Source organism: Aotus nancymaae, unplaced genomic scaffold (assembly GCF_030222135.1).
Source record: "Aotus nancymaae isolate 86718 unplaced genomic scaffold, 86718_ANA_hifiasm-v0.15.2.pri h1tg000014l, whole genome shotgun sequence".
Lineage (NCBI taxonomy): Eukaryota > Metazoa > Chordata > Mammalia > Primates > Aotidae > Aotus > Aotus nancymaae.
Window position 1 is genome coordinate 6,263,796 of NW_026988425.1, and position 71,761 is coordinate 6,335,556.

The 71,761-nt window shown below is 48.3% G+C and overlaps 1 protein-coding gene across 1 annotated transcript; it reads left to right on the forward strand.

Moving 5' to 3' along the window:
- The first annotated feature begins 8,160 nt into the window (after nt 1-8,160).
- On the forward strand, nt 8,161-57,204 carry UBE2QL1 (ubiquitin conjugating enzyme E2 QL1). The gene is made up of 2 exons (XM_012475310.3): nt 8,161-8,970; nt 51,765-57,204. Exons 1-2 carry the CDS (start codon nt 8,191-8,193, stop codon nt 51,894-51,896), a joined length of 912 nt encoding a protein of 303 aa, XP_012330733.3. The 5' UTR covers nt 8,161-8,190; the 3' UTR covers nt 51,897-57,204.
- The last annotated feature ends 14,557 nt before the right edge of the window (nt 57,205-71,761 follow it).

Here is a 71,761-nt window from a genome sequence, read left to right on the forward strand (position 1 = left end):
CTCCACGCTCCAATGGGTCCCAATGTCTGTTGTTCCTCCTTTGTGTCCATGTGTTCTCATCATTTAGCTCCCACTTAAAAATTAGAACATGCAGTATTTGATTTTCTGTTCCTGTGTTACTTTTCTCAGGATAATGGCCTCCAGCTTCATCCATGTTCCTGCAAAAGACATGATCTTATTCTTTTTTATGGCTACATAGTATTCCATGGTGTATATGTACATTTTCTTTATCTAATCTGTCCTAGATGGGCATTTTAGGTTGATTTTATGTCTTTGTTATTGTGAATACTGTTGCAATGAACATTTGCATGCATGCGTCTTTACAGAAGAATGGTTTATATTTCTCTGGATATATAGCCAGTAATGGGATTGCTGGGTCAAATGGTAGTTCTGTTTTTAGCTCTTTGAGGAACCACTATACTGCTTTCCACAATGGTTAAACTAATTTACACTCCTACCAACAGTGTATAAGTGTTCCTTTTTCTCAACAACCTAGCCAGCATCTGTTATTTTCTGACTTTTTAATAATAGCCATTCTGACGGGTATGGGATGGTGTCTGATTGTCGATTTGATTTGCATTTCGCTAATGATCAGTGATGCTGAGCTTCTCATATGCTTGTTGGCTGCATGTATGTCTTCTTTTGAAAAGTATTTATTCATGTCCTCTGCCCACTTTTTAGTGGGGTTGTTTTTCTCTTGTAAATTTGTTTAAGGTCCTTATAGATGCTGAATATTAGACCTTTGTCAGATGCACAGTTTGCATATATTTTCTCCCATTCTGTAGATTGTCTGTTACTCTGTCGATTATTTCTTTTGTTGTGTAGAAGCTCTTAACATTCCTATGTCCAGAATGGCATTGTCTAGGTTATATTCCAAGGTTTTTGTAGTTTTAGGTTTTACCTTTAAGTCTTTAAACCATCTTGAGTTAACTTTTGTATATGCTGTAAGGAAGACGTCCAGTTTCAATCTTCTATATGTGAGTAGCCTGTTATCCCAACACCATTTATTAAATTGAGAGTCATTTCCCCATTGCTTGTTTTTTTCTTGTTGTTGTTGTTGTTTGAGACAGACTCTCACACTGTCACCCAGGCTGGAGTGCAGTGGTGCAATCTCAGCTCACTGCAACCTCTGCCTCCCAGGTTCAAGTGATTCTCCTGCCTCAGCCTCCAGAGTAGCTGGAATTATAGGCGCCCACCATCATGGCCAGCTAATTTTTTGTATTTTTAGTACAGATGGGGTTTCACCATGTTGGCCAGACTGATCTCAAACTCCTGAACTCATGATTCACCCGCCTTGGCCTCCAAAAGTGTTGGAATTACAGGCATTAGCCACCTTGCGGGGCCCCCATTGCTTATTTTTGTCAGATTTGTTGAAGATCCTATGGCCATAGGTGTACAGCCTTACATCTGGACTCTCTATTCTGTTCCATTGGTCTATGTGTCTGTTTTTTGTACCAGTACCATACTGTACCACTACAGTATAGTTTGAAGTCAGGTAACATGATGCTTCCACCTTTGTTCATTTTGCTTAGGATTACCTTGGCTATTCAGGCCCTTTTTTGATTCCATATTAATTTTAGAATAGTTTCTTTCTAGTTCTGTGAAGAATGTCATTGGTAGTTTGATAGGAACAGCATTGAATCTGTGAATTGCTCTGGGCAGTATGACCATTTTAATGATATTGGTTCTTCCTATCCATGAACATGGGATGTTTTTTCATTTGTTAGTGTCATCTCTGATTACAATGTTTTGTAATTCTCATTGTAGAGATCTTTCACTGTATTCCTAGGCATTTCATTCTTTTTGTAGTAATTGTGAATGGGACTGTATTCCTGATTTGGCTCTTGGCTTGATGGTGGTTGGTGTATAGGAATGCTAGTGATTTTTGTACATTTATTTTGTATTCTGAAACTTTGCTGAAGTTGTTTCATCAGTTGAAGGAGGTTTTGGGCCAAGAATATGGGGTTTTCTAGATATAGAATCATGTCATCTGCAAACAGGAATAGTTTGACTTCCTCTCTTTCTATTTGTATGCTCTTTATTTCTTTCTCTTGCCTGATCTAAATCTGCAATATTCTTTTTGATCTTTCACAGTATCTGTGGGTGAGGAATTCAGTCAGGGCACAGAAGGCTGAATTGTTTTTATTCTACAATGACTGGCACCTCAGCTGTAAGACTCAAAGACTGAGGTTCAGAACCATCTGAAGACCCACTCACTCATATGTCTGGTGGGTGCTGTGGGCTGTCTGCAAATACCTCAACTGGGCTGATGCTAGAACACCCACACATGTACCCATTCTATGTCGTTTGGGCTTCCTCTCAACATGGTGACTGGGTTTTTTTCTGGAAACATCCTGAGAGAAAGCTGAGGAGAGCAGTGTCCTATGATGACCTAGTCTTGGAAGTCACATGGCTTCCGTGTGTCCCCACACTGGCCAGAGCAGTCTGAGCTGCTGTTCAGATTCAATACCACAGAACATAGAGCGCAGCCTTCCATGAGAGCCGTGCAATCAAAGTCAGCATGGCCATCTTTGGAAAAGACAATCTGTCTCAGGAGGGAAATTCTGCAAGCACAGAAAGGGTGTGCCAATGGTGCCAATGGATGACAAGCGTGACAGTAGTCCTTGCCACCTATGTCAAGTTGCAGCACTTGCCCGACCTCCTTCCCTGCCACCCTTTCCTCTTTTCGAGCCCTCTTCACCTTCTTCTCTTTCTTCTCTTCTGCCCTTCCCCCACAGGGGCCCAGCAGCAGCCTGTGCACTGTGGTGCCATGAGAATAACCTAGGACAAGGTGTCAGGACCGGGGACCCAGCTTCCTCTCTCACAACTTCCTGTGTGACTCTGAGCAAGACTCACTGCTGGGACCTCAGATGTCTGTGCTGTGAAATAAAGATTGGGTTGGGTTTTCAATTCAACAACAAAAATATGTGTGCCCATCGTGTGTCTTGAGCAAACACAGAGGCAAGCCTGAGACATCCCTTGACATCCCCAAGCTCTTTCCTTCAGCATCTGGAGCCATTTGCTGCAGAGTGATTAGAGGATGAAAAAGGCATCCTCCCTAGCACCCCAGCTCCAGGAGGCTGGGATCTCTTCACCGCTGTCTCTACAGCGACTGCATGCAGTGAGCGCTCTTGGAGCAGTGGCTACAAGCTCTGTCTGGAGCCAAAGCTGGGTCTGAAACCAGACTCTGCTGTTTACTGCATTATTTTACCCCAGTTGCTTAATTTCTCCCTGCTTCAGTTTATTCATCTATAAAGTTAGGATAAGCATGGTACCTACTTAATAGGGCTGTCACAAAGATTTAATGGGTCCATATATGTAAAGTGCTTGGGATAGCGTTCAAGACGTCTAAGTGCCATCTAAGTGCCAGGCTTGGTGATGAGAAGTGAATGGCATCAAAGGACACGTGACCTGGTAACATCACAGACCCACACTACGCTCCCTTGCAGTGATTTATTTTAGCAGAAAATCTTTTTTTAATTTAGGCAGTAATCTTCATACCTTAGTTCAGGAGAGTAAGTAACCTGTACACATTTAAGGAAGGTATTTTGAGGCAAGGTCTTGATGACTTTAGGAGATTGGGGCTCATGAGCAAATAGGACCAACTGAAATACTGGGAGGCAGATTTTGAGACACATAACAAATGGGCAAACTGCAGCTCATGTCTTCATAAAAACTGCAGCTGGAGACAGTGGCACCTGGGACCACTGAGAGAATGCTCACAGGAGGAGTCATTGGAAGATAGGACTTATTCTTGGATGATGGACCTCTTGTGATGGCCAGCATCCCTCTCTCCCTTCCTTTGATGCTAGATTGGTGCAGGTTGTCTGCAGATTCCCCGACCACTCCCCTTCCCCACCCCTCAGTACTCAAGAGCATAGCAGGAGCTAGATACCCACAGTCGTCCTTAGAAATTATTTTATTTAACTATGATAAATGCACTTAATTCAACTGTCTCAATATTATAAGCATAGTCTTCAATAAAATGACAATGCCTGGTAGCAATTTATTTTCATTTTTACTGGTATACATTCCATTTTAGAATATTTGAAAATCAAATATAATGGAATAACCTCTACATACTGCTGGGCTAGGTAAATATCCATTCATGCCATGGGTAAAGCAGAACTCTCTAGAATCTTCTGGGATAGGAGAAGGAGGAGGGTTTGCAAACCACACAGGTCCTTCTGCTCACTCCTGACATGAGCATCCTGTCACGTAAGCTCCAAACATCCAAATGTTTGGATCCATGGGCTGGAGGCAACTGAGGAAGGACTACATTGAGATTTTCTACCTGTACTAACACGATAATACCATTCAAAATTTCTCCTTCTAGTCTTTTTCCCTGTGCATAGCTCTATGTAGTTGAAGCTGCTGTATGGACATAATTTTGCACTCTACTTTCTCACTTACAATTATTATGTAGATCATGAATTATATCCATTTTACGATATAATCTTGATGTGATGCTCTTGCTGCAAAATATACTCTAAGTAGATTCAGTATGATGTACTTAACACTTCTCCTCTTCTCATAGATGTAGGTTGTTTCCAATCTTTAACATTTGGCTTCAGTCTTTTTAAGAGTTGATCCAAGGTGATCTAAGAGTGAGGGACAGAAACAAGGGACGTGATGACCATCTCTACACCAGCTCATTCTGGTTTGGTCTCTTTTTCCAGCAAAAGTTTTTTTCTTGAGAGAGGGTCTTGCCCTGTCGCTCAGGCTGGAGTGCAATGGCCCAATCTCAGCTCACTGCAGCCTTCGCCTGCTGGATTCAAGTGATTCTCCCACCTCGACCTCCCAAGTGGCTGGGATTACAGGTGTGCACCACGACACTCAGCTAATTTTTGTATTTTTAGTAAAGACGGGATTTCACCATGTTGGCCAGGCTGGTCTCAAACTCCTGACCTCAAGTGATCTGCCCACCTCAGCCTCCCAAAATGCAAGAATTACAGGCGTAAGCCCAGCCCCAGCATCAGTATTGTGATCCTTCGACTTACAAAAAAAATCTACAACCAAACAGTAAGGTATATGATCTCCCTAGCAATAACTCCATTCAAGAGTTATTGGAAGAGGCCTCACAGAGAGGCCTGCAATTTCAGCTAAACCATTCCCAAACCACATCTGATGATGTCTCTGTTTCAAGTGGGATCAGTTGCTGTCACTGCTACAAAGAGTTTCTGAAGCCTCGGCCCAGGTCAGTGGGTTCTGAAACCTGGACAATCAGCACAGGAGACGCTTTCTCACCTCCTGGAGCAGGACAGAGGCCATGCCTGCGTCTGAGCCCCAGCAATGCAGCCTCGCAGCAGGATATCAGGTAAAGGAACATAGAGTTAGCACAGGGGGTCCCCGCTGGGTGTGGATCCCAGCTGGGCCTCTCAGCACGTGGCTGAGCAGGGGAAGCTGCTGGGCCCCCCTGAAACTCGTTTCTACACCAATAAAAGGGGTCAAATGAAACCTGAGAGGGTCTCTGTGGACGTTAAATAATAAAACATGTAGTGCCTGCCGACCAGTCCCGTCCCTCATGTTAGATGAGCTCACAGGACTTTACAGAGAGACACTGTCATCCTCCTTCTCGCCCTATCTGAGAAAAAGAAAAGAAAAAACGAAAGGGCTGGATAGAGCAGGGTCTCAAAACAAAACAAAACCAACCATGAAACCAGGACAAATAGGCCCTACTGTCACAGCTGATTCCCCCTGGCACGGCACCCACCTGAGAGCAGAGGCCCCCGGGCCTCCGCAGACACACCTGTCTGTCCGGTCGCCTCATGGGGACCCAGGCATGCAGGCACCCCTGCTCTTTTAGCTCATGCTGTCAATTTTCTCTCCCCCAAACAACCCCAAAACACACAACCCCAAAACACCCGACCCCAGATCCTGCAGGCCTGTAATTGTCTCCACAGTGGCCAGAAGAGTTACTTTTCAGTGAAAATTTCTATTGATTTAGAAAAGGTAAAAATGGTAAAAGAAGTTAAAAACAAGAAGTTACCATGAAGGCTCCCAGAATGAAAGCCTTCCCTGGCGAACTCGGAGGCTCCCCAAGTTCAAAGTCAAATCACCAGCAGCAGCAGCAGCCGCAGCAGCCAGGTTTACAATCCTGCACCATTTAGGCTTCTGAGGTCATCTCTCCTGTACTTCTCCATCACTACAGCTTCACCACTGGGCAGCTCGGCCGCACACACACATCATGCACTCACATACACACACCACACATCACACACACCACACACAAACCACACATGCTCACACACGCCACACACTCTCAAACATACCACATAACCACACACCTCACACATTCACACACCACTCATACACACACATCACACACACACCACATACTCATACACCACTCTCAAACACACCACACACACCACACACTCACATGCTCACATACACTCACACATACACACCACACACACACCCCACACACACACACTCTCATATACCACACTCACATCACACACAAACCACACACACCATATACCACACTCAGACACACATTCACACACACACACCACACACAGGATATGTGCATCCCACTCCACTGCACACACACATCACACACTCAAACACATCACACATTCACACACCACACAACCACACCACACTCAGACACCACACACCACACATTCACACACACCACACACATACCACACTCACACAACACACCACACACACTACACTCACACCACACACACACACACACACACACACACACCACAGTGCAGAGCAGGATGCTTCCTGCAAACGTGGAAGCTTTGCGGTTCCCAGTCCTTCCAGCTCCTGGGGATCTAAACTTGCTTTTTGCTTGAAATTTCACCAGATTAAAAAGAGAGAGTTTAATGGGTTCAAGTAAGGAAGGGAGGGCGAGGATGCGAGCATCCCAGTGGAAGGCGAACCGATCTGGTGCCGTGGACACTTCGGGGTCTGCGGAGGGGGTGCTCTGCCCCGAGCCCCGGCCGCCCGCGCTGGGCGCGCTTCTCCGCAGCCTTCGGTAACGAGTCACCGGGCAGTGCTCCGCGGGCCCCTCCTCCGGAGACCCCTCTTGGGAACGCGGAGGCCCGCTGCGCGGCGGGCGGAAGGGGAGCGGGGCGGGCCAGGAGGGGGTGAACCGGCAAACAAAGTAGTGACCCCGGGGCTTCTCTTCGGGCGTCGCGGCGGGCACACTCCGGGCATCCCACTCCCCGGCCCTGATTCTTGGATCTGTCCTTTAGAAAGCGGCCCCCGCCGGCCCCGAGCTGTGCCGGAACCCCGGGCTCCTTCCGACCCGAAGGCGTCAATAGGCTGCCTCCCACCCTTTCCCCGATTGCGCTCACCGGGTTAAGTGGGGTCTGAGGCTCGGGCTGGGGGTCGCGGAGAACAGAGATCCGGGCAGGAAGGCCCGGTGCCTGAGACCCCCGCGAGCGCGCCACGCTCACACCCAGCGCCCCGCCCCCGCCGGGCTCCCCCGCCCGGCCCGCGCCCCCCGCAGACCCCAGCCCGGCCCGCCGGGCGCGCACCGCGGTCTCCCCCCAGCGGCCGCGCGCGTGTCGCGGCGGGAGCGGGCGGCGGGGGCGGCTCGGCGCAGGCAAGCCAGCGGCTCCGCCCCGCGCCCCCCCTCCCGGCCGGCAGGGCCGCCCCCTCCGCGCAGCGCTCGGCTCAGACGGAGCAGCCGCCTCTGCAATGTCAGCAGCCGCAGCGGCGGCGGCGACGCGAGCGGCAGCGGCCCGGGCCCCGCGGTAGCCGCCAGCGCAGCACAGCCCGCCGGAGCGCCAGGCGCGAGCCCGCGGCCACTCGCTGCCTCCGGGGCACTGCGGGCGGCTCTGCGCGCCCAGGCGCGGCGTTCCCACTCGGAACCAACGCGGCCACCGCCGCGCACAAAGGACAGCGGACGCCGGGACTCCACGGGCTGTGCCTGGGGACTGGCCCGGGGACAGACGGCCGCGCCGCGTCTCCTCCGAGCCTCCCCTCCCCGGGCGGCCGGAACGCGAACCGGAACGGGCCCCGTCATATGACAGCGGCTACGCCGCAGCCGGCGAGCGCGCGTGCTGCTGCCCGCTCCGCTGCGCCACGGCCGCCGGCGCCTGGGGTGGCCCTTGCCGCGCCCCGCTGAGCGGTCGCCCGTCGCCGCCGCCCCGCGCCCCCAGCTCCCGGGCTCCCGGGCTCCGGGGGAGGAGCAAAGGGGATCCCACCGTCGGCGCCGAGCCTAAAATGGCCACGCTGCTGCGGAAGATCGGGCTCATCCGCCTGCACAACCGGGACACCGAGGACCCCAAGCACCACCACAACCACCGCGGCGGCGGCCAACAGAGCGCGTCTCTGCGAGGCAAGGGCGGCGCCAAGAGCGGCGGCCACAAGCAGCAGCAACAGCAGCAGCAGCAGCACCCCGGGGGCGCGGGCGACGCCAGCCCGGGGCCGGGCAAGGGCAAGGGCAAGCGCGCGGCGGAGGTGGCCCCGCGCGACAAGGCGCCGGCCGCAGCGGCGGCGGCGGCGGGGCCGGCGGGGGCCGGAGGACCCCGCGATCGGGCGGCTGGAGCCAGGGCGGGGCCGGGCCCGGCAGTGGCGGCGGCGACGGGCGGCAGCCTGGTCCCCGCGGCGCGCCAGCAGCACTGCACGCAGGTGCGCAGCCGGCGGCTCATGAAGGAGCTGCAGGACATCGCGCGCCTCAGCGACCGCTTCATCTCGGTGGAGCTGGTGGACGAGAGCCTGTTCGACTGGAACGTGAAGCTGCACCAGGTGGACAAGGACTCGGTGCTGTGGCAGGACATGAAGGAGACCAACACCGAGTTCATCCTGCTCAACCTCACCTTCCCCGACAACTTCCCTTTCTCGCCGCCCTTCATGCGGGTGCTCAGCCCGCGCCTGGAGAACGGCTACGTGCTGGACGGCGGCGCCATCTGCATGGAGCTGCTCACGCCGCGCGGCTGGTCCAGCGCCTACACCGTGGAGGCCGTCATGCGCCAGTTCGCGGCCAGCCTGGTCAAGGGCCAGGTAAGGCGCGCGCGCCGGGACGGCGGGGCTGGGGGCGTGGGGCCGCGGTCGGGTCTAAAGCGCCGCCGGGCGCCAGGGCCCCGAGGTGAGGGCCCTTCCGGCCATCTCGCTCCCGGCTCTGTCTACACCAGCGCCCCACCGGGATGTTCTGAGCGCCTCCGCCTCTTTTCTCTGAGTGTTTTCTTCCTGCCCCTGCTTTCCGTACGGTCTCTCCCGGCCCCGCGTCTGGTCTCGATCTCTGCCCCTGCCCGACTCTCTGGTCTATCTGGCTCATTCTCTCCTCATCCCTTTCATAATTCTCTCCCACCCCTCTTCCTTAGCCTTCCTCCCCCATATCCTCCTCTCCCTTTCCTCCTGGACTTTCTCCCCTCACCCTTTTCTCTGTCCCCGCTTCTCTTCCCACCCTCATTTCTTTTTCTTTTTTTCCTTCTCCACCCTCCCTATCTCCCCACTCTTTCCCCTCCTTTCCCGTTTGCTCTCCCTCCCTTGTCTGCTCGTCTGTCTCCTGTTCCTATAATGTCTATGAAGGTGAGAACTCTTCCTGTACCTCAGGATTTAAGTGTTCAACCCAGCTGCTCTCCCAACCCCCCCAACCCCCAACCCTCCCCCGCCCCCCCACACACAAGGCTCCTCCGCAGAGGTCCCGGGTGGGAGGTCTGCAGGCGATTGGCCTGGGGAGGGCCAGCTGCCTGCTTGTAAACCGGCTCCCTGCCTTCTTCTGGACTGCCTCCACTGGAAAGGTGGAGATTTCGCTCTTGGGAGCTCACTCTAGACAGGCGGAGGTGTGGTTTGGGCACTCCCTTAAGGGACAAGACCAGACCCCGTCTTGGAAATGCCTGTTCTCCCTGCAGCAGCCTCCTCCTTCCCGGAACCCCTTACGGCCACCATCGCTGGAGTCCAGGTTCCAGGTCTTGGTCTCTGTCAGACCTTGTTTCTTTCTTTCTCATCCCCCACCCCACTGCCCCAAGCAGTTAAATCCTTTATTAGAGCTAAAGATTTTAACTTAATACCAAAGTAAGGGCCCCTCACCTATTGCATCAGATGGCAGCTTTACACAGAGAAACTCCAAAGTACTTGAGAGCAGGGTGAGTGCCTGATGGTGTTGTCTGCTCAAATTCTATGCTGTCGACTGCGGTCTAGTTCTCTGGTGTTTTCCTGAACCAATACTAAGCATCATTTAAGAAAATTACATTGCGATATGGGCATCTTTTTGATTTATGAAAAATCATTGTTTTCTTAAAAAGACCCCAAATGACCTCGGCTTGATCTTTCTACAGGCGGCCCATCAGAAGCCATCACTTCCTCCCTGCCTGGCCTGTTTCTCTGTCCCCTTCACTGCAGGTTCTTTCACACTAATCAAATAATGCTTGTTCTGCCAATTTTACTAAAGCTGGAACCCCTGGGATTCCAAGCAAATAGCATCCTAACTCCAGCAGAGAAGGTCAGGTAATCCTGTCCTGCCAGTCCCTCTTTTCTAGGGTTTAGGTTCCACATATTTCCCGAGTTAGAAATAGCATGGATGTAACAACTCTAGAAAAACATCTGCAGCAGAGGGAGGCTTAGTGCTCTCATATCAGAGGTTTATTCTCCATCCTGCAGTTAAATGTTGAGTCTGATCAAAGGTGCATGTGTTAGAATATGAGCATGGGGGTTAGGGGATCTTAGTTTTATTTTTCAAACAGGATTTATACAAATGATGTGGAAGAATGCTGTGCAGAAATGCCTTGGTTATTTGCTGCTTGCATCCTTGCTAATCAGAACTCTTCGGAACAGTCTGTTACTGTTTTTCGTTCTTCACAGTCAAGATGACATTGGGGATCAGGGGAGGAGGAATGTGGTATTCCCTTCTGGGATCGTAGGACCTTCACATTTTAGGCTTGGAAGAGATCTTAGAGGTCAGCTGGACCACTGCCTATGTTTTGAAAGATGCAAGAAAATAAAGGTTTGAAATGAAAAAGGGAGAATTTTTTTTTTAAGAGAGAGAGAGAGAGACCTTAGGAAATGAAATGTTTTCCATTTTTACTTTAATGTCGTGAATAATAATAGTTCCTTTGGTGCATGTATGTCAATGGGCCATATACCAATGGGCAATGTATAAAATACACAGGTCCTTATATTTCCTTTTCTCTGTACTTAAAATTGAGATTCTCACATACAGTTTGCAAGTCAGAGATTTCTTTATTGAAAGTAGTGATCAACTTCTTTATTTCTTATTTTGATAAAGTCCTGATTGAACCCATTGCCCTCCACCTAGCATATCACGTTATGCTGTCTATTCCGCATCTGAAATAGAGGTAAAAGCTCAGCACTTTTTAAAGTACCAGTTCAATTTCTTTGCATTTTTTCATGCTGCTTCCAACATACAGCTGTCCGAGAGAGAGTAATGTGCGGCATACATAAAATATTCAAAATGCAATGAAAGAAAGGAAGCAATGAACAGTCATTAATGTTTCAGGATTCTGTGCACGAAAGGATTCTGACGTGTTTCAGGTAACCCGCGCTTGATTGTCCCTTACTCTTGCAAATTCACTACCTCCTGGCTGTTCAGAGTACATATGGTAGTTACCAAATTATTTCCTCAGTTAGAGGTAATGTGCTTTGGGAAAGCAATCAAAATACCTGATCAGGTATTCAAGGAGAACTGGGACAGCTGCCAGACCGATAATTACTTTAAAAGGGAGAGTCGTTGTATTCCAGTTATGTTCCAATACTTGTCGGGATTTCTTTTATAGGGTTCATTTTCGTAAGCTACAGAGTTAGAAAAGGCTTTCATAGAGGAAAACACTTACTGCTCAGCTGAACTTTCTGAATTGAGGATACGCTGTTTCTATACCTCTAGAGAAGTCATAAAACAATGTTAAGAGTTTTTGTGTGTAACATAGAAATATCTGCTTAACAGTTTTGTGTACAATAAAAAGCTTCAGTTTATCACGTGATATGATAAATTCAGTCATCTGATGAGGCTTTTAACTGACTGGCCTGCGTTACCAAAATCTCTTGCGTGTTGCTTTATGAATTGTGCTTGTCTTAAATGAATATATAAATTTCCTATGTGATATATTCTGTGTAGAAGTAATGATGTACATATCTTCCCGCTTTGTCTATTACTAAACCCTCTTTTGACTTGGGGCATTTTTAGGTAACTCTAAGGTTTTTATAATTGGATTTTAAAACTCTGTACTTTAGAGTAACCTGGGAGAAGTGTTGAGAGTATCCTTTTAGATAATTATTTGCATCCTTTATTATTTACTGAACCAAAAGAATATAACCCATAGCTCCAGTGTAAGATTTTTGGCATTCAAAAGCTGGAAGATGTTGGTTCTGAAATGAAAGTAGCCTGTAATGCCAGCACAGTGCTTGCACCTAGTAGGTAGCTTAACCCACAAAAACCGCATTTTCAGACTCTGTAAACCTAGACAAAGTAGCACCAGCACTGGGGGATCCTGGCCATGAAGAGTGTCAGAGTGCACTGGCTTCTAACTCCAGGCTTGGAGCGTGGGACGATGGTGTGACTGGCCAGGGACCTTGTTCTTGCAGTTGTGTGAGCAGCTGGGTCCCCAAAAGCTGCTTGACTCCAAGCCCTGCTTCCACTGTGACTCACCTCCTGAGTGTCCCCTTTTTAGCTAATTAGGCATCGCCAGGGGCAGGGAACCAGATGGCAGTTGAGTGGCAGTTCCTCACTCCTCCCCTGGCCCTTCAGAGCCAGCCATACAATTCGGCAAGCACACAGTGTTGACAATAATAACTGCAGCGGCAGCAGGGAGCCTTTCCTACTTGCGTGTGCCAAGCCCTGGGCCAGCTAAGAACGTGGGCTGTGTGACCCTCACTGGTTCTGCTCTTCGGATGGTTGATATACAGGTGAGGAAACCGTAGCTTCACGGAGTCAGGTGGAGTCTATACAGCCTCCTGTTCTTCTAACAGCTCATAAGTGGCAAGGCTCTGAAATCTCATCAGCATGAGTAAAAGCTGTTGGAAATAGCAGTAAAGCCAGACTCCATCCAAGCACCTTGCTGTTTCCAGGTGGTGGTTTATTAACCGTGACCATTGTGATAATCCTTTCTGTCCACAGAGGAGAGATGCTCGGCCAGCTATCCGCAGAAGATTCACAGAACATCAGGACTAAAGCATCCTCGGGTCTTAGTGTTTGAATTTAAAATTGCCCAGCAATTTCAGGACAAGTTCTCTTTGCCTGATGGTTTCTGGGTGCTTTTTTAATAAAGGAAACTTGTCATAGTGTAATGAAAGAGTAAAGGGCTCTGCAGTCAGCTTTGTGAAATGATACTCAGTGATGTCACTAAAATCTACCTTAGGTCTGAAAGGGGCTGCACCATGCTGTGATTGGGAAGCGCAGTGCAGGCGCATGCCCACACAGACATGACAGACAACCTAAAGCCCATCTTCCAGAATACTAGGCCTAGAAATAGCACTTCACTTATGTCTATAAAACCAGCAGTCTCATCAGAAAGGGTGACAAAGATGAACAGCCCTTTGGGTTCCTAAAATCTGTGGGCTTCTAACCAGCTATAACACACAGTTTTTTGTTTTTTGTTTTTTTGAAACAGAGTCCCCTCTATCACCCAGGCTGGAGCACAGTGGCATGATCATAGCTCACTGTAATCTTTAATTCCTGGACTCAAGCAATCCTTCATCTCAGCCTCCCGAGTAGCTGGGACTACAGGTGCACGCCACCATACCCAGCTAATTTTGTTTATTTTTGTAGAGCTGTGGGTCTCACTATGTTGCCCGGGCTGGTCTCGAACTCCTGGGCTCCAAAAGTCCTCCCACCTCAGCCTCCCAGAGTATTGGAATTACAGGTGTGAACCACCTCACCCAACCATATGTCACACAAAATTTTTAAAGGCCCTGTATCAGGTTGCTGGGGCTGCCATAACAGAGGACCTGGAAGTCCCAGATCAAGGTGTCAGAGGGCTCATTCCTCCTGAGTCCTCCCTGCTCAGCTTGTAGACGCTGTGTCCTCCCTGTGTCCTCACATGGCCTTCCTTCTGTGTGTGTCTGTGTCCTAATCCCCTCTTCTTGTAAGAACACGGTCAGATTGGATTAGGGCCCATCGTCCTGACCTGACTTTAACTTAATTACCTCTTCAAAACCCTATCTCCAAATAAGGTCACACTCTGAGGTACTGTGGGTCAGGAGTTCACCATGTACCTTGGGGATTGGAGGAGAAACAGTTCAGCCCACAAGGAATCCAAACAGGAATTTCTTAACCAGTTGTGCATCTTGTTTCTGTAGCTGCTGTGCTAGTTTGAAAAGCAATAGATGAAGCCACGCGGAGCGAGGCACTGGATGGAGAACGTTGCCCGCAGCTCTGAGTAGAGAAATGGCTGCACACCCAGAGGGAAGCTCCGACAGCCTAGAGCAAGAACAGTGACCAGCAGGGGTGGGTCGCGCCGTCTGATTTGTCGGGGGAGACGTGGATTTTTGGTAGCGTGCTTATGAGTCACTGTGTTTTGTCCTGCGCTGTGTACAGGGGACGGGGATTATTGCCACCACTGATGACTCTGCAGCTTGAGGTATCGATACGCTGGACTGTTCAGAGGAAAAAATAGCTACTTGTTCTTCTATCAAGTAGGGCAGGCAGGAGGACGCAGGCAGGACTGTATCCTAAAAATAGCCCCACACCCATTTGGAGAGCTCCGGCAGCTCAGCCCGGGGTGCCTGGCAGCTCATGGCAGGAGCCGCTTTTACTTCACCATGAGACTTTGAGAATCTGAACTGCAGGAAGAGGGTGTAGTGTATCTTTGTGTACTTTTCTGATTTCCCTTAAGTGATGGGGAAGATCTGGTTTCCTCTGTAAGGACAGTGTAGGTTCGTGGCTGTTTCTTAGTGGAATGTGCCCACGTGGGCAATGAGCTGAAGTCTGAATGAAAGCCTGACACCCACAGCCTGCTCAGTGCCTCCTTTCTCTACCCAGAAACAGACTTGTCCACACCAGCCTCACTAGTACCGTGTCAAGGGCAGATAAGGCACCAGCCGAAATGGCTTTTATAGTTAAGGAAACGAAACTGCTACTCGTGGCCGGGTTTTGAGCCACATTTCAGATCTCCTGGAATCAGAGGTTGTTGCTGTCCTAGACATGTTGATGTGGAAGTCAGGAGGGGAGAGGATGGCTGGTCACAAGTGTTAATCCTTCCTTCTCTGCCAGTGGTTCCCAACCCTGGCAACACATTAGATGCCCCAGGGAGTATGCAAATTATTTTAATACCAGGGCCATCCCCTCAGAGACTCAGACTTTGTGGTCTAGGATCAGGCCCTGGCAGAGGCTGGTCAGAGGAGCGCCTCGTGATTCTATTGGGCAGACCAGGTTGGAAAAGCTGCCTGATGCTGGCCATGGTCCACCTTCTCCCTCTCCACCTGGCAGGCACAGCCTCACCCACCAGTAACCACAGCCCAGAGCTTCAGAAGCAGTTGTAATTAATCCCCCAACCTCCCCTCCCCATCTGGATCAGACTCCCTCTCCTAGGTCAACCCTGACTCAGCTCCTTCAAAGCCCGACTTCTATAGAGATGCCATCCTAAAGCCAGCCTTCCTCCCTGGACTGCTCTCGTAGACTACGAGGGAGTGTAAACCCTGAAAAAAAAATGTAGGGATGATTCACTCCACCCTCAATGAGACACAGCTGTGGAGAGTGGTGTGAACAGACCCTCCAGAGCCGTGACTGATTAATACAGCGTGGGATTCAAGTGGTCCCATCATGCAGGAACTTCCTAGGCGTCATTGGTGGATTAGATACACATCAGGTGCCTGCCTCAGAGAACGTACCTTCTATGGAGAGAAGACAAAACCCTTCACATTTCCTTTTGACATGCCAGGCAGCCTCACAAGTATACTTTTGTTAATATTTAGGAAATATCTGTGGATCTGACAATAGACAGTGACCTGGGTGTGCAGTGGGGACATGAGCACAGTGGGGTCCCAGGGTCAGCAGGGTCTTCAGAAATTCCGAATGATGTTCTTAGAGGGAGCGTAGTCCTTAAGGAGGACTTAAGGAGTCCTTAAGGAGTCCTTAGAGGGAGGTTGAGACTCAACATTAAGATGGGGCATTAGTCACTCAGTGTATTTTGGAATATGGTTTCACTGCTGATAGATGGAGAGGTCAGGCATGCCCCTACACCAAACAAGGCGTTGTAGTAATAGCAGAAATGTTTCCAGTAATGCCTACACTTCCCTACTCAGTAAGTTGGCAAGCTACGCTAAGGTTTAATTGTTCAGTTATTTTCTCATTGTTACATACATCATTCATTCATTCATTCACTGAGCACTGTAGTGACATGGCCCTTGGCATTCCCATGACGACCCTTCCCCTTCTGTGCATTGTCCACAGTACTCTCCTGGTCCTCTCCGTGGTCCGCTAATCCCACGAGGATAGGAGGAAGCCAGCTGAGTGTGAGGAGGACACCAGACTGGGAGAGCAGATTTGGGACCAATCAGGTGGCAAAGGATTGAGAGATGAGGGCAGGTGTGTCTGCAGAAGCTGGAAGAAGCTGCCCGACCTTGCCCTTACCCAGCCAGCAGGTCTGGGCGAGGTCAGGGAGCCACACTCACAGAGGCTGTTCTGTTCCTGTTCTTCAGTGCTAGGCTGTCCTCTCCAGCCCTGCACTCCTGCCTCGTGCGTGCCTGTCATCTGCTTGGATTCCTGCAGTGCCCCCATCCAGTCTCTCTGTCTCCATCATCCATCCTCCCTGATGCCACCTGCATGGCCCCTCTAAAATGCAGACCAGGCTTTATCACATTTTGTGATGAACCTTATGAAATAGAGCTTAAGTTTCCCAGCACTGTCCAGCCATGATGGTATTCCTACATCTGCCACAGCCCCCACAGAGGCCCCTCTTCCACCAGCCCCTCCTGCCTGGAAGCCCCTCTTGCCCATGTTTCCCAGGTGAGTTCCTGGCCATCCTTCAAAACCCTGCCCGGGTGCCCCAACTTCTCCGAAAACAGCCCCTCAACCACTCCTTCAATAAAAGCGATGATTTCTGCAGTTCAGAGGAGGAAGTTCTGCATTGTCTAGAAAATGTTCGTTTCTGTGCTTATCCTGCCAGTTTACATAATTACAACTTTATTGCCCCTTCCCTTTGCTAAATATCCAACACCTTGTTGTGCCAAATAAATGTTTGCCACAAGATCTGTTTCCGTGAGCAGACTCCCCATCCTCCTGGTTTTGCCCTTCTTGCGATGAAACATAAGAGCTAACCGTGGGTCAGCTGCTGTGCAGAATGCTTTATGTGAATGATTTGATTAAATCCTTGGAGCAGCCTATGAAGTGGGTGCTGTTGTTATTCCCATTGTACAGAGGAAGAAACTGAGGTTTGTGGAGGTTGAATCATGCACAGAGCTGAGCTGTCAGCAGGAAACCAGTCCAGTGCCAGAGCCACCTGGTTCTGAGGAGGTGTCTAGTTGGCATGTAAAAGCCACCCCAACCAAGTACCATGTGTAAGTGTGATTGTTCCTCGTGGTACATATGGATGTTAGGGGGTGCCTTTGTAGTTCCACGGTGCACGGTTTTGCCTTATCTGCCCTTGACACGGTACTAGTGAGGCTGGTGTGGACAAGTCTGTTTCTGGGTACATATGGATGTTAGGGGTGCCTTTGTAGTTCCACGGTGCATGGTTTTGCTACAATACTCAGAATCAATCCACAAGAGGACAAATGGTGCATCCGTCAAATCTGACACGTGGTACGGAATTTTCAGCAATGTTGGACCAATATATTGGCCCAGATTTGTTATAAGCTCCTTGTACTGATTGTGCAAAATGGATGAATGTCTTAATTTCTTCAAACTGTAGGAGAAAGATAATTATTACAGCTTTATTTATTCTGTAAATGAAAGGGAAAGGCATTTTAGAGATTCTGAAAATAACTCAAAAAAGAAATGCTTTTTGAACATAATTGTTACATTGGTAAAATCGCTCAGTTGAAGAAATGGCTACTTTAAAATAATTTCTCTAAAACAAATACTAATTTCTTCATCACAGTATTTGGCAGGCATTCTCGAGGTTTTTCTCTGAGTTCTTTGATGAAGAAGCTAAGGAAATACTGTCTGGTAAAGGATCAGTTACACGTAAAGTTGAATTGTCCTCACCTCACCTGAGAATTGAAGGGAAAATTTCCATAAAAATATTTTAAGGGTACTTTTCATTTTTTGATCTTGAAGATCAGACATTTCCAAATATAAGAAAATGGAGTTATGGAACTTATGCATTGGTTCTACTAAAACGCTGTGATTAATATTTTATGAATTTGGATATTTTGTGCACAAAAGTATTAAACCAAATACTTTTGCCTTATAGATGATACGTGTGTATTAGGTGGCTTTCTTAGTGTCAGATTGGGTGCCCACATTGCTTCCCAGAAGATGTCTGTCAGGAATTGTATATAACTGTACCAAGTAAATATCAGTTGCTGCAAGGATTAATTTGTGCTGGAGTTCTGCATGATTCATGACATACCCTCCTCAACTCTGCTTCTCTGCCAAGGAAAATATTGTAGTGGAAACTTCACCAGAATTGAGTGTGTTACAAGCTTAAATTAACTGTATCTAGTTGAGTATTAGAAGCCTTTAAAATGTAACTTTTTAAGAGTCACTGAAATACTAAATGAATTATAAAGTATTTAGCCTGGCTTTGTGCAAGAAGGCTGTTGGTCATCAGAGCCCTCCACCGCAGCTCACGCGTGCCTGCATCTGACAGTGCCCCTGGGGAGGGAGCCCTCCTCCTCCAGGTTGGCTGGGAAAGAAGAGCACAGCAAAGCCAGGAGCCTCATCCACAGCAGCGGGTTAGAATCCTCCAGGGGAAGTGCCTTCATCCAATGTAAACGAAGCCTAAAACTAATGCAGGTGAGCTGCCGAGACTGGTGGCTGCGAGCCCACCCCTCCAGCGCCCTGCTGACTTCTTTTGATCTCTTTATAACGTACGCTATGAAACATCGTCCTCTTAGAGAACTCATACAGGATAGCTACTCTAACTATAAAGATAAAAATTTCACAAAGCTTAAAGGGCATTATCATAGTTCACAAATAAAACTGATCTAATAAAAAGTGAGTTTGAACTCTACTGAATTGAATTAAAGTACTTATTTTATTAGTAATTTCATTTAAAAGGATATCCTGGCATCTGCCTTTTCATAAATTAGGGAGATGGAGGGCTCTTGGTTATTCTCAGTGATCCGTCGGAGAGAAACAGACCAACCACGGGAGCCCCTCCTGCTGCCCCAAACCCCTCGAAGCCACCTGGAGGACTGCATGGCCTCGAGGCATCCGGGGACACCTGTGGGCTCCTCCCAGAATGTCTTTAGTTGCACAAAACAGAATGCATAGGATTTCAAAGGAAACCAATTATACTTAAATACAGTTAGCAGAACTTTTTTTAAAAAGTAATAAACTAAAATTTAAAAAGCACTTTATTAACACATTAAATATTAAGATCTGGAGGCAGGTCTAACAACTCTCCTAATCTGACAATAGTGAGCATCAATGACATTTCAAAATATCTACAACAACTGTAATGCGATTTTTAAACATTTGGGATTTCTATTGGTGATAAACCCAAGGCATTGCTGATACTGCTGTGGTTTCTTAACTTTCAATCCTAATTACAGGAAGTGTTGAGTTGCAGTTTGAAGTTAGTGAAAATGGAGACATCTTTCCCATCCAAATGTGTATACCCCAAGGCGGGCATGGGCCCCAGGCTGAGAACTGGAGGTGTTGCTCATGGCTCTAGGTGGTGACGGCTGTTTTGGGAAAGCTCTTAAACCTTATTCTGCAGCTCAGGGCGGGAACAATTGGGATGAAGATTTAGGAGCCCAACAGGTGTCTCAGTTCTCCCATTTATTGTTGGGTGGGGCTGGGATAAAGCCGGGGATCTGGATGCAGAGGGAAGCCTTCAGCCCCTTCTCCCTCCTGAGCACGGCTCACTGCTGGACAGGCCCCCCCGCCTTCCTGAGCATCAGGGGCCTCCCCTAAAGGTGAGAAGCATAAACCCCACTGCTCACATGAATCACAAGGATCAAAGGAAATGATGTGCCTGTGCTCCTTGGATAGAGGAGGTGATCGATAGATGATCCTGCTTCTAAAGAAGAAGAAGATTTATTGAATTAAATGCACAGAAACGTGTGACCAAGACGCAGCAGTATCCAATGCACACAGAGATGTGCTTTCGTAACGATGTGTGTTTCATGGCAATGTTCACCCCCAGGTGGCTCAGATGCTTCCATACATGACTGTGTTGTTACAGACATTCACCGGAAATCCAGAAGAGCCTCCTTTTTGCCCTTTTGAATCTACTGCTGTGGACGCTTCTTGCTGTCTTTGCTGACTTTCTATCATCAAATGATTCTGCACCATCAGGGGCTGGTTTCTGGGATTCTGTTATTTTCCTAGCACAGATTGATATCTGGATTTTTTAACCTCTTCAACTTTGGTATCATAAGAATTCCATTACATCAGTAGCATTTTTAAATTAGCTTCATTTCTTTTGCTGGTTAGCAAATTACATAGAAGAATATTCTTATTTAAAACATTTACCTCTATGATCTCTAAGTGCACACCCAATGTCCTTGTTAGCCATTCAGTGTTGTTGATATTCATTCTTTGTTACAGGATGCAATGCCCACTTGAAAACTTCTTGGTTACCATTTTGCTTTAAGGTGAAAAACTGGTTCATGAATCAAATTTTAAAATTTGTAGAAAGTTGTGGACTCCAGCAATTATGACAAGTTACACAGAATGAACATAAACTGTTCAGTACAATTGAAAGGGAAATTCACTGTAGTCAATTACATGGATCCTTTCTAATATTCATACTTTTAGGAAAGCTCTTTCTTTAGAAGAATTTAAGAGAAACCTCGCTGAAATATTCGACCTGCAGAAATTGCCGAGTTTCTCAGAAACATCTGTGATATGATGTATAATCTTATGGCAGTTGGAGGCTACTCCACAGTGAAATACCAATGCCTGCTTCATGTTCTCTTAACTGCTCAGTCAGCTGGGGCTTGAGCACTGGCCCAAACTCTAGACTGAGGCTTTCTGCATTTGGGAAGAGACTGACTAGCTATCTCTAGGGTTCTCCCCCAGTCTGAAGACTCGCGTGGGTGGAATCTGCATTCTCACAGGACGGGGTGTGGGATACAGTTCATTGATCCTCCAGGATGTCTACGCTGTTTTTGTTGTGCTCCCAGTGATTTTCCCATAGTTTAGAAATACCAGAATTTCCTCATCTGAGACCATTACAGGCAGAAAGCATCCTCCTGTCCCCAGTGTTTTTCAGCACCCCTGCATATCATTCTACGAAGAAATATTATACTTTACGTGGAAATGGAGCCTGCAACGATATCTGAATCAGTTCCCGGGCCTGGGTGGTGTTGCCATAACTACTGCTCTGGGTTTGTAATGTCAGCATCATAGTCAGCAAATAGAAGCAGGCCTGCCCTCCAGTGCTCAGACCATTTGTTCATGTTTATTTATGTCTCTTTTTTGCTCCTGTTAAACACATTATTTAGCTGTTGTGTAATCTTTTAGTGGAGATGATTCCAATCACCCTATCCTCAGAAAAATCTTCAAGGTCCTCCATCCCCACCTTGGCTCCAGCCACACACCGTTTAGAGGTCTCAGAGACCCACTGGTTTCCCAGCTCTAGCAGATGTCCCATTTGGAGAAGCTGCAGGCTCTCCCAGCCCTCGGTGCCCCCAGCTTTGTTGGAAAGGTGAATGCAGCAGGCTCTGCAGCAGCTGTTGGTCAGCACTTGACCTTATTGCCCTTGATGGGGGCCAGCAGACTGGACAAGTCCAAGCAAGGGTGACGGCCGTTTAACCTTTCCAGGCCTTTCAGACCACCTCATGCTGACTCTGTGGCCAGAAGATGCTCCAAGACTTCAGAACTGGGACTTGGTCAGGACTCTACCAGGAAAGACAGTCTCAACCCAGGACTCAACACCCGGATGTGGGAGAAAGTGTGAAGAAAGCAGCCAGTGGCTGCCCCAGAGTCAGGGGCCTGAGAGCGAGAAAGAAGGGGGATCTGTCAGCAGCTGTGGGGCCGCCATTGAGGTTAAGGGCAAGAGCCAGGCAGGACCCTCACCCCATGATTGCATTCAGCTCTCCAATGCACGGGGCATGTGAGCCTTCCCAGAAACCCAGGCCGGGGAGGGATCCTGGACTGAGGAGTGAGGCCAGTTCCTGTGTTCTCAAGCTCCCGAGGGCGACATGGCTGAAGCAGACCAGTGCTCCTCAAGGAGCTGCCAGGGCCCGGCTCCTCTTACACCTGCTTAGTGAGAACTCCCCGGAGCATCATCCCCATGCCGCCTCATGTGTACAGGGAGTTGCCAAGTACCAGGTATGAGAGGCCACTAACCGCAGGGCTGGACAAGGGCTGGAGAAAGAAAAAGACCACCATCGCTTAGCATGCACTTAGGGCAGAATAAGCCTCACCCAAAATCCCTGTGGGACTTTCCCCATAGAATTCTATGGAAACTTCCATACATCGCCATTAAATTAAGTTGCCCAGGGAGGCTGGAGGAAATGTAAGATTTCTGCTGCAGGAAAATGATTCTGACATTTCCGGCTTCTGAACCTAGTGTGAAAGCCTATTTTGTAATTTGTTTGGTCTTCACAAAAATAATGTTGTGCAATTAACTAGTCTTACGAGTCAAGCACAGTTGAGTGAATGATAAATGAAAGACAGCATTTTTCGTAAGTCAAAGCTTTCAGAAGTCTGCATCTCTAAATCATCCCTTTCTTTGCTACTGACTCTTCCTTTCTTTTGATGCTGTTATTTTCTTGACATAATCACAGTGAAGATTGGTACATTGCTCCCAATCTTAATTTTCTTTATCTCCCTTCAGTCTCATGTATTTCACTATTACCTGCTATTCCTTTAAACCAGTAAGTCATGATATTTACAGATTGATAGTATTTTTTTTTAATATTTCTCATTGTTCTGGAAGGTTTCACGCTGAAATGGGGTGAGTAAATTCTTTTATTTATTCCAGAGCTTGACATCATGTTTTAAGTGTACAATACAGTGATTCTAAGGCAAGGCTGGGGAAAGAATTTGAGTTTGGAGGACAGCAGTGAACAGAGGGCTGTGTGAACAGGTGAAGTGGAGCCTGGCACGTCCTTGGTATAGGGCCTTGGGTGAGGAAGGCGCTGGGGAGCAGGGAGATGCCCTCACTTTTCTGTGTGGTGCAGAAGTCCGTGACTTTTGTGACTACCACTCCCTCCCACACTCTGTGAGCAGCAGGACTGGGAACCATGCCTCGGTCCGAAGGTCTAAAACCCAGGTAGGCTTCATATTTGTGCTATTTTTTGCACCAAATTTTTGTTCCAGATTATTCTAAGGGCTTTTTTTTTTTTTAAGATGGAGTTTTGCTCTTTTGGCCCAGTCTGGGGTGCTGTGGCGTGAGATCGGCTCACTGCAACCTCGGCCTCACGTATTCAAGTGATTCTTCTGCCTTCTAAGGGCTTTTTTAAAAACACAAACACAAATATTGAGACTTACATCATTCAGCAGAACTGGGAAACAGGCCTAGCGAACAAGGTCACTTGTAAGCCGAGACCTCAGTGCTGCTTTTGAGTTGTGATAACATTTGGCACCTGCTAACCACTCAGAGAAAATCCTCTTCCCGATACACCATTGTTTTAACTTCTGCAGTAGGAACAACGAAACTAGAAAAGATTTACAATCCCATCTCAAAAAGCAATCCCAAATTCAAGATGGCAAGATGGTCGAAAAGGAAGGGGAAATGGCTCCCAGTGAGTTCCCGTAGAATCGTAGCACACACGTGGTGGTTGTGTTCGTTCCTGTGTCTGATTAGTTTCTGAAGGTCTTTATCTGAAGTAGCTGATTTCGGTGCTTTGTAGTTGAGGGTTTTGGCCACTGCTGGCTGCACTTCTCAATTAGAGGAGGACTTGAACAGTTTGTGGAGGTCGGAGAGAAAAAACAAGGAGATTACTTATGGACCTCAGAGTCAGTCACATCCTGGCAGCCAGCAGGTGTGAAAGGGGTGGCAGGGAGGGCCGTGTCTGCCTTCGCTGGGCTTCAATGGCGGGTGACACTGAGTGCCTCAGGTCACCCTCAGTAGGATTTTAAATGCCTTAATGACGTTTCAAAAAGAGAGATTCGTTGGGACTTAGAGCGCAGCTAATTTCTGCTCCGGGTATTTTAACCTCTTGCAGTCAACGGCATTCATAGCTCTGCAGGGCCATCTGTGCTCGTCCCTTGATAAGAAGCTACAACTTGATGGATTATCAATGGCACCCTCATGTATGACTACAAAGGCACTGTCGCCAGGCTCAGACACTTTTTAACTATAACTAGGATTTTAGGGTTTTTTTTAGACAGAGTCTCACTCTGCCACCCAGACTGGAGCACAGTGGTACAGTCTCAGCCACTGCAACCTCTGCCTCCTGGGTTCAAGCAATTCCCGAGCCTCAGCGCCCCCGGGTGGCTGGGACTCCAGGCGTGCACCACCACGCCTGGCTAAGTTTTATAATTTTAGTAGAGACGGGGTTTCACCATCTGGGCCAGGCTGGTCTCGAACTTTTGATTTCAGGTGATCTGCCCTCATTGGCCTCCTAAAGTACTGGGATAACAAGAATGAGCACCCAGCGAGCATTTTAGTTTTCTTAGGTCTTTAAAAGAAACAATAAATATTTAGAATTACATAATTAAGCAAAGTTGGGAAACAGAGCTGAAAACAATTTAGTTTTCTTAAACTTTTTCTTAATGGATTACAGAGCCAAGGGAAGAGGCAGACAGTAGTAAGACTGAGTCTAAATAGGAATGAATATCTTAATTTCCTAACAGAAACCTGGGAGATGAGCAACAAGTAATTTTCTCCAAGACTCAATCCCAGGATCCAGTGGTTCTCAACCTCAGTTTCCACTCCCCAGGGCCTGGGGGTGGAGGGTACTTTGCACCTCGTTTTGACAGGGACTCTGTTGGGGGCTGTGGGATGCTTCGGGGTGCCCCTGTCCGCCATCAGGAATCCAGACACAGCCGCTCTTTGTCCTGGAGAGGAAAGAGCCGCCCTCCCTCCCCGGGATGACCCCTTGCTCACTTCCTGCGTGGGAATCATGGGAATCGCTGCTGGAAACGGACCCTGAGAGTCTGAGCTTCCCGTGTCCAGCTCCAGGTGCAGCAGAAGAGCTCCCACCTCACCTTAAACCTGCGTCCGCCTCACCTTAAACCTGCATCCGCCTCCAGGAGGATGGAACCTGGACTCCTCGCCCTTCCCGCATTTCCACGTTTGCTTTTTACGCTGTGCAGAACTTTGCCACTTTTTTTTTTTCGGAGACAGAGTTTTGCTTTTGTTGCCCAGGCTGGAATGCAATGGCGCAATCTTGGCACACTGCAACCTCCACCCCCAGGTCCAAGCAATTCTCCTGCCTCAGCCTCCCGAGTTACTGGGATGACAGGCATGAGCCACCAAGCCCAGATAATTTTTTTTTTTTTTGTATTTTTAGTAGAGACAGGGTTTCACCATGTTGGCCAGGCTGGTCTTGAACTCCTGACCTCAGGTGATGCACCCACCTTGGCCTCCCAAAGTGCTGGGATTACAGGCGTGAGCCACCGCACTCGGCCTCCACTTTTTCCTTTCTGTGTATTTGCTTGTTTCCTTCACCAGCCTGTCTCCCTCTGCTACTGGGGCCCAAGGTGACCTCCCTCCCCTCACACTCCCCTCGCACCCTCTATCCTCCCTTCCTGTCCCTTCCCTTTCCTTCCCTCTGCCCCCGACACCCTCCCAGGGCCCTGAGCAGTGCGGGGAGGAGTGGAGGGGATGAGCCCTTCCCTCTGGCTCAGCAGCCAGGGCAGTGCTGCACCCAGTGTCTTCACAGTGGAACTAGCCACTTCTTCCCCTCCCTGTTTCCTCTTCCAAAAACTGGAACCAGGGTCACCTCCAGTCCTTGTCAGCACCAGGCAGCCATCGTGGGGAGCAGTCTGCTCTGCACTCAGGAAGTGTGGGCTGGCCATGAGCCCCCTTGCACCCCAAGGCCAGCTGGCCTGCTGAAGTCCCCCCACCCCCCACCCACCCGCCTCTGCCCTTGCCTCTGCCAGGTTGCTCATCCCTTCCCCAGCCGAGAGCATGCCACCTGCAGCTGGCTGTGGCCAGTGGGCCTTCTGGGGGGCTGTGTCCTGTCTCTCCATCCTGGGCTGGATGCTCCCCTAGGTGGGGCTGGACAGTGTGGCCCCTGGTGGGTGGGAGCAAGGGGCCTGCAAGAACAGCCACCCCTCCCCACCCCGCGCTTAGTAGGCACCAGCACCTATTGTAAAATGAGTTTGAATTGATGTCCTTCAGTCACTGCAAGATCAAGAGTCATCAGAGAAAGGCAAAGGGTGTGGAGTGCACCGTAATTGCAGTGGTAGGAAAGTGGACATTTTTAGCCACAACGCCAGCGCCATCAAAGGGCTTTCTCGTGATGCTGACTGCCAAAGGCATGCCACTCCGGCCCTAAGTCATGTGAATTCTTTTTCTAAACACCGAATTCATTGGTCAGAGTGTTTGAGTACATGAGAATAAGCTTTATGGGGTTTCGTTTTTAATCGCATGCCCTTGAAATGTCATCATACCATTTGCCAGAAAATCCACCTGGCAGAAGTTTGAGAGGTTTGTGTTTGAGTGGAGAAGCAGTAAGTGGAGGAGTCTGCTGACCGTCCTGGGGCTGGGACTGTCGCCCGGCACACGAGGCTTTGGTATTTACATTGTTGAGTACTTTGGTGTTAAGGGTGTCATTTAAAGAACTTCTCTGTAAATGTCTTCTCTTTTATTTCACTGTGGTCCTCCCCTGACTGGAGCTCTCTATGCTACTGTGTAAATTCATTCTCTCCTCACAATCTCTCTCTCTTTCTCTCTCTTTCCCTGCTCTCTTTCCCTCCCTCTCCTCCCCTTTCCTCCTTCCATTCAGCTGTGCCTTTTATTCTTGGAGCCTGTGTTAGCCTATATTACTTGAGAGCTGCTGAGACAAAGTACCCACAGGCTGGGGCCTAAACAGCAGAAATGCGTTCTCCATGGGAAGCCTGAGACCAAGGCGTGGGCAGGGCTGGAGCCCCAGGCCTCTCTCCTTGGCTTGTAGATGTCATCTTCTCCCCTCTACCTGTGTCTGGATTTCCTCTTCCTGGAGGGACACATTCCCATTGGATTAGGCCCTGCCCTGATGACCTCATTTTAAGGTAATCATCTCTATAAAGACTCCATTTCCAAATACAGTGTCGTTCTGAGGTGCTGATGACTAGGACTTCAGCATAGGAATCTGGGAGGACTCAGCTCAGCCCACAGGAGAGTCTTGCTTTCCAAGCACATATGAGTTGGTTTCATTTGTCTTCCTTGCTGTGGCTTTTGCATCTCAGATGTCCCCCTGTCTATCTGCCCTGCCGCACCCATGCCCCAGCCTCTCCTCCACCCTCGGCCTGCCGGCCGCGCTCCCCAGCCTCTCCACCCTCGGCCTGCCAGCCCCACGTGCCCCAGACTGTGTCACTTCCCAGCCCCTTTGTTCCTGCAGCATCGACACATCCCTCCTCACAGACTTCAGTTTTTGCAGGTTCCTCTGTTCTTAGCTGTCCCAGAATTTTCTTTCCTTCCTTTTTCAGATCACCGGATCACCTTAGTTTCCTCCCTGACTCTCCCCTCCGCCTGCAGGACTCTTCCTGCCTTGCCTGCTGGTCCTCTCTCCTTGCTCTCATCCAGGTCAATGAGCAGGGCCTCCATCCATCTTCTTTGGCACTTTTCCCGTTTCCCTGTTATCCCTGGATGACACTATTTTTTGTCTCACTTTACCTTGTCACCGTCTCTATAACTCTCCCGTCCCTGTTCTCTTGCTGCTCCTCTGCACGTGGCCAAGGTTATCAGTGTTCCTTTCTCTCTTCCTTTCCAGCCCCTGCTTGAAAATGCCCTGTCCTGGCTGAGCGAGCCTCCTGCCCCAGTCCCTCGCTCAGGTTCAGAGCATGGCCTCACCACTGCTAACTGCTCAGGGAACCCAGTCATCCTCCCTGGAGCTGGAGCAGCAGGGCGGGGTGGGCGAACAGATGATCCTGCTGTGTACACTGGCCTGAGGACAGAGGAAAGGGGCGCCCGGCAAAGTGTGTGTGTGGAGGGGTGGAGTCAGGCAGGCAGTGTAGACATTCAGGCCGGGCAGGGGACAGGGGCTGACTGGTGCATTCTTATTTCAAACAACCGCCTGGAGCATCAGTGAGCCTTGAAGGTGGCCCTCCAGTGAGGAGCGGAGGCTGAAGTGATCATGGGGAAGGTTTTCCTTCTACTGGTTTTGATGCTGATGTACCAAGTTGATGCTTTTTCTTAATCATTTTCATCATTTTAAATGTCTTGCCAAATTTAGGTGGAAAATGCTTTCTGAAAGCCTTCAATTCTACTTTTTATGAGAATTTTACTCATTTGACTTAGAGTCACTTCAGAAAATGATTATTAATTGTTAATTTGATTGATCAAACTGTTTGAACAAGCACCTACCCAGAGCTGGGATGAGACGCCAGACCAGTCACAAGGCGCATCAGAGAGAGCAGTTGTGTTCCGTCATTTGCACTTTACATGCATTCTTACTTTACTCAGAAGTAGACAGATTCATTACAAGGTCCTCAGCTATCACCAGCAGTCTGCCACAAGACTTGAGAAGAGGGTAGGATGGGCTTTGCGGTGACTCCCGCAGAGGCTGGCGGACAGGTGCACGCCACCAGCCCACCGCCTCTGCATCTTTTGCGTACTTCTTGTTTGCCCAGCCTCCTGCCTCTTGCCCTCTTGGAATTTTGCCCTCTGGAAGAGCAGGGCCGACTTGGTTTCTTCCACCCGCATTGATGGAGGGCAGCAAAGCTGCCTGAGCCTTGGCTTCTTCTCCATATCACTTGTTACCTTCATGTGTCCGGGTGCACAGCTGGGCAGCTGCATAAGCATCATTCCCACGCTCAGGCGCCCAGGCCGACCCCTCCCAGAGGCTTCATGAGTTGAGGGATTTTCCATAAACCTCAAAAAGATGTCAGAGTCCATCAAAACCATATAAGGCTGGGTTCTTTATTATATATATGTATATAAACATAATCTATATTTTATATCTTTGTATTTATATCTAAATATTTTAATCTATATTTTATATTTATGCATATTTTTATGCTCTAAGGCTTATCTATATCTCTCTATGTATATATACACACACACAGAGAAGCTATGGTATTGAACTGTAGTGTTCAGATTATATATATTTTATATATATGTAATTATGTATGTATATATCCTTAGATTTTACATATATATGTGTATATATACACACACTAAGGATCTTTGTAAAATGAAGATGTATGTTTAAAGTAGTCATATAAATTTTTTTATTCAAACAGTATCACTTAGATGTTTACATCTTAATTTCAGGATGACACCCGTGACTTTCACAATGTCATAATTTAAATGATCTGTAGGGATTTTTTTCTTCCTCTAAGTGCACTTAACCCAAAAAAGCCAATTAAATGGAGAACAATATAAATAGATTTTCTCTGTTGCTGCCAACTTTGATCTGCCCTCATGATGATAACAATTTATTAGAGGAGGAGATTGCTCTAATTTGGTTCAGGTGAATAAATCTTATTCCATTGGAATCAGACGCCCGTCCGCGATGAGAGTGAACACAGAGGACATTCTGTGGACCCTGCAATGGTCTCTGGCGATTGTAGACTGAGACCACAGCGATGCAGGAGCCGTGGTGTTCAGAGCCCAGTGGCGGCTCTGTTGTGTGGACCAGCACTGAGCGCAGAGTTCCTCTAGAGGCTCAGGGTTATTTAAAGAGCGGAACATGGTGTGATGGCTTTGACCTCTAAATGAAGGCTGGACCCCCGGAAGCCTGGTGCTTCCCAGAGGGCTTGTGCTTTGGGCACCTCCAGCTGACCCATGTGTGTCCAGGCCTGGAACAAGCCAATTGTATAATGCTATGATAGCTCTTACTATTACTGTTATCATTTTACAATTCCTGCCATGATGACCAGTGCTTCGGTATTTCATGAAGAGGACGGGAAAAGCATGAATTTTGTGACAGTGCACAGAATTATAATGGCATTTGCCGTATTGTTAACCTGTAAAACTCTTAAGAATTTTTTCTGATTATAGAAAATGGTACATGCTAAGGTAGAGAATGAAGTTTTATGATTCCACCTGTTAGAGACACTGGCTGCTTTTCTGCACCCATGAACACACACACATGTACACACACACATGCACACACACATTCACACAGGTAAACATGATTTTTTCAGCAGTGGGCCCATGCTCTTCAGGATGGTCTGAGGCATGCACATCTTTTCTCAGAAGGTCCCTGGACATCTTCCTGGTCAACTAAATCTTCAAAAGGCTGCTGAGCCCCCAAGGGTGGTGGACGACTGAGCCAGCCCTGTTGGGTGACAGTTAAGAGGCCTCCAGTTCTTCCCTCCCTAAACAACCCACAGGGACTATGTTGTTTAGGGAGGGAAGAACTGTATATCCCGTTTGCTCCTTGTACTCTAAATACCGTGGGAAACTCCAGAAGCGGGGTACTGGATCAAAGGGCGGGAACACCCTCCAAATTGATTGGATACAGTGCTGCCAGATTGCCTTTCAGGTTACCCAGGGTTCCAGTCCCATCAGCAGCAGGAGGCTGGAAACCTCCCAGGCCTCTCCAACCCTGATGATTTCAGTACTTCCGAATCTCACTGGCAAAGCACATTTCATCTTTTTTAGCTACATACTTTCTACTTTATTCGGGTGTGGCATCTTTCATAAGTTGGGGTTTTTGGATTTGTTTCTTTGGGATTTGGGGAGTGGGTTTTGACCACTTGACTTTCTCATTTTGTTCTTGGTCCATTTTTCATTTGATTGTTATTTATCTTATCTTTTTTTTTTTTTTTTTTGAGACAGAATCTCACTCTTTCACCAGGCTGGAGTGCAGTGGTGCAATCTCAGCTCACTGCAACCTCTGCCTCTTAGGTTCAAGCGATTCTTCTGCCTCAGCATGCTGAGTATCTGGAACTACAGGCACATGCCACCACGCTCAGCTACTTTTGTATTTTTGGTAGAGACAGAGTTTCACCATGTTGGCCAGGATGGTCTCAATCTCTTGACCTTGTGATCTCCACCTGCCTCAGCCTCCCAAAGTGCTGGGATTACAGGCATGAGCCACCATGCCCAGCCTATTTTATTATCTTCAGGAATTTTTTGTCAAGTTGATTCCCAGGCCTCTGCATTTGTTATCTCTTGCAGCATAGCCCATCATTCTAAAACTCAGTGGCTTGAAACCACCAACATCTCTTCTCTCCCAGTTTGTTTTTGTAGTTGAGGAATCTGAGTGCTGCATGCCTGGGTGCCTCTGACTCTGGGTCTGTCATAGAGCTGCAGGGGAACAGTAGGCCAGGGCTGCTGTCTCATCCGGAAGTCTAACTGGGGAGGATCTGCTCCCATGAGCACTCAGATGCTGGGGACAGGATTCAGTTCCTGGGTGGTGTTGGCTGAAGGCCTCAGTTTTTTGCCTGTGGGCCTCTCCATGGGGCAGCTCACAACATGACAGCTGGCCTCCCTCAGAGGGAGCTAGGGAGAGAGGGGGGGGGGCACCCAGGACCAAAGCTGCAGCCTTTTGTAGCTTAATCTCAGAAGTGACTTTCCATCATTCCACCATCCTCTATGCAATAGAAGCAAGCTCAGGTCCCTCACACTCAGGGGAAGGAAGTCAAAGAGGGAGTGAACACCAGGAATTGGAGATACTTGGGGAACAGCTTAGAGGCTGCCTGACACAGGAGCATAATATTTGCTGATTCCATAGGTGAGATCTTGTTTTCATTGTATGTTCAATTGTGTTATTATTGATGTATCTAGAAACTATCACATTTTTACACATGCATAATAAATTCTTGCATACACATTCACGTAAATCACATTTTTATTGTGACTTTCACTTTTCATCTCAGGAGTAGGGAGAGGTTAATGATAGCCCACCAGTCCATTCATGCAAGGCCCATGGGAGTCCATTCTGTTTCTAGCAGATATTGCTAAATATGCTTCATCTTGTCAGGTGTGTGATGGCATCCCATGCACTTGTGTGTTTAATTGGCCTAGCCAGTGCTCTGTGCTCCAAATCTTAGTTATTTCACACAGAACTTGGACTGGTGAGCTGGCTGTGTCACTGTTTAGACGTCTGGTCCATTGCTTTTCACACCTGTGTATTTTTTTTAAGGTGTGAATCGATCACATTCTGCTCATCCACTCCCCCGGGGATGCCGGCAATCTCCCACCTCCCTGTGGTCACAGGAACACAGCTACTCACCTGCAAACGGGTCTTCGGGGCTTGATGCCCAGCTGTGAGCTCACAAGCGCATGAGCCTCAGCATGTTGATGGTCTCGAGGTATTGCCAGAAACTTCCAGAATGCCTTTGACATTCTGGAAGTGGCCGATCGACACATTTCCCTGTAAACACCTGGGATCATCCTCCTCGCTCAGTGTTGCCCCTTGATAGGACCCAAGAGGCTTCGAACCGCTGCCTGCCTCGTGCATCCCTGATGACTGGGATCTGGACTGCACGCTGCATACTTGTCAGCCGCCCAGGTCTCTTCTTTAGACGTCCTGCTGATGTTCTTTCTCTTCCCTACATTGTTTCCTGGTTGTCTAGCTTTTTCTTCTCAATTTCCAGAAAATTTTTCTTTTCTCCAGCTATTAACTCCTTGTGCAGGTGTTAGACATCACAAGTATTTTCTCCCCAAATTTTCTTTCTCTTCTTCTCTTTCTCATCTTTTATTGGGGGAAAAAACTATACTTGATTTTGAAGAAGTTATATTGTGATCAAGGCTGTTTGGGAAGACCATTTCCTCACCATCCAATCACAAGGCATCCTCCTGAGCCTTTTCCCACTGGCCTTAGAGCTTTTCCTTTTGCATTTTGGATTTCATCCGTCTCTAGCCCTTCTCTATGCGAGCTGCCAGGTAGACACCCAGCTGTCTTGCTCTGCAGGAGACACTTTCCCTGACCCTGCTGTCTGAGTCGCCTGGTCTTTCCCACGGCTTTCTGCTGCCATCATTACCCCGTGACAGTCCCATGTAAATACGATTCTCTCTTCTGCTCAGTTCCCCAGTTTTCCTGCTCCTGTACAAATATTACACTACCTTTAGGAACGTGGCCTCCTATTACAACAGCCAATAGACTGTGACCCCTTCTGCTCTTCCTTTTCAAAATCATCTTACCTTTTTGTGGACCACGTAATTTTTCCATCATTTGTCAAGAATTTTACTATGAGCGGTGAACTCTTATTTTTGCATGAGAGTGAACACTGAAATTGTGAATTGAGTGAACAGTGAAATCTCAGCAGTTTAACACAAGTAAAGTATGTTCTGGCAGAGAGTCTGCTACGGGCCAGTGTCTGCTCTCCATCTGGAGCACACGGCCTCCAAGTTCACAGCAGCTGCGGGTGACAGCAGGGCGAGGGGAGCAGGTCGGCATCAGCGCCGGAACACACACGCCGCCTCCTGCTCACCACTCACTGGCCAGCACTGGCCGCAAGGCCCCCATCTGACTGCAAGGGAGGCAGAAATGTAAGGACACACGTGGCTATTTGTGGCGCACTAACGCTCTCTACCAAATCCAGTTCCTCAAAAATAGCTGAGGCTTTAGGATTTTCTATGTAGGCAATTCTAGCATCTACAAATAATGAGGTCAACAGAAAGTCACATCCCTGTGACGCAGAAAAACTCAGCACCTTGAGAGCCAGGCAAACAAAGCCAGCACAAAACTTATTTTTGCTGCTTCAAATATGGAGATTGAAGAAGCTTGATTTTTGTTACCTTTGAATTTTACCACAAGCCAATGTAAATATCACAATAGCAAAGCCAGGAAAATTAATCTGGAAAATTGTTCTTATGCCATTTAAAATACCACAAAATACACCTGGGATTAACTTTTCCATTACTAGGAAAAGGGCAGTTCTGATAACTTGCTTCTTAGCTCCCTCTGACATCTGATTTAGAACCTTCCACAACAGGTTTTCAACAAATCATTGGCTGCAAACATAACATATTGGTAGGGTCTTTTCAGTAAAATTGAAACATTGTACTTTGAAAGTCCAGTTTTCTGAAAATGTTTACCTCTGAAAGATACTTCTTGGGAAGCTGAGATCAGAATTTGAGTGCTGGCAGAAGCTTTAAGCCTATAGGGCTAAAATGATGTTGCCTGTGCACATGGTGTGTAGCGGTGCAGCCTGAAGCTGGCACACCACCGTCTGTGCCTGCATGTGGATTTCCCATCCGGCGTGGAGCACCCGTGTTAACAACTAGGAGTACATGCATGGCATGGGAGGGGGGCAGTCTACAGCCAGAGAAGGTTGGGAAGTCCTGGCTTAGGTGGCCTTATTGAAAAATTCCCAGAGCCAGCAAGGTGCTGATATTTCTTGCCAATGTTCAGACATCACAGGGCTCCAGCTCCAGTTCCGGGATGAGGCTTGGGTTGGTGAGGCACTACGTCTTCCTGCCTCTAATTCCTGACTCTAGTTCCAGGTCACGTCCCTCCTCCAGCACCTGCCAGCTGCACGGCATTGTGCAATTTACATCTGTGCCTCCGTTTCTCCATCATGAGGAGGGGCTGGAGCCGCGTGCTCCAGATGGAGAGCAGACACTGGCCCGTAGCAAACTCAGTGCCAGAACATGCTTTTCCTCTGTTAAACTGCTGAGATTTCAGGGCACACCCTCATGTGGAAACAGGAGTTCACTGCTCAGAGTAAAATTCTTGACAAACATTTGAAAAATTACGTGGTCCACAATGGACCACATGGAGAAGTTACTTGTTCCTTCATTCTTTCATTCTTCACTTGATCATTTGAAAAATCACAAGTGCATCTCGTCTCCCTCTTGGGTGAGAATTAGGTGACGTAACATGTAAAATACTGTGTGGGACACATTTTGGAAAATGGCAACATGTGTGCCATCCTTTCTTTGGAATTCTAACTGTGGCGCGCAGGGGCCTTCAGACTCATAGTGATAATCTCACAAGCTCTGTCATTCATTCTTCAGTAAATAGGCTTGAACATCCGAGATGGGGCAGGTGGGCGGTGCTGCGCTGCTTGTAACGAGCACTTGAGTACTGGGATAACGCCTTGTGGGGCATCACTCGGAGGTTCCATCACCACACGTGGTGAGAAGGGGCTGTGAGCACAGACCCCGGAACCCAGCTGGAGTCCCACCAGGTCACGTCCCACCTCCGGAGACTACCAGCTGTGTGGCATCGTGCAATTTACATCTGTGCCTCCGCTTCTCCGTCATGAGGAGAGGCTGGAGCAGTCTTTCCCCTGTGAGGACGGAGTGTGTGTATATATGTGAGGTCCTTGGCAGTGACTGACACAGCTTTCCTTATATTCTATCATAAAATAAATGCTGTTTGAAGATCTCCAGTGACGCTTGTAAAAATCACGATTGAATTATTTTCTCTGGTTACTATGATTCTTACTTAATCAAAAAGCAAAGCTTGTATTGCAATGCCCTTATACAAATAAAAGAATTAAAATCAGAACATCTCCCAAAGTAATGACCTAAAAGTAGTAATAGCCATCATAGTTGCTTATAGAAAATCTCTTGTTCATTTTATTAGGTCAATCAAAATCAGTCCCTTAGTTTTCGAAGCTTTTCAACCAGAGACTAGGAATTTGAGTTTAGAATCCGCTTTCTTTCTCAATTACATTCTTAAGACTTTATGATAATAGAACACAGCATTTTCCATAAAGATCCCCAGCTCACTTTGTCTACACTGAGTAAGGTATTTTATGCCGTATCTTTGCCCTATGTTTACTTGCAAACATAAAGCGTGTGACCGGTTTCATTTATACTGGAACCATCACCTGTGTAACACCAGCCGGTCTGGAAAGGCGAATGATATTGTGTAGCCCTGAAATGGCTTCCGTCTGTTCCTTTTATCCAGTATTTGTAGCACACTGCTGTGTGGATTCTTACTCTGAGCTCTTAATTTAACAAACCAGTGTAAGCCGAGGACAGGGGTAGGAAGGCAGGGCTGGATGATGGGCAAGTGTGAGCTGGGGGTTCTGGAGGAGGGAGGGGCATGATAAAGGGAGCATGAGACTCTGGCCTTGAAGCCAGAGCTCTGCCTGGTGCTGGAAGGGAACGGTCCCCTAGCCTGCAGCTGGAGAGGAAGACAAGCCTGCCCATAAGACAAGCCCCGCCCCTGTGGAGCAAGCTGGAGAACCAGTCAGAGCCACCAGGCTCTGGTGCAGAAATACACAGGCTCTCCAGGGCCTGGCCCCTGCTAACAGGTTTGATTTGACCCCAAGACCTGTCAGAAAGAACGCTTTATGAAATACACTGATTTTTTCAAGTATATTAGGATAACTTGCGTTAAGTTCATCACATCCATTGATCTCGCTAAAACACTTTGGGGACTTCAAAATCAGAGTGAGCTATGGCTGCTTAGTCATGGATGAGGATCTGGAAAGCTCAGGGAGCCAGAGGCACTGGGGGTCCCTTCTTCCTAGAGGGCGGAGCCTGAGCAGGGAGGTGGAGGGTTCCAATGTTTGTGCAGATGGGACGCCCCCGCCGCCTCTGCAGCTGGCACCTCAGGAGCAGCCAAGGCACAGAACGGTCAAAGCGGTGCCCTCGGGGCAGGTGCACCAACCGTGGCTCGTTTGTTATGAGGTGTTTGGTTATTAAAAGTTCTTCAGCACTTAAAGATCTAATTTTCCCATGGGGTAAAACATCCCATTTTAAGGATGTATTTGGGTTTGTCCCCGGGTCACGGAGCTTCTAGGTGGGTGTTGCTGCATGAAGAAGCTTTGCTAGGGCTGTGCTATCCTGACTCAACAACACAATGACCTCATAAAACTGAAACTCTGGAGGCCCCAGTTGAAGAGCCACATGCAGCATCTCTCAGGCATACACTGTTTTGCCGCTCCTAAGCTTACCATATAATTATTTGTGAACTGCTGCAGAAAGCGAAACGCACCCTGCGAATGCACGGCAGGTTTGTGCCAGGACCTTTTGGTTCCTTTCATTGCCTGGAGTGACCTTTGGTCATGTCACCTGAGAGATGCCCACTTGCTAATTAATTGGTTTCTTCAGCAGGAAAATGTAGTTGAGATTTATAAAAGCAAACTGCATTGTCTTCACTGGACATTAGCTGCCACCAATAACGATTTGCTATTCACAAGGGCAGGAGTGGTCCCCTCTTGACATAGAGAGAGGCGGAAACATCCCCTTCCCCTTGGAAACCAGACCCCAACTCCGGGGACCCTGAAATTCCCACCTTCACCCCATCCTCACCACGATGGCCCACATCAGTACTGGAGGTCCACAGTCACACGAGGGTGCCCTGGGGAGGGACGGGGCAGCAAGGAGGACCCTCCACACATCCCCATGCCCACACCAGTGCTCACACCCTCAGGGGCAGTGATCACCATGACACTGTCTCAAACAGCCCACCTGTGTGCTTCTCCATCCTGACCTCCACATGCCCCCCAGGCCTCACTGGGCCTCACGAACTGAGCTTGGGACTGGCCGTGACCTCCTCCCAGTCAGCCTGATTAATGTAGAAGGAGCACCATTGCAGACCAAGTCACTGTTTAGTCATATCAAAGATTCTTGGCAAATTGTATCCAGAGCACAACCCCTTGCACTGGAGATTAGCCTGCTGAAGACAGGTGCATCTGGAGTTCAGCCTACTGAGGACAAGTGCACCCGGAGGTCAACCTGCTGAGGACAGGTGCGCCCAGAGGTCAACCTGCTGAGGACAGGTGCATCTGGAGGTCAGTCTGCTGAGGACAGCTGTGCCCGGAGGTCAGCCTGCTGAGGACAGGTGCATATGGAGGTCAGCCTGCTGAGGACAGGTGCATATGGAGGTCAGCCTGCTGAGGACAGGTGCATATGGAGGTCAGCCTGCTGAGGACAGGTGCATATGGAGGTCAGCCTGCTGAGGACAGGTGCATATGGAGGTCAGCCTGCTGAGGACAGGTGCATATGGAGGTCAGCCTGCTGAGGACAGGTGCATATGGAGGTCAGCCTGCTGAGGACAGGTGCATATGGACGTCAGCCTGCTGAGGACAGGTGCATATGGAGGTCAGCTTGCAGAGGACAACTGCGCCCAGAGTCCCTACAACCACCACTCCCACCTCCAAAATCCAAGAGACTGGACCTAGACTTTTGGTGACATTCCAGACTTTAAAGAAATAGTTGACTAGAAGTCAGTGGGACTTTGTTCAAAATAAAGAGGTTAAAATAGAGACAGTTGATGAACTGGATGTTACAGCGTCCACATGGAGACAGCAGCTGCTGGCCTGGTGGAAGTGTCCAGCAGGACGTGGGTATGTGGAATTAGCATCTGGGTGGCAGGGAGAGGCTGCAGGTATGAATTTCAAGAGTTCTCCCACATGGCACGTGTAAGCCAAAGACCAAGTGGACTGTTGAGCACGTCTGAGTGCTTCTTTGGAAACAAGTCGCATATGCAAAGCTGTTCCAGGAGGTTTCATCCACCTCCCATATCGCACGAGTTTCAGCTTCACTCAGCGCCTCAAGAAAGACAGACAGACAACAGACAGACCTGGTGTCTCCCAGAAACCATCCTCCTAGAACAAAGTCAAATATCTGCTTGGAAAACAGGTATTTTTGCCAAGAGAAAAAATAGAAACCAAACCCTAGGATCTCTAGGGGCAGATATTAAATCTCACATCTTTATAAGCAGTTCCCTCTTTCAAAAATCAGAAAAGTAACAAAGTAGGTAAGGTGAATAACCCATGTAGAGTCTCGTTATTGCTGTGTTTTTATTGCAAAAACAGACTATTCAAAAAAGTAACCTATCTTTTATAGAATTTGTGCCCAAATCATAATATTTTCACACTGATGTTTTCCCTGAAAATATATCCGAAGACTTCCAGTGATTCAAACATCTCATTAGCTGCATTTATTTGACGTTGCTGAGTTTCCTTCTGCGTTGGGAAGCTCCACTGCTGAGCGTGTTGTGTGACATGAGCATTCTCTGTCATTGTAAGTAACATAGCTTGGAAAGAGAGTGCAGCCGTGACCTGCCACTGTCAAGCGCAAATCCTCCCTGAAGCCAGCTCAGCAGTGAAAGTCACCAGGCGCCATTTACCTGGGTTGCCTGTGAAAATCATGTGTTCCTTCTTGATGCAATTTTTCCAGAACAACTAAGTTCGGGCTTTTTGGTCAAAGTTGTGAAGCTCCTGCCAGCAGGGGCAGAGAGCGGATGCTGGCTGCCCTCTGTTTTGACAAATTCGTTCCCAGGCTCTGATTCCTGTCACATTTTCTAGTGACATTCTTGGTCTCCTTCATTCTTTGGACTTTCCCCAGCATTGCCACACCTACTATCTGTGCTGAGACAACTGTTCTGAGCGAGGCTGGCTACGGCAGTTGTGAAATGAAGTGTCCTCATCACCCGATGGTGGGGGTGATCATAGTGACAGCCGAACACAGGCAAGGGCGTGGGGCCGCAGGGGGATGATCTGCCTGTGCACGGGAGAGAGAGATCCCAGGAGATGCAGATGCATTCTGTAGGGAAACAGGCAAAAGGCAGGAGACGTGGCGAGTGGGTGCCCATGGGTGCATCTGGTCTCTCTGGCACCCCCCAGTCGGCTCCACTTCCCTCCTGCTCGAGGGCTTCATCCTTCCTGGGAGTGAGGAAGGTCGGGCTTCATGACAGAGCTGCCTGCGCTGGGTGTCTCCCCGCTATCATGTGCAGCATTGGGAGTGTGCTGGATCCCCAGTGCCCAATCCAGAAATCAGGGAGGTGTGGCAGAGTGGAGGCAGCCGTGGGCATCCAGTGAAATGCAGTATGGGAGGACACACAGCTGAGTAAGCAGAGTCCCACCCGCTAGAACAGGAGGGCGGAAGTGAGAATTCAGCCACCATAATGAGTGGGCTGAGACAGCGATGGCCCTGGCTTCTCTCCCTGTTCGTATGTGGTCCAAGGAGGAGGAAAAACATGGAACCCTGAGGAAGACCAAGTGTGCATGGGAGAGAGCTGGCCGGATTCTGATCTAAGAGGTCAGGTTGGGTAGGAGAACACGATTGTTTCTTGCAAATCACCCACTGAGCACAGGAGCAGACAGAGCTGACTCCGCCTGCAGGCGACTTCAGGAAGAAAGAGGGGTCTCTGGGGCTGGTCAGGGAAACGTGTGTCTTAATGGAGCCAAGTCCGAGGAGTGAAATGTTGAAGTAAACAAAGGGGTGCTGATGTCCGTGTCCTCCGGCGAGCCTGTCCATTATAACAGGGCGGGGGGTGCGCTCGTGAAGACTTCTCCAGAATCCTACATGCAGACAGCTGGAACGATCTCACAAGGAGAAAACGCAGGCCAGGGGCTGCTTTGTTCTGAGTAGGTGTTTCAGCCTGTAGAGTGGAGTGCAGCGTCCTGGGTCCAGCCCATGAGAAGCCACTTCCTTTTGCATTCTGGGCCTGGCAAAAATGAAAAACACAGACTGCCCCCATCATCTCGGAACAGAGACTCACCGGGGAGGTCACCCGCCCTGTCCACTGCGTCAGGCAGGCAGCGTGTACTGAGGCCCTCACACGTTCTGCAAAGACCAGAATCTACGTGGTAGAGGTAGATTTGGGGCCCTGATAATCTTAGGACTTACACAAACCACGTGGCAAATGACAGGACGGCTGGCGGGAGCTCCCCGTCTAGACCACTGTGAGAGGTTCACCGGGAAGCAGTGGCCAAGGAGTGTCCCACACCAGGGGGCACAGCCGGGGGTCACGGTTTGTTTTTTTTTTTTTTTTTGAGTAAATAGTCAGTATCCGGTTTGCCTTCTCTTAAATCTGTGACCCTTCCCCACGTTTCTAAGAGCTAGCCTGGCCTTGGGGTTCAGAGTGTGGCCTCCAAAGCCAGGGATTCTTGCACTGGGATCCTGGCTCTTGGCACTCCCTAGCTGAGGGATTCCAAGCACCTTGTTGATCTGTGTGTCTCTGTTTTCTCATCTGTAAAATGCGGCTGATGCCAGTGGCACCCACCTGGTGGAGTGTCCTGGCGTGGCTTAGTGAGAGTGTCTGCCCCATCCTGAGAACAGGGCCTGGCTCAGACAGCCCTCGACACAGCCACCACGATGCCATTAACGAGCATGTGTGTCGCTTACCTGTCTTAAAGTGCACGTTAACGAAACCCACTGTAACCAGCTGCTTATGCAAAAGTGTAAGTATTAGTGGGATCTCCAAAAAATAACCTTGAAAGGATTATCTCATATCATCACATTTTTAGCAAAAAGTTCCTTGTTCTGGGCTTGCTTCCTCCAAGACAGTACCATCTGTTTCAAAACAGATTCAGTACTTACTAGAACTTTCTTTAAAATGTAGAGGCAAGCGCCACTTCTGTTTTGTAAGCGTCCATGAACTGTGCCTTTGACGCTGCCAGAACTGGAGGATTTTGTATACTATTAAGCAGAGTGGCTTCACTTTCTTTCCTGATGAATTACACCGAAGTTTACGTGAAACTGATGCTGGCTTTGTCGTCCTGAGAGGTTTCACAATTTTAGGAGACAGTTTCTGAGTGCCGGCATTACCTAATACCCAGCTGTGGAATACTTGTGGGGCAGCACGTATTCCACAAACCTCTGGGGAATACAGGTTGCTCTCTTTGGACTTGTTCGTGGCTAAGCTACACTTTTTTAAAGAACCAGATTTTTCTCAATGTACAGAGATGGCTAAAAGTATATATAATAAGGTCAAAAAGAGTTTTTAAAGTCTTGATATTATTATAAACCAAGTAACCATCACACATCTCAGATGACTGTTTTCCAGAGGTTGGCCCGGCGCGTGCTTCCCGGGCCATCTCACCTGTGCCTGCTTTGCTGCAGCTGCACCCGCCCTAATCCCCCTTTCCTAGGTTTCTTGCTTCTCCTCTTGACTGTCCCCAGCCAAACACACCTGCCTGAGACCACACAGCCTGCTCCTAAGACAGTGTCTCTCTGCAGGCCTGGCCCCATGTCACTGGGCATGGTGGCCCACCACCTCCGTCCCATCTCGCCTTGCACAGCGGGTGCTCATTATCCCCACGCAGGAGGTATGGGCAGGTGTGTGACACAGGTGCAGCGCTAGGTGCAGGGAGGGTGACCTGCTCACGGCCTATAGCTGGAGAGCGGAGCGGACGCACGCTCCCCTCCCTGCACGCCCCTCCTTGCAGAACCTCGCCGTACTCATCATTTAGGTTTCCCGGTGTGAGCTCCCACCGCTACACCCAGCAGCCTCCTGTCTGGGTTTCTGTGCACACCCCAAAGCCAGCCAACCCAAACAACTCAATATCTTATCCTGAAAACCTGTTCCTCCCGGTCAGAAGCCTGGAGGGGCTCAGGCCTCCCACTGATCCTTCCCCCAGCCCTGCCCACATGGCCTTAGTTGGACTCACCTGAGTGGCTTCTGCCAGGCCCTTGTCATCTTCTCTGGACCATGACAATAACCTGATTGGCCAACACCCCAAACCTGACCGGCCGCACTGCCTCCCAAATGACCCAACCACAGGAAAACCTGGCCCTGTGTGCTCCCACCTGCAGAATGGTCCCAGTGCAGAGGAGCGGGTGAAACGCCCTTCTGTCAGCTTTATGCCTGCTGTGGGCAGAGTTGTGTCCTCCCAAAAATAGTTGAAGTCCTAACTCCCTGTGCCCATGAATGTGACCTTATTTGAAAATAGGGCCTTTGCAGACGTCACCAAGTTGAGACAAGGTCCTGCTGGGTTACGGTGGTCCCTAATGCAATGACTGGTGTCCTTGTAAGAAGAGGGAACAGAGACAGATACAGAGACAGATTCACAGAGGACATCATGTGACAACGGAGGCAGAGATTAGAGCACTGTGCCTACATGCCAAGGCACACAGGGTGCCGGCAGCCCCAGAGCGCTGGGAAGGGGGCCTGGAACAGACCCTCCCCCAGGCCCGCGTCTCCATGTCAGACTCTGGCTGCCCGAACTGTGAGAGCGCATTTCTGTTGTTTTAAGCTCCTAGTTAGGGTTCTCTGTTCCAGCAGGCCCAGGAAACTAGAGCACCTCCCACCCCTGCCTCCCCTCCCCCACTCCCCAGCAAGCCCCCTCCGGGGAGCCTCCAGTTGCCGTCCCACAGCATCTGCTGCTGCTGCCCCCTCCTGCTTTCTGGTCGGATCACTGCCGCTAGTCTTTTGCGTTCAGCTCCTGAACCACCTCCTCCTGGAAGTCTCCTCCAACCGTCTGGGCGCCCAGCCCCGGTTAGGTGCCCCCTTCTGCACTCCCACGGTCCACTCCCCACACCATCTAGAGCAGGGCTTCTCCACAGCTATTCAGCCCCCTAGGGATTCTTGGCAATATGCATAGACATTGTTGGTTGCCACCACTTAGAAGTTCGGTACTAATGGCATCCAGAGAATGGAGGCCAGGAGGCTGCGGAATACCCTCGGTGCACACGGCGGGAACGACCCAGGGAGTCTGCGGAACACCCTGCGTGCATGGGAGCCCTCCAGCCAGGAGTGACCCAGCTCCGGCATCAGCAGGACCCAGGCAGAAGCGCTCTCATCTGGAGGACACCCGCTTCTGCAGAGATATCAGGTATTTTCATCTTGTCTCCCAGCTCCAAGTGGGAAATGGCACATCCATGGCCTCGCACCACCCACCACGCCAGCAAAGCCTCCCGGCTGCGAGTGCAACACTCTCTGATCAGACCAATGCTCTTGTCAGCACCCAGAGAAGAAAAGACATGCTTAACTGTTCAGCACTCTCTCTCCCACACCTCGGTAGGTGCAAGCTCTCTTTTAATAACGAGAAGCCCTGGCCGGGCGCGGGGCTCACACTGGAATCCCAGCACTTTGGGAGCCCAAGGCGGATGGATCACTCAAGGTCAGGAGTTTGAGGCCCTCATGGCCAACACAGTGAAACGCTGTCACTACTAAAAATACAAAAAGAAAAATTAGCTGAGTGTGGTGGTGCGGGCCTGTAATCCCAGCTACGTGAGAGGCTGAGGCAGGAGAATAACTTGAACCTGGGAAGTGGAGGTTGCAGTGAGCCGAGATCGTGCCACTGCACTCCAGCGTACGTGACAGAGCAGGACTCTGTCTTAAAAAAAGAAGAATGAGAAGCCCACAGATGTGATGCTCAGAAGGTGCGTTTGAAGGTTTGGAGTGAAGGACTGTGTTCCCTGTGTGTCAGCAGAACGTACCCAGCGTTCTTCCGGAGGACACCCCATCACCTACTGGGACTCTGCTCGCCTCTCCTGGACACTCACAGCCCTACCATCCCCACTTCCAGGCCTGCAAACATTCCCACTAGAGAGAGAAATTTCACTATAATGGGAATGGGTTTCCCAGTGCATTTTTTTCTGCAGAAGCTACATATCTCTATCAGGATGGGAGCACAGCCACTGTCCACCCGGAGGAGAGTGGTCTTTTCCACCTAAAGTCACGCCATGAGCTGGTTTCCTGTGGCTGGTCCCTGTGTGCCTGGTCCACGTAGCCACATGGCCCGTCATGCCCCACCCCACAATGCACTGTCCTCTACACTTCAGATCCAGTGGGATGCTGTAGTCGTCTACTCTGTGAAGCCACTTCGCTGGTCGCCTGTCTGTGTTTGGCTTGGGCGTGAGTCAACAGGTCTCTGAGGCAAACAGTGTGTTCTGAAAGTGTAACTGAAAGATCAAGTTTATGGCTTCCGAGGTGACTATTTTGAGTTGACACTTTCCAAAAACCACCCAACACTATTTTTAGCTACCAGATCTAGGAACTAAATCACAACTAGTCACAGGAGGTGCGTATGAATTAGTCTGCTGTTGGCCGTCTAAATGATGAAAGGAACCCAAGCCATATTGCGCACAAACTTTGAGGGAAACCCAGTGGGGAGCTCGGAAGCCTGAGTGCCCCGTGCTGGCGTTGGAGGGGTGAGCGGGGAGGGCTGGTCTGCATACAACAAGTCCTGGTTCCCTGGAGGGAGCCGCCCAGCCCATGTGGCTGCCTCCAGCCCCCTCCTTGATGGATTCTGGGCCCCTCCGCAGGCCCTGGCCCTGAGGTTACCTCTCTTTGATCTCGCCCCTCGTGACACCCTGAGGCCACATGTGTGGTCCTCTGTGGTGCCTCAGTCTTCAGTCTTGGGAGCCCTTGATTTGAACTCAGCTCTTCTATAGCCCTTGGCAAGTGCTGTGATGGAAGCACAGTTTCCTTCTCACCACAAAGGTTGCCCAGGCCAGCAATTAATGAGATGCTATGTGAAAACAGTCACACAGCAGCGGAGATTCAGAGTCAAGCTGAGCATGAAGCAGTCACCGCGGCACTTACAGGCAGGGTGGAGACGGCAGTCTCTGGGGTTGCGTTTCAGACAAAACCTCGACATGACCTCGATTGGAGGCTCATCAGCTCCAACAGCACCCAGTCCTTTTCCCCCTTCCCTGTTTCTGCTCTCTCAGCCCTCTCTGCTTGTCCCCTCCCTGCACTGGTTGGTGCTGGATGGTTCTCTGACAGATTCGGAGCCCACCAGGCTGAAGCTCTCCCTGTGCAAAGGGACCACCCGTCAAACTGGCTCATGTGACCTGGGGCTCCCTGCACTCCGCTGAGAGCCGAGAGCCTTCCCTCAGGTAAGCGTGGGCTCTGGTCAGCAGCCATTCCACAACAGGGAGGCTCACACCTGTCCCTGCAGTTTGAATGTAACCACCATATTCACCTGCATGTGCACACATGAACACACATGTTCACATGTTACGTGATACACATAAGTACACACAACACACAAATGAGCACACGTGCACACATACGCAAATGCACATGTATGGACATGCATTACACCTGTGCATGTACTCACATTTGCACACACGTGCGTACATGACACACACACTCAGACTCACAAGAAGGGCTATGTTCGCCTTCCTCGGATCCTTCTCTTTCCTGTCTCATCAGAGCAGATCCAGCTGAAGTCCCCTGCTTGGCAGTGGCTTGTGTGTCATTGGTCTGATTTGGGAATGTGTTCCTTAGAAGAGTCTGATCTGTTGTAGAGTCTCATTGGCCCTTTAGAAACTTACAAGTTTATTTTTTTCTAGGATTTGCTTTGAACATTAAACCTTAAAAGAAAGGTGAAATCCCCAATGTCTTTCCAAAGCGGATCTCCTTTGAAAGATGCTTGCAAGCACTGGTTTTCCTCAAGCTAAGAGCCCAGTGAGCTTTAATTTTTGCCCCCAAATAGAAGTTTCGGGGGAAGTCTAAAATGAGCCCTGCACATGCTTACGACCCATGTCAGGGAGTTCAAGGTTATGAGTGCTTTTAGCCTGACAATTACACCTTCAAAGACTTTAAAAACAAGGAGCAGCTCTATAATTTTGGCTCAGGAAATGAGTTCAGGAAACTCAAAACTTTACATAAGGAGTCTGGAAATTTTAACTATTTTTAGAGGGCAAAAGTCTGTAATTCACAGGCAAATGAAACACAAAAATAACAAGAAAGTATGTTTGCAAAGAAAAGGAATGAGAAGAAAAATCTAATTCAGTGAGAAGTATAGAATTAATGTCAACCTATTAAAACAGGCATAATTCAAAAGGCTAAGAAATAAGCCATGTAACTACAATACACTGAATTTGCTTGTGGACATTTTTGTGACAGAATAAGTCATAAAATCTACATGAAAAGACAGAAATGTGTGTTCTTTCAAGAGGACGGAATGAAACCATCTTTACCAAAGGAGAAGAACTGCCATGATAGTTTAAAAAATAAGCCCCATTTACTGTGTTCACCCTGTGCCTGGCATTGCACCAAGCATCTTATATGTTTTACCATTAGATTCTTACAGAATCCAGTGCCATGTAGTGCTATTATAATGCTTATTTTATATATGAGAAAGTCAAAATTCAGAGAACTTAAGTGATTCACCCAAGGTCACACAGCCAGGAAGTATTGGAACAGGGATTTGAAGCCAGGTCTATTGAATTATGCAACTCCTTCCTCACCAACTACACACACAAGCATGCACACATACACACACACACACACACACACTTAAATTCTGTGCCCAACCCCCACCCCCAGCCTCTGTCCATCATTCCCCGAGTATAGTGAGCCATTTCACGGCTTCACTTTGAGACCCCTTATCCTTTCCCACCATAGCCTGGTAAACACCTGCCTACCTATGTTTCAAGGCTCAGCTTACGTTATTGCCAGTGGAAATCTTTCTCAACGCACAAATCGCCACCACCACCCCTCTTCTCTCTCCTTTTTTTCTCTCTTCCCCAATGTAGACTCCATCATACCCTCTGGGCTATAAGTCCCATGAGGACCAGAATTATTTTTCTTAGAAAGCTCTGCTGTCCTGGTGACCAGGACAGTTCCCCACCCAGGGAAGTCCTGCAGCGATCGTTTGCTGAATGAATAAGGAAGGAATTGACTCTTCCTGGCTTTGACTTTTTTGTTCTACACACCAGTGGTTCTCAATCAGGAGTGATTTTGCTCCTGTGGGGACATTTAAAAATGTCTGGAAACAGTTTGTTGTCATTCCTCATGAGGTGCTCCTAGCATCTAGTGGGCAGAAGTCAGGAGTGCTGCTGACTTCCTTCCATGCTAGTATCTCCCCTACAACAAAGAATTACCTGGCCCAAGACGCCAACAGTACCAAGAGTGAGGACCCTGAATGCTCCACATCCTCTGCCCCAGCAGCTGCAATATGCCTGGTTATCTCCCCATAATGGACTCTAAGTCTTAAAGGCAGGGACCTGGCATTACTTTATCTTGTTAGACTCAGCACCCAACACATTGAATAAATGCATAAGTGAATGAATGAGAAACACGAGACAATTGAGGGAGATGCAGATGTGCCAGTCTGAAATTCAAGTGCATGGGGGCTGCACGGGGGACTTGAGTTTGGGGCCACTTGTCATCTATTAGCTGTGTTAAAATGTTTTCCTGCTGAATCAATTGCTATTGGCCCTCAAAAGGCCATAAGGGAAGAAAAAGAATCAAATCAAAGTACCACATACTGGTTTTGTTTGACAGATACAGCCCTGGAGAATTACATTCTCATTAACACTGTTCTGCTTCAATATTACAGTGAGACTTTTAAGATTGTGATGGCAAAATCCTGTCGTTGTTCATAAGTATACACTATCATGTGTGGCTCAGGAAAGACAGAAAGTGTTACTTATCAAAGGTGTTGCCGTAAACTCAGTGATAGCACAAAGCTATTGTGGTGGGTGAGTGAAGAGTCACATCTATGGCTCTTAGCATTAAGTACAAGTAGAGATATTTTAGAAGAAACAAGAGTCACTCAAAGAAAATATCTCAGACTAGATTCCTTGATTATTAGTTAAATAGAAACAGAAAAGGGAGAAAGGTAAATGTTATGAGAATAAGAAGAACAGCTATTATATGACGTTCAAAGTCCTCAGTATTTTCAAATGTATTATCTCATTGGATGTCCTTCATGATGTGTGACATGGGTATTGTCTGCGCTTGATTCTCAGAAGTTCACATTTCCTGGAAGGATGAATGGGAGTGCCCGAACATCTGCAGCAAACAGGGAACTTGGGATGGAGCGGTCCCCCTCTGCTTGGTGCAGTGAGCACAGCAAGGGCATGTCAGAAAAAAAGCTCAGTGACCCTGGCAGAGCAGGAAATACAGGGGGAATATAGGGAGTGGTTTCCAAGTCCAGCATTTCTCTGTGTCTTATTTAAACTGCCAATCAGAAGAAGATGGGCAACCTATGAAAAAAGTATTTGTTAGTTTTAAACGTGGGTGTAGAAGACAGGAGATGAGAGCTCTTTATCGACAGTGGAGTGCAGTGAATGCGCGGAACCTCCGACTGGCTCATAACAGGCTCTGTCTCCCAGTTGTTGAATTGACTAAGCACTGGGGCTTTCTGTTCATGATTCTTCCAGGGAAGAAAAGGCAACAAAGGGCGGTCTGTTACTTTGGGGTTTTGCTTGTTGTTTCTTGTAACAATTGAGACTTTCACGAAGAATAGGCAAAATGTGGGTTTATGCCAAAAGCCACAGAATATTCCAAGATGATTGTGAGCCTGTGTTTGTCTAGCTACCTTTATTTCAGGATTTTCAAATAATGCCATAGATTTTTCAGTATTATAGAGAAAAAGGATAGAGATGGTTAAAATATACATTTTGGCCAAAAATCCAACCCTTGATATTTGCTCTCACTTGATGTAGAAACTGATGCTGCCGGCAGAGAGGCTAATGCCTATAATCCTAACACTTCGGGAGATCAGGGCGGGAAGATTGCTTGAGCCCAGGACTTCGAGACCAGCCTGGGCAACAAAGCAAGACTCTGTCTCTATAAATTTTTTTTTAAACTGGCTGTATGTGGTGGTGCATGCTTGTAGTACAGCTACTTGGGAGGCTGAGGCAGGAGGATCTGTTGAGCCCAGGATTTCAAGGTTGCAGTGAGCTATGATCACACCACAGCACTCCAGCCTGGATGACAGGATGAGACCCTGTCTCAAGAAACAAAAAAAAAAGGAAGAAATTGATGCTAACATCCTCACAAAGATGTGAAAGATGTGTTTTCATATGTTTAGTTAAATAACTTTGGACTTTGATCTCAGCCCGCGATGATGATGAGTATGAATATGTTAACTCTAAGTGGTCTTTTTTTAATCATGTATCTACACCACATAAGCAAATATGCCTGAAGTTATACAACTCAAAATAGGAGTCAAATCCCAGGGAGGCATGGGGATGTCGCTAGCAGTCAGTAAGTGGTCATTTCCTGTCATCTTCTCACCCATCTTCCTTCATCCTTTTAGCGCCTCTTCCTGTGTGAGCTATATAGCGTTTTCAAAAAGAGTGCATGGTGGCACATGCCTGTAATCCCAGCACTTTGGAGGCTGAGGTGGGAGGATCACTTGAGGCCAAAAGTCTGAGACCAGCCTGGGCAATATAGTGAGACTCCATCCCTATAAAAAATAAAAAATTAGACAAGTGTGGTGGCTCACACCTGTAGTCTTAGGTACTCAGGAGGCTGAGGCAGGAGGGTTGTTTGAGCCCAGGAGTTTGAGGTTGCGGTGAGCTACGATCACGCCGCTGCACTCCAGCCTAGATGTCAGAGCAAGACCCTGTCTCTAAAAAAAATAAGAAAATTTTAAAAAAGGAAAAGGTCCTGCTGTCAAAATAGGGCCCAATGACAGGTGCACAGGTGAAAGCAGAGGGATGTCCAGAGTGAGCAGAAATTGGTAACCCTGGACTTCCGGCTCCTACGCTAGGGATCGGCCTGTGTGTCCACTGTTGAAAAGACAATTATTGAAGAGGAAGCCTGGCTAGGCTCTGATACAAGCCTGTGAAATGGCCTCTTCCACTCTACGTTTCAGGTGATAGGGCACCGCCTGCCCAGTAGATTTAGAGGCCGTTGCGGCTGCCTTCCCACTGGAGCTGTCAGTGGGTTATCAGAGAGCTGGGATCGGATGGATCTCGCTTGCTGGCGGCCACCCAGACCCGTGTGGCTTCTGCCCTCTGAGGCTGTCCAAGGCGCCTGGCTGCTGGGTGTTGCAGGAGCCGCTGGTGGGGAGCCCTGGTCCCCATTCTCCATCCCAGCATGTGCCCACGGTTGTGCTGTGGTATCGGTGCCTCTTATTGGCAGTGCAGAGGGTCTGTTCAGAGAGAAATTCTGTTGGTGAAGGTTCCTGAACAGCAGGCGATGGTTGGTAATAGTACGCCTGCACCTGCCAGTGGGGGAAGCTCAGCCAGGTCTTCCCACGCATTTCTGCGCCATCTACAAAACATGTGCATGGGATGCCCACGGGGAGGAGCAGATCCTCCAGGAGAGCCTGGGGGAGGCTAAGTGGAAGTAAATGTGCCTCAGGTAAGGAGCGTTTCAGTTGATCTACCATTAAGAGGCTTCATGAAGAGTAATTGAGGTTGGAAGAGTGAGAGCTGCCACCGGTCCAGCCGAGGCCAGCATCCCCGAATCCTGGCTGTCTTCCATCTGCTCTTCCCCTCCGATGCCAGATACACCACATGTCCCAAGGCTTCCTGAGATGCTGTCACATGGGCATTGTTGCCTGCTTTCTTCTTTCTCATGTCCAGAGCCCTCTTGTGCCATCTAAAATGGGTCAGTGCCTTTTGAGCACTGCAGAGACCAGTGCTTTGTCCTCGGGAGCAGAACAACCCTGGTCACTGTGAGGGGGCGCGGCCTCTCCCCCGGCCCCACCCCCTCTCGAGATTGTATGACAAACCACCTGCCCTGACCTCTACCCTCTCTTGGACTTCGAGGACGGGTCTTTTCTTCCATGAAAATGTCCACCATTGCCTCCTGAATTCGCACTGAAGTGACATGAATCCAATAAATTCACTAATGGCTCTGAAACTTGAATTTTAAAAATTAGAGTTTTAAAATATTTATAGAAATGTACAAATACACATCTCTCTATAAATATATTTATCTTTACTGTTATCACAGAGGAATTTTAAGTGATGATAATTAAAGGCATTCTTTTGAGGGAGGGAAAGGAAGCTCAAACGGTATATTGCTTCAGGGAGACCATCAAAAGAATTGATGCTCTTTTGATAAGGCTGGCCCCTCCTGCCGTATCTCGGGAACTGGGGCAGAGATTGCTCTCCAGCACCGTGGAATGAGCAAGTCCAGATCAGCCAATGCTGTGTGTGGGTTTGTGAAGACAGCACCCCGCTGCCCAGAAGGTCTGCCAGCCCCAGGCTGGCCCATCTGTTTGGTGCCAGAGCTGAATTGTTCTGCATCCGGGCAGTGAGGCTGCCCCAACCCTGCTGGTGGCCAGTGCGTTGCATTGATTCAGACATCAGAACTTCCACGACTCTGTGTGCTTTCAATAAAGACGGTAGGAAACAGAATTCCCAGTGACGTCCTAACCTGGTTTTTCTTTTCATCTCACGCAGGGACGGATCTGTAGAAAAGCTGGCAAATCAAAAAAGTCCTTCAGTCGCAAGGAAGCTGAAGCTACCTTTAAGAGTTTGGTGAAGACGCATGAAAAATACGGTTGGGTCACCCCGCCCGTGTCCGATGGCTGATGTCTGCCACCTGCAGTAGACGCTCGAGCGCCTGTCCACACACACACCAGTACCCCGACATCTCCTCAACGCTGTGCATCCTCCACCCTTTTTTACTCCAGCCAGAACTGCATCCTGAATGCCAAGGAGACGTTTAAGTTATTTATGAACAGATGTGTTTACAGAGAGGAAGACGGAGCAAATGCCGTTCGGATTATGTTTCGATTATAAATGAATGATCACCTCTAAGTCACTTTAGAACACATGTTGAGATGGTGACATTTCCCAGCCTGCCTGCCCCTCTGCCCATCCTAGTCACATTGCCCTGAGCTTCTTTCCATGACAGCAGCTCCGACGAGCCGGCAGGAAACTCAATGCCCCTGCTCGCTCCATTTCCATGTAAATGGCGCAGTTCACATTTCATAGGAACGCCGTGCATCGCCACCGTGCGTCCCCGGCACGTGTTTGCTGTGCTCTGTATCTCTGTTTTTCTTCCTGGAAGGTCAACATAACTTGAAGATGTGTCTTTCTGTGGCCCATGGTCCGCTGTGATGACATGTAGACCTCATTTGTGCTATGACCTTTGGCTCATGAAAACACAAATTTAATATTGCCAGGTTCTAGTGATTTAAAACTACAACTGCCCTCTTGGTGAAATGTGCTCTCGATGCTGATTTGTGGTGTGCTGCTGTCCACAGATAAACCAGTGCCATTAGAGGGAAGGCAGAAGATACTGCGGCCACCCCCGGCAGATGGTGGCGCCGACACCAGGTGCGCCCTCTGGGGCTCAGAGCAGTGGATGGTCAGCTGCGAACAGTCTCGTCCGAGGTTAGGAAACGCTCCTACGGCTGCACCTTTGTGTTCCTGTCTTCTCTCAACCACCAAAAGCAAAAGGCGATTTCCCACTCACTGCAGTCATCTGACTCATTTTATTATCTGTGCTAGTGACAGGGAATGTCAGAACTGCCAAAGGATACCAAGTGATCATATGATGATTTGCATGACCGGGTCTATTTCTTCACCCAGTAGTCACTTGTGTGTCCCCCGAAATTGGGATGGGTGAGCACCCTTGCTGTGGTGTTAACTTCCTGTTATTTAATCTCCCCGGGGTTTCATTTTTCTCCTCTGTTAAGTTACTTAGAACTTTCTAAGAAACTCCATGAAATGAAGAAACACTGTTTCTAATAATATGAGAAAAGAGGTAAAAATGTTCATTCCAAGTGGAAAGTCTTATTGGACACATTTTAAATAAAATCATGCATACCTGATACACTGCCTCAAGGGTCCAGTCATTGTGGGCTATCCTCCCATTTAAAATATTTCAGATACTCTTAAATTTTTTAAATATTGCACATACTGCAGCATGTCATTCCAGAGCAGCATTCTGGGTCAGGTACCTGAAGTGAGTTTTAGGAACTCATAGTCTTTGCAAAAGTTCAGTAGATTGAAATGATCCCCAGAAGCAGCCCAGGAGCTGAAGGGGTGATTGGATCAAGTTCAGATGTTGCCAGTTGGGCCTTACCACTAGGAAGGAGAAGTTTTCTGGGATAATATATTCAATTCTTCAGGCAGTTTTGCCTACTTAGGGACCTGCTCATTAGTTCCAGGTTTTCAGAGATCCAAGAGACCTCTCCTCAGAGAACGGGTTGGGTGCCTTTCAGCAGGGCTGGCAGTTCACCAAATTTATTGTTTCTTTGGTTTTTCCTTACCACTTTCTTATTTGCCTCCAAGTACACACATGCAGCTCTGCCAGATGAAAATGAGAGTGTATTAAGAATGCAGGGCCTGCTCATGTTCCCTGTGAGTCATAATAGTCGTGAAATTTGATGACAGTGAACTTACACTGTTCATTCATCCACCCCTCCACGGTGGCATTCTCCATCCTGGAAATGTGAAATTTGGCTGGCGGTCCTTGGACCCTGGAGCCATTGGTTATGATGGAATTACACTGTGGAGATTAAAGACAGAAACATCTTGTAGGACAGAAACATCTTGCTAGGGAAAGCACCTGAGTTTATTGCTTTCTAAGTATTTTCCTCTTCTAATGAAAATTAAAAGCAGCTTTACTTTAGGGAGAGAAATATATGTAAAGGCAGGTCATTTCAGTAGTGTTTATTAGCTGATTGAAGAACAGGTTCACGGTTGACTCTGAGAACTGCCCCAAGGGGTGCAGCCAGAAGACTATTCTGACCCTGGGTTGGGCTGGGTGACAGCCGGCGACAGAGCAGAGAGACACTCAGCTCAGTCTGGCCCCTTCCATATCCTCAGAGTTTGATTCTTTTGCATGGCATTTCCATTAGGTTTGTTAGAAACTTATACAAGAAATCAATTCTGTAGTGAACAAAATAACATTTTTCACTGAAATTGGTAAGAATGTCTCATTTTAAAAGCAGTAGGAAGTAATGTGAAACTCCACCCTTGCTTGGACTGTTATGGGCACGGACTCCCTTTCTGCTGGACTCCCTTTGTAGGCAAGCACGGCAGTGCCCAGCCCTGGAAGCACCCTTAGGCCACAGCATAGGCCTGGCTGCCCACGCCTTGGCCACAGCCTCCTTCCACTCCGCTGAAGTGAACACCTGCCCGTGGAGCCCAGTGTGAGAGGGAGAGGCCTGGACAAAGAACCTATCCCTCCTTGGACAGACAGTAAGGGAATAATTGGACAGTGCGTGCCAATGTTCATGTCCCGATAGCCCCACGCCCCAAGCCAGAGCCCACAGAGCCAAACAAACAGAAAATTACAAACTCATTTGTCCTCTCCTCAATGCAAAACTCCTTCCCATCCAATAGTTTTCCTGAGCCAACCATGCTTTTTCTTGTGTATCTTCTCCACTGCTGGATAAGACCTGCACATGGGCTGTCTGTAACTTTCTAGAAGACTGAGCCCTGCTTATGCCTTAGGAAGTTCTATGTGAGCAGCAAGGATATCACCCCCAGTTACACACACACACGCACAGGCGCCAATACTCCTCCAAAGCCTTCCCGTCTCTAAAATCTATTACTCAGAAAAGCCAGGGTGTAGGCTTAAAGTTTTCAGCTCCATCTGTCAAAATTTGACCTTTTTTTAAGAGAAAAATGTGTAGGCGAGTAAAAAAGACCTGGGATTGAAAGACAAAAATCCGTATGTCCGTGTAAACCTGGCCAGTCACTCCACCTGCCTGAGCCCAGTTTCCTCAGCTGTGTAGTCCAACCAGGTCGGTGTGAGATTTTTGGCCAAAATGATGCAGCAGATGTGCTTTGGAGACTAAAGATTTCAATGAACTTTAAGCATCATTTTCATAGCATCAGGACATTTACATTACAACAGGCTTTAATTAGAACCTACTTGGATATCAACTCAGAATGAGCGATTACAGTGGTTAAAATACACTTATTACCTGGTAATCACATACTTGCTTTCTGTCCCCAGTTCTTACAGTCAGTCGACCAATTGACCCAAAACTCAACCAGTAATTGACCATCTCTCCACTCAGCATTCTCCTCTTAAATGCAGGGCGTGCAGAAGAGTAAGGGACAGCCCCTTCCCTGGACAGGAACTCAGAAGACAGGAATAGTGCACAGGATGGGCACCAAGCGAGGCAAGTGCCAAATTGCACTACAGAGATTAAAGACATGGTGCAAATCCAGAGATTTTCTGACCGAAAACCAGAAAGATTTCTTGGAGTAAATCAGGTTTGAGCCATGGCTAGGCAAGGGGAAGAAGGGCAGGTGTAGAAATGGGAGGAGTTGAGGGCGCCTTGACAGGGAGCGTGGGCTCTGTCCTCACTGGCCCTGAACGGGAGAACTGGAGGTTCTTTGCCGCCTCTCACCTGCAGAGACCCTGTTCGTGGAGCCAGTTTCAGGAGGCGGGACGCAGTCCCACCTGACAGCCTAGCCTGGCGTGTGGCGCTTGCCCTGTGCGTAGGAATTACATTTCAGTGTACCCATCCAATAACCTGCAAATTTTAATGGAATTTGCTTTCGGAAGGGGCAGAGCTTACTTCCTGACTGTAGAGAGGGTAAAGCCTCTGAACCTGGAAGACCGCTTAGCCTGACTTTACACCCTCTGTAGTGAAAGAGGCGAGCCCAGAGACTTGGAGGGGCTTGTCCAGGTAAGACAAGAGCCACAAGGCCACTGCCTGACTGTGGCTTTCTGATCCTTTATGTTGCTTCATGAGACCATGAGGCAATTCGTGTGGCCCTCATCAAGCACACACTCTTCACCCCACCATTGAATCAGTACAGTCACGAGTCTTCCAAGCCAGCAGAGAAACACCCATGGTATCCATTCTGTGCCCAAAGCGAGCTGGAGCAGAGGGCAGAAATTCCCTCCGTCTGCTTTGGGAAGCTTCTGTAAGGGGCTTGGTGCTCAGCCCAGGGATTGTAGTCAGTACTCGGTAATTTTTTTTCTCCAAAGACACTGAAATCATGCACAGCTCTGTTCTTAGTTTTCTGCTAGGTTCTACTTATGTTTCTCATTTTTGCAGCCTCTAGTTCACATAGCACTGACTATCATTTTTAAGCCCAGGGCCCATCTGATCCGCAGAATGTGGCCAATAAACTGGAATGGCAAACAAACTCTGTTGACATTCGGGAAAGCAATAAGTGATGTCAGTTTGGTTCCAGAAGAAACACGGAAGCAAAGTGTGCTGGCCAAACAGAAACAATCAAAGCAGAGGGAAGCAAGATTTTCTTTCAAAGTCATGATAAGGATAGACAAATAGGGTACACTGAGGGGGTCAGGTGCAAGGCCGGCCTCCCAGGTCAGTAAGGCCGCAGGGAGGGAAAAACGGATCCCTGCACTGCCCCCCGCCACCAGTTCACCCTGTGTCTCTTGCAGAGTTAAAACCAGGAGGTGGCTTTCTCCTTTCTTCTACTGCTGGTAAACTAAGTGGCTATCCTACTTTGTAGACATGCAACCATTTTGTATCTCTAGATCTTGGGCAATCACTGGTGATGACACTAATTGGGCTAACACAGAAACTGCTGTCACCTGCTGTGCTTCGTTTCATTCCTGCCTTCTCTACAATGTGACTTCATTTCATGAATGTGGTTGCCATGATGGCAATGCTAGAATGCTGATCTGTATACCGTGGGTGACTGCAAAACTTCAGACTCTCACTGCGACTCACGGGGAGACTTTGGTGTATCCTGTTTCCAGAGTTATCTTCTTCTGTGATCCTCAAAAGAAGAGAGAAAAATGCATGTGGCATAAATCAATAGGAAACAACTGTTACCACTGGAAGATGGTGAGTGCATGAGTCAAATAACCTAGAGGCACTGCCCTAATGAGAAAAAAAACAATGATTCTGGAAAACAAAACTTTAAAACCAATAAACATCTTTACACGGAATGCTTGCTGTGTCCTTGCATGGTCTGTGTTCAGCAATTGTCAGGATTTATCTGGGTCTCCACGCATGTCCTCCCCGCGGGCCATGGAGGGTGACTTTCTGCCACTTGGCACCCTCTGAGCTTTTGTCCCCTGACTCATTCGTGGTTTGCCAAATGAAAACCTTGAAGCATATCAAGTGTATTCGCCATAAAAATCAATGAAATGTAACGGAACCAAATCTAATGGATCTAGTCAGTGTAATTTAGATTTCTCCTTCAGCTGCCATTTGCATTATAAAGATTGGTAAACGCTATTGACAAAGATTTCCATTAAAGTTTCTCAATGTAAGTGAGACAGTGTGCTTAGCACAAAACTATAGGCTAAACTGCTACTGAACTGTAGAGATATTTCTTTGGAGAACTTATAGAGTAATAATTCTGGAAAACGACAATTTTCAAGTGTCCTAAGCGCAATTTATTGAAGAGGCATTTCAGCTCACTTTTCACACTAATATGTGTGTTGGTATTCAGTTTTTGTTTTAAGCCATTTACCCAAGGAATTTCTCAGCCCTAGTCAATATTCAAGATCATTTTCTAATCAAGAGCGTATTTTTTTAAAAAAAAAAATCTCAAAATGTGGCTATTTTAGTACTGAACAGGCCGGGACTGTTGATCAGAGCACCATGCCTCTTTCGAATGTAGATGAGGCACTCAGCCTTGCATCCAGACACTTGGCTTCCACCTTCCAAACTGAAATTCTGAAATGCCAAGAGCCTGAGCCTGGCGTGTAACTGGAACTCAGTACATTGCTTTACACATAGCAATGAGAATGAGATTGACTTGGCACGGTCAAGTTGACCGCTTGAGTTGGCTGTTAGGATCCACTTTCAGGTTGTTCATTTCATCCAGGTAATTTGCATCCTTTCCTTTGGGAGAAAGCATGAAAGATACACCATCAATAGGACATTGACTCTGAGCTTGTGGGGCGATGGAGATGGAAGTGCGCAGAATCACAAACTCTCCCCAGCGTGCATCCAGCCTCAGCTGTATCAGAGAGTAACAGGCAGTGGTCTGGGTGGTCTGTGTCCAGGGACGTATTTTTCTTAAGGCAAAAGTAAAATACCCAGCAGTATCAAACAGAGCCCTGGTCTTTCACGTTGACAATTCAGGCTGTGTTCTGTGTCGGTAGGATAGTTCAGGGCAGAGCTATATGAAATGCGTGCTCTGCAGCTCTGCTCTGCCACTTCGGTGTTTGTCTTAAGCAACGTCTTGATACGATTTGGCTCTGTGTCCCCATTCAAATCTCACCTTGAATTGTAATGATTCCCACGAGTCAAGGGCAGGACCTAGTGGGACTAATTGTATCACGGGAGCAGTTTTCCCCATGCTGTTCTCGTGATAATAAGTGAGTTCTTATGAGACCTGATGGTTTTAAAAGGGGGTTCCCGCTTCATTTGGCACCCTATGAGGAGGTGCCTTACACCATGACTGTAAGTTTCCTGAGGCCTCCCCAGCCATGTGGAACTGTGAGTCAATCCTCCTTTCTTTATAAATTACCCAACCTTGGGCATTTCTTCATGGCAGTGTGAGAATGGACTATTGCAGGTCTATTCCCATGGCAGAATAAACGTTATTGGAAACACGTTATTTTACTTAAACAAGGGGAAACGACAGAGATATTAAAGTAGACATACACACAAACTGCTTGACAAAGTGGAGTTGAAATCGATCGTGTTTCTCTTGTTCAACCTTCAAGTGTTGGGATTATGTATAACTACAGCAGTGTGCCAGGATATCAGCTGCAAGGTCAGGATACGGTGAGTTTTGAAAGTACAATTTTTTTAAACCCATCTCAGAGGATTTTTTGAGTCATTAAAGGTTTTCTAATAAATAATTTTGAAGGTAAAATCCGATGGAATAATTCTAAGCAGCATGAATAAACTCTCCCACAGGAAATCATTTTTTTTTCCCTTTTCCTACATTTGCAAAGTTTTTAATTTCTCGGAGACCTTTTAGAACTATCTTCTCATTTCATCTCTAGGCAACACTGAGAGGCAGATTTAGTAGGTGACAGTGTGCAGCTTATAGATCAGAAGCAGGCATTAAGTATAATTGATTTTTCTAATCTGATTTTACTTAAACATGGTCAATTACTTTCTTGAGTCACTACAACATTACATTACGTCAATACTAAATCAACTTTTAAGTCTAACTTCAAGGATGTTTCCAGCTACAACTTTGCAGTTTACCCCTTTTAAATGGTTCCCATAATTTTGCGATAGATAGCATTTCTCACCTTTACCAAATGCTGATTCCCACACATACTTACTTGATTTATATAATCTTATTCTCATCATTTCAAGGGTTTTCTTCTCACTTTAGTTTCTACATGTTATGGTGTTGCTTTTCCAAAAAAAATGCCAATTTCCAAAATAGCACACACTTGTAACACTGCCTCCTTTGTTCGCCTCCTTTTCTGTGCTCCTGATTCTCGTGGGGGACCTCCTTCTTGCCTGCTGGGGATCTTGTGTCCCTGCCTGATGTCCTCAGAGTCCTGGACTTCATGGCATCCAAGATTCAGACATTCTCACATTCAAATGGGAATAGTAGCCGCTTTTGGTAAATGATATTTTAGAGCTTGTTAAAATGTACTTTAGAAAGGTAGCATCAAAAATTAAAGCAAAGCCTATGACTTCTAATTTTCGTGCCAATTATTTACTTAATAAATAAATGGAAATGGCCTCCGAGATTCTTAGGAGGAACTCTGTGATTTAATCTCTTTCTGTCTGCCCCAGGCTCTGTCTTCAGCTCAGAGCCTGTTCAAACACATTTCCATGCCTTCACATAGAGGGAGTTAAAACTACCCTAGTCCAATGACTTCTAGCAGTGAAAGGATTCTTTATGACAAGGGAAGTATAACCCAGAGACCCCATTGTCTGGAAGATTGTTTTAAGGCACAGGAAGTTAAATTCAGAGTCTGGGGGCCTCATCTAATGTATCACAATCCTGGGACCAGACACAGGGACCTTAGAAATATAAAGTATATCTGCCCGCGCACACGCATAGGGTGAATCCAGGAGTGCGGCGCCGCCTTGGAACATCAAGAAAGAAAACAGAAGAAACCAACTCTGGCAGTGCCTTGATCTGGACTTCTGAACTCAAGAACCATGAGAATACATTTCTGTTGTTTTAAGCCACCAAGTTTGTGTTAATTTGTTAATGCAGCCCTAGTAAAAGGATATCGATGAACAGAGAGAGAGAGAGAGAGGTACATACATACCTCCCAAATTAATTCTCTTATCTTACGAATAATTCCCCCAAAAGAGAAAAGGATTTCTTTTTCAATTGGGTAAGGTTTACTCACTTCAGGCTATATTAGGGCACATAACTTTGTAATCTTACAATGGAGGACACAGATTTGTTTAAAACCTGATTTCATTAATCAGACACCCAAGTTAGAGCCATTAGCAACTATATAGTGGTCACGTCGGTAGTGTAGGTCATTGTCAGTGGGCCAGAGCATTCCTTTCAAAAGACAACACACCAAATCAAAAACACCACTCAAACCCACATCTTTTCAAATAGTGCTAATTCCCATACACTTTCTAAACACTAACCTCCAGCAGGACCAGCGTCCCATCCCTCATGGTGAAGTAATACCAATAATTGTCAAGAGAAAGAGTGTATTATTTTGGGGGCAGTTTGCTATAGTGTGAAGCTTTGCAGGTAGGAAACATATAGGTTAAAAGCATGGGCTTCTTCTGAATGGGAGTTTTCTGTAGATTCAGTTTCCTGGAAGTTTCCAGCTCATTTGGATTTCTCCCTCTTTTAGGATTTACCTTACTTTAGTCTTCTCCCACAGGGCTGGTGCAGCGCAAAGGGCTTGGGTGGAAAATGTTAGACAGAAACCAAATGGGATGCCAAGGATAGATGGATGGATGGGTTATTGGGTGGATGGGTTGGATGAACTGATGAATTAATGGATAGGTGGATGGATGGAATGGATGACAGGATGGATGGATGGATGACTGGATGGATGGATGGATGGATGGATGAATGGATGGATGGATGATCTGATAAACAGATGGATAGATGGATGGATGGATGCAATGAATGGATAGATGTTGGATGGATGGATAGATAAATGAATAAATAGATAGTGGATGATGAATGATTCAGGCCTGCCCTATGGGCCTTACATGGAAACATCATCTTTTCCTTGACATTTTTTCTAGGCAAGGTTGTTTCTCCCATAGGGGCTTAGATTGGGCTATGGGGACTCAGGAAAGGAGCCCAAGGAAGCAGTTCATTGTGCTTCTTAGTACCAAAGGCCAGAGGCACACAGAGTTCTCCTCCTTTACAAAAGGCACAGCCCCCACCTCACCAGAGCTCAGGGTTCCTCTGAGCTCTGTGGGGCAAAGCCCAAGCCAAGAACACAGCTTGTACCTGCCAGAGTGTCCTCCAAGCGGACATCGCCCTCAGGTGTCCAGGTGGTTCAGGCCAGAATTTAGGCTTGAAGTACCACCCATCACATCTTAATTACCCAGGACCTCACAGATAAGAGTGCTGTAACTCAGAGATCCCTCAAGCATATGGAAAATTTGCTCCTGGCCTCCTGCCGTGTCCAAATAAGAAATGCAAAGCAGAAATTGCTAGATAATGTGCTTCTATGCCCACTAGTTCACTACATGTTTTATTTATTCTTATTCTTTTGGTAAGATCTTCAATGCATTCTTAGTGTCTATTATAACAGTTTGGAATTTTTATTTTTTATGCTGCTTCTACTCTTTTTCAGACATACTTCATGGGCACAGAGAATAATATCCTGTAACATGTCCTGGGGAATTTCACCCTAAGTCCCTGAGATACTGGACCAAAGGCAGCAAGTTAACACTGGATGTTTTTCCTGGCTTTTTCCAAACCATCTACTTTTTAGAGAAGCCTTTCAGAGGCCTTTGGCACTTGGCAATCTGAAGTGGTCCTGTCCCTGCTGAATGCTCAGACAGGGCTGCAGGGACACGGAGCGGCCGGGCACTGTGTGCCTGGGCAGGGAGCCCCTGCCAGATGCTGGACTTGGAGCTGGACACCCATGGTCCCATTTACGTTCATCTGATGTCACGTTAGTGTCAGCATTTGAGGGAACATTAGTGTTCACAGTTCAGGGAAAAGAGACACCAAAGAGCTGAAGCGACCCACCCACGGCCACACTCCGATGAGCGGAGTCGAATCTAGAATAAATTCTGCAGGATTCCTCCTTCGTGGGTGGCAGAATATTGGATTCTATGCCCAATAGTTCACTACATGTTTTATTTATTCTTGTTCTTTTGGTAAGACAGGCATCCTTAGTGTCTAATGTAACAGAGTTTGGAATTTTTATTTTTTTATGCTGCTTCTACTCTTTTTCGGACATAGTTCATGAGCACAAAGAATAATATCCTGTACCGTGTCCCGGGGAATTTGAGTTTCTATCTTTCTGAAGATTCAAGTGCCATTGGAGTGGCAGGGGTTTGCCGCTTACAGAGGAGGGAAGGGCTTCCCCTGAAGCCAGCATGGGTGGAGCGGGGATGCAGGTGTTCCTGCTGATTTCCATGTTGACAGTGATGCTGGAGTGGGTTGGGAAGTGGCCCTCAAAAAGATATCCCATGTCCTAAACCCTGAAACCCTTTCCCTTATTTGGGAAATGGGCCTTTGTAGGTGTACCCACAATTCTTAGTGTGATCAATACTTTGCCCCACTAGGAGCAAAGAGCAAAGACCCCAGCAGTGTGCAGGCGCTGGGCTCCAGGTGAGGAAGGAAAGGAGCTAGGAAGAAATCAGAAGCTTGCAAACAATAGCCAGAAAGAAGCCAGCCACATCTGAAGGTGACCTCCCCAATGAGTCACACCGTATCATCCCCTCCACTGAAGTCGGGAAACCAATAGAATACAGCAAAGTGAATGGGATATCACCCCATGGTTATGCTACATTATACGGTAAAGATGAAGAGGTCTTTGCAGATGTACTTAAGGTCCCTAAGCAGCTGAGTTCCAGTTCATCGAAAGGGAGATAAATGGTGGATCTGACCTAATGAGCTGAGCTTTTTTTTTTTTTTAAGAGGAGAAACAGAATACACATTTATTTGCATGCTCAAGGGGGAAATTACAGAGTGACCACCCAAAATCCCAATGGGGTATGGATTCTTCTATACCCTACTTCTTTTATATATATATATATATATATATATAATTGCACTTTAGGTTCTGGGGTACATGTGCAGATCATGCAGGATTGTTGCATAGGTACATACATGGCAATGTGGTTTGCTGCCTCCATCCCCCCGTCACCTATATCTGGCATTTCTCCCCATGTTATCCTTCCCCAACCTCCCTACCTCCCGCTGTCCCTCCCCTTAAAAAAGAGTCTAGCCTATCTCTGAAAAGAGAGATCCTCCTGAAGGCCTTTAAACAAGATGCCAAATTGTGAGGGGGCTACAGGGGAGGGAGCTGTAGGGGTCTCTTGAAGCTGAAAGCAGCCCCTGCTGACAGCACACAGTAGACAGGACCTCGGTCCTTCAGCTGCAAGGGTCTGAATTCTGCTAACAACCTCCTGAGCTTGGAGGAAGAGCCCCAAACCCCAGAAAGAGACATAGCCCTTGGCTGGGAGCGGTGGTTCACTCCTGTAATACCAGCAATTTGGGAGGCCGAGGTGGGCAGATCATGAGGTTAGGGGTTCAAGACCAGCCTGGCTAACATGATGAAACCCCTTGTCTAATAAAGATACAAAAAATTAGCCAGGCATGGTGGTGTGTACCTGTAATCCCAGCTACTCAGGAGGCTTAGGCAGGAGAATCACTTGAACCTGGGAGGCAGAGGTTGCAGTGAACTGAGATTACACCGTTGCACCCCAGCCTGGGCAACAGCCTGAGACTCTGTCTCAAAAAAAACAAAAAACAAAAAAAAAGAGAGAGAGAGACGTAGCCCAGTGAACTCCTCAGCTGCAAATTTGTGAGACCTTGCATAAAGGACCCAGCTAGGCCATGTCTCTGGACTCTAAAGCCATGCAAATTAAAAGATGATAAATAGATGTTTTCTTTTTTTTAAATTTTGGGGTTTTTTTGTTTGAATATTATTATTTCAATCATTTTTAGGGATCATGTGGTGTTTGATTACATGGGTAAGTTCTTTAGGGGTGATGTCTGAGATTCTGGTGTACCCATCACCCAAGCAGTGTGCACGGTACCCAATGTGCACTCTTTTATCTTTCCCCCCTTCCCCCACCTTTCCCCAGGTCCCCGGAGTCCATTACGTCATTCTTATGCCTTCGGGTCCTCATAGCTTAGCTCCCGCTTACAAGTGAGAACATACAATGTTTGCTTTTCCATTCCTGAGTTACTTCACTTACAATAATGGTCTCCAACTCCATCCAGGTTCATAATAAATAGATGGTATTTTCAGTTGCTAAATTTGTAGTAATTTATTACACAGCCACTAACATAGCTGGCAAAGCTCATATTTTTGCCCTGGTCTGCCCCTACCCTGAGACCTCAAGCTCAGTGATGAAGAGATGGTTCTGGTAGAGTTCAGAGGACCTGTCCTTGTCCAGCTATTTATACATGGTTACCATTGTGCCCTGGGCATTGTATTTGTATCCTGGGCTGCCGTAACAGATGGCCACAAACTGGGTGAATTAAAACAACAGAAATTTATTCTTTCACACTTCCAGAGGCCAGAAGTCCAAGGTCACAGTGTTGGCTGGGCCATGCTCCCTTCAAAAGCTCTAGGTGAGGACCCTCTTTCCTCCTCCAGCTTCTGGTGGCCCCGGGTGCTCCCTGGCTTGTGGCTGCCCCACTCCAGCCTCTGCCTCCATCAGCAAGTGGCCTCTCCTCTTCTATCCTCTTCCATCTTCAGCAAATATCCTCTGTCTTCCTCTTATAAGGGCACCCATCATTGGATTCGGGGCCCACCCAAATAGACCAGGATGATCTCATCCCAAGATTTTGTATTTAATTACACCTACAAAGACCCATTTCCCAAATAAGAGAAAAGGGAAATTTAGTATGTGGACATATCTTTGTGAGGACCACTTCCCAACCCACCCTAGCATCACTGTCAGCATGGAGATTGGCACTAACACCTGCATCCCCACTCCCTGCGACTGGCTTCAGGGGAAGCCCTTCCCTCCGCTGTGAGCAGCAAACCCCTGCCACCCCCACTGCTCCGTGATCACGACACTGCCACATCAGAACCCACTCAGCTCCATCTTTCCTGTGCTGAGTTGGAGCGGGGCCTGGCCCCATTGAGCAGGTCAGTGCACCCGAGGCCAAGGCCAGCGACAGGAGGGACACACGGTCCTGGTCCTTCTGCTTCTCCAATGCAGACTTTGCTCAGGGAGAAAAGAGGAGGCAAGGAACTCATGGTTCTCTTCAGTCTTAGGATCCACAAAGGGCATCTTAAGAACAGCTCATTTCATTAGGAAACCCCACGTGGGCTCCTTCGGGAGAGTGAATCACCAGCTGCCAAAGTGTACCTTTTTGCTTTAATTGGATTTTCCTCTATTGACTCTGCTCTAAGTAATGAAAACCTGCAGTTAGATGTTTGCTGAGTCACAGCTGACCACCCCAGTCCTGCCATTTGGTTCTGCAGATGCTCCCTACAGTCCTGACTCATCAGCCCCCATCACCTGTGCCCCTCCTGGCTGAGAACAGACATCTTCAGGGGCAAATCGAGGATGAGGAAAAAGAACAGAAAAAATGATTTGGGTACAAAAAGATCAATCTTTCCAGGAAAGGAAGGGGCCGGTCATAATTCTATCACCAATAACCACGAGGAAACATTGGTGCTTCCTGAAAAACAGCTTCCTTCATTGGCCTCTCTCCACACACACATGGGGCTTGCGTCAATGCTCAGTAGCCCCTGCTCACTCCCAGACGCCTGCCAGAGTTCAGCCCCGTGCATAGCCCTGGTAGAGCTGTCTTATGCAGAGTAGATTCCGTAAGACCCGTGCAGGGTTAAACAGAAACAGGGAACATTTTAACAAGAGAGAAATTAGAAACAGGGACCAAGGAAAGAGGGCAACAGGGGTCTCATGCCGCACCTTTCCCATGGCCGGCAGCCTCTGGATGCGTGTGTAAGTGCGTGGGCGGTTATGGCCGGCAGCCTCTGGATGCGTGTGTAAGTGCATGGGCGGTTGTGGGCCAGGTTCATTACCTTCCTTCCCAAAGCTCATCAGGCCAGGACTAAATGAAACATGGAGTCATGCATGAAATCATCAGTTTGCTGCTTCAGATTGGATTATCTCTCTGGGATAGCCGACGCCAGCAATTTCTGTTGGAATGGTCCTAGAGACAGCCTTACTCAGGAATCCAGGGCAGGGGCGAAAGCTTCTGCTGCTGCCCTTGGGTGCAGAGGGTTCATGCCCAGGCAGGCCCGCTGGCAAGACCTGCCTGCAGGAAGACATGTGTCTTTCTAAACAAAGCCACAAACAGAAGACCGGCATTTCCCAGCCACAAACAGAACATGAGCCCACCACATGAGCAAGACCTGAGTAAAAATATCAGTCTAGCGTGTGCCCTATAATTTACTTTCCCTCTCATTTTCTTCTTTCTTTCTAAAGCTCCCTTTTCCTTCCCCCAACATTCTGAAGATGGGGCAGAAGTGCGGGACACATCCACAAAGGGTTCCCGTCCTGCTTGGGCTTGCCTGGTCTGGGGCTGCACTGATTCCACCGATGCCCGCCGGGAAGGGCCCCTTGGAACAAAGATCCCTTGGGAGGGAGCAGGGCTTCGTGGGCCTGCAAATGACAGAATTCACACAGAACGACCCAAGTGGCCCACTTGAGCGTCCTGGAATTCTATTTCTGTGGATTCTTTTCTTTCCCCATTTTAGTAGGGGAAAACGCTTTATATTTCCTGTAAATTTCTACTCAAAAGGAATCAAAGGTGAAGGGAGCAGTGAGAAAGCAGAACTGAAAAGGAAATCTGTGGTCAGAGGCTCCAAGAGACTGTGCAAGTTGAAGGAGGCCGTCTACGAGATTTCAGGGGCTGCCACAATGTCAGCAGGACACAGATTGGGAGGGAGGGGGATCACCTGACTCTACCTGGGGCTGGCATGGGTGAGAGGAGGAAGAGAAGAAAGGAGGTGTTGTTCTGAGCTCCTCGGCAGCCTCTGCGGCGGCCCCATGTGTGCACTCTGCAGCACGTGTGCCTCAAAGGGCATGCAAGCTAACCCAGTGAGGTCCCTTGGAAGTCCCTTAGCAATGACTCGGGACCAGCCTGGGGACCACAGGTCACACATCCATTTACCACACCAGAGTTTTCAGGCCAGGTGCCCTTCTCCAGGTGAGCAAAGAGCAGAATTCTCAGTGGTGAGGACGCATCTGCACAGCCCACCCAGCAGAACATACATACAAGGCCCACAACCTGTCACGCATGAGAGCAGCAGGGGTGACAGAAACATAGCCCTGGCCCGCTGCGCCTGGCAGACTCACGGCCCCTGGGGACACCCTAACGGACATCTTCCCCAGGACCTGTGCATATGTCACCTCACATGGCAAAGGGGACTTTGCCTGTGTGACAAAGTGAAGGCTTTGAGGGGCTGCCCTGAATTATCCGAGTGGGCCCTGTGTCAGCACAGGGGTCCTGTCAGAGTGGGGAAGGAGGGTCAGAGTCACAGGAGACGTGACGACAGAAAGCAGGAGTCGGAGTGATGTCAGGGAGAAGCCAGGAGCCAAGGCACATGACAGCCTCTAGAAGAACCAGATTCTCCCCTGGAGCCCCCACGCCGGCCCGGCAACAGCTTGACTTTGCAATTCCTGACTTCCAGCATGGTAAGATAACGAGTGTGTTTGCTTTAAGCCAATGTTTGTGGTGTTTTGTGGTGGCAGTGACAAGAAACCAACACACCTGAGCCTCTAGGTGAGCTACCTGAGCTGCAACTCTAACACAGTTTGGGTGCCCCTCCAAATCTTGTATTGAATTGTAGTCTCCAGTGTTGGGGGAGGGGCTGGTGGGAGGTGTTTGGGTCATGGGGGCAGATTCCTCTTGGTTTGGTGCCGTCTTGACAGCAGTGAGTTCTCAAGGGAGCGGGTTGTTGTGAAGGGTGGCACCGACTCTCTCCCTTGCTCCCACTCTGCCATGTGATGTGCAAGCCTCCTCTTCTGCCATGACCGGGAGCTTCCTGAGGCCTCCCCAGAAGTCAAACCCAGCACTATGCCCCCTATACAGCCTGCAGAACTGTGAGCCAGTAAAACCTCCTTTCTTATAAATTATCCAGCCTCCAGTATTTCTTTACAGCAATGCGAGAACAGCCTGACACAAGGTCTCTGCAGGTGACCGCCGGGGAAGCCTCGACACTCACAAGACATCGAAAGCCCCAGGGCCGGGCTGTTCCCGTACTTAGCACATCTGACTGTCATCCAGCCAGGCCCGCAGGGAGCAGGGGCTCTGAAGGTAAGAATGATTCTGGGAGTTTAGCAAAGAAACTTTGATAAGGGTGGACAGGGGTGTAGAACCCCAAGGGACAGTGTGGTCACCTGGATCTAGGAGCACCTGACCTATGAGCACCTCAGGCCTAAAGAACAAGGGGGAGAGCACGCCCCCCGACCCTGGAAGGGAAGAGAGAGCTAGCTTGGGGGTCAGTGACCTCTGTTTGAGGTGCCCGAGCATCTATGGAACGCTGGGGACAAAATAAATGAAGCCCCCATGTGCCCTGGTGGGAGTTGTCACTCCTGGGAGAGAGAAGTCCCAGTGAAGGAAAGAGACGCACAAGGGCAGATGCGCATGAACGCTGTGAGCTGGGGCGCAGCTCAGGGCCTCTGCTCCTGTAGGAGCAAGTGCGGTCAGGCAGCAGCTTCTGACTTTGGGTTGCCGTGGCCAGGTCAGGGAGAGTCCCGGGCAGTAGAGCAGCTTCCGCCAAGCACAGAGCCAAGAAACGGTGGGAATGGTTGGAGGCGCTGGGGGTGCACAGCCAGCGATGGGGGCGTTGAGCCAGGCAGCCGCAGGGAAGGCTGGGCTGCATTTCTGGAGCGATGAGAGGCCATCACACAGGAATGGCTGTCTCTGATTGTCCCCATTGCCCAAGGGGGAAAGGCCCAGGACAGGGATACTATTCATTACAGACGTCCAGTACAGAGAGGCCAGCCAGGCATCTGGGCAGCAATGGCCATGGGTGTGGGGGAGGGGGAGACACTAAGATTTGTGGCAGCACCTGGTGACAGTGTGTCCCCCGGGGGAAAGTGAGTGGTGCAAGGAGTCCAGGCTGATTGCTGGGGCTTCACGCTGAGACATTTGCACAACAACACTCCTAAATCATGTTCAGCCACATCTTCCATCACAGCATCCTGTCCTTGTGTCCACTCACAGCACCTCAGGCTCAGCCGTCCCCAGGGGACTCACCGTCCACCTGAGCATGCGTGCATTCATTTTGCCTTCCTCTGTGAAGGTGACCATGACCTGCCCTCCACCCTTGCTGGGGCCCTCATCGCTCCCATACACAGCCAGCACCCACGCCATCTCGGCCTTTGATCCTGGACCATGCCCAAGTCTGGGCACCACCTTCCCCATCACCTCCCTGGCTGGATTGCTGCCTGGGTCCGGCTGGCCTTCCTGGCTCTGCTCTGCCTCGGAATGCCTGTTCTCCTTATGAAAACCAGAAAGGCCTGTGAAGAGCTGCTTGAGTCTGGTCTAGAAATTGCTGACCATCCTGACACCCCACAGAATACTCACAGCTCTGCAGACAGAGCGGCCCATTCTAACCCAGGGTGGTCATGCCAGGCCTCTCTAGAACACCCTTGAGTGTCCCCCTTCTCTAACTGCAAAGCCACAGCCTGTGGGTGAACCCCAAGGACAGGCCCTCCCATTCTTCATTTCTACTAGGACCCCTCTCCTGCTTCTCCCCTGGTCCTTGGAGTGTGCCAGCCGTGGCTCTCAGCCTCAGGGATTTTACCTTCTCCTGCCTGAGCTGCTTGCTATCCAGCCTTTGCCTGAAAGCCTTGGACTGACCCTTGCCTTCACAGGGAGGCCAGTTCCTGGCCACTCTGTCTGTGATGACGACCTCTTCCACCCCATCCCAGCCCCTGGATCTTGCCTTGCCCTTAATTTTGCTGCCCCTTACCTGCCATGTTTCAACATTAAAAAAAAAATAGAGAAAGAGATGAAGCTCTGGATTAAAGGTTTTATTTGGAATAATATGCAACAAGTGGGATTGCAGTCTGGGGCATACATGCAGACCAGACTGGTCTCCGGCATGGTCAAAGAATAAAGGGAAAGGTTAGGGTCTACTGGGGAAAGAGGAGGTTATGCAAGTTATTTTAAAAGAAAGTTCATTGGCCCTGGCATGGTTTTACCACAGCTGGTGAGTGTTGACTGGCAGGTGTCAGTAGTCACTAGATACAACCTCTAATCTTGGAATTCGGGTTAGATGCTTGTAGTTTTGCATTGGGTTTGTGAGCTAGAGAACTGAGCAACTGTTCTTGCATAAGAAACTAGCTGTGCTGTACGGCTTAACTAGCAAGCTGTGGCTTGGAAAAAGTTCTTGTGATAGTTCCTATTATCAGGAAGATAGTGCATCAGAGCCCCTCCTGTGTTAGTCTGTTCTCATGCTGCTATAAAGAAATACTTGAGACTGGGTAACTTATAAAGAAAAGAGTTTTAATTAAGCCTCTTTGACTCATATTTCTGCAGGATATACAGGAAGCATAGTGGCTTCTGCTTCTGGGAGGCCTCAGGAAGCTTACAGTCACGGCAGAGGGAAAAGGGGAAGCAGGAACATCTTACATGGCTGGAGCAGGAGCAAGAGGGCCGGGGGCAGGGAGGGAGGTGCTACACACGCTTAAACAACCAGATCTCACAAGTACTATCTCAGTGACAGCATCGAGGGATGGCGTTAAACCATGAGAAACTGCCCCCGTGATCCAATCACCTCCGAAACCAGGGATCACAATTCAACACGGATTTGGTGGGGACACGAATCCAAACCGTATCACCACCATTCTTACCCTCCCCAGCCCCATTTGCCAGGGTTTGACACAAGTGATTTCATTTCGAGTCTTACAACTTTTACATTTCCCCCTTTAGATCAAGATCTTTCTCCAAAAGTGTTGTGAATCAGCTATTCTGTGGTTAGGTGTGACTGTCCCGCCGTGGCGGTACAGACCCACGGTTAGGTGTGGCTGTCCCGCTGTGGCTATACAGACCTGTCCTTGGTTGCTAGCTTGGTCTTCTGTCAGGAAAGTGATTGGTGAATAGGAGTTAGTGTCAAAACCCTCTTAGTCACATTTGAGCAACAAAGGAGTCTGAAGAAAGTGGCTGTCAGGCTAAGTCTACCTGAGTCCACTGTTAAGTTTCATATTGTCAGTTCCATAAGTGTTGGTTATCATTTTGAAGAGCTGGGCCAGCATTACTATATTTGGAGTGTCATTCCTGCAGAGATTGGACAGACAGCAGGTATAATGGTTAAAGGAAATAATTCAGAGTAAATTGAATTATGCATAATTCAGTTATGCTCCAGCATAATTATTATTTATTATGCAAGAGCATAAAAAATCCAGTTTATGGCCAGGCTTGGTGGCTCATGCCTATAATCTCAGCACTTTGGGAGGCTGAGG

Coding starts and splice junctions, on each gene's coding strand:
- UBE2QL1 (XM_012475310.3), top strand. CDS start 8,191: ATGGCCACGCTGCTGCGGAAGATCGGGCTCATCCGCCTGCACAACCGG. Junction 8,971..51,764: donor CCAGCCTGGTCAAGGGCCAG/GTAAGGCGCGCG, acceptor CATCTCACGCAG/GGACGGATCTGTAGAAAAGC.